This window comes from Manacus candei, unplaced genomic scaffold (genome assembly GCF_025592945.1).
Source record: "Manacus candei isolate 608988 ecotype Guabito, Panama unplaced genomic scaffold, ASM2559294v1 h1tg000014l, whole genome shotgun sequence".
In the NCBI taxonomy this organism is placed as follows: domain Eukaryota; kingdom Metazoa; phylum Chordata; class Aves; order Passeriformes; family Pipridae; genus Manacus; species Manacus candei.
Window position 1 is genome coordinate 15,645,180 of NW_026138062.1, and position 72,089 is coordinate 15,717,268.

The following is a 72,089-nucleotide window of genomic DNA, read 5'->3' on the forward strand; positions in this document are numbered from 1 at the left end:
AGGGGGAAATCAACAGAAAAACACAAATATATACATTGTTGTTACATAATTTTGTTTCCTTTATGAAAAGTCATTTCCTCATGAAGAGTCAACCTTTTCTTCCAACTCCTTCTCTTCTTTAGCCGCTGAAGAAAAGGCTCCTGAGTTAGGGGATTCAAAAGGGACAGCAGATGTAATTGTAATATTGCCTCTGACCTACTTCCAAAACTGTCCACGAGTTGTCTTAGATGTATAAGATAAACATAATATTTTGTAGGTGTGTGTATTTTTCTGTTGCAAAATTATTAGTTATACATATATATATATGGATATACGATACATATATGCATATGTATATACATACATACGTATATATACCCATATTAATATACACACATAATTGAATCCATAATTTATGCATACAATAATTGAATCCTTATTATAATAGAATCATAGAATATGATGAGTTGGAAGGGATCCACAAGGATCATCAAAGTTAGTTCTTAGCCCTGCACAGGACAGGCCCAAGGATCACATCGTGTGTCTGAGAGCATTGTCCAAATGCTTCTTGAACTCTGTCAGGCTTGGTGGCATAACCACTTCCCTTGGGAGCCTTTTCCAGTGCCAAACCAGCCTTTGGGGGGAAAACATTTTTCTGATATCCAATCTAAACCTCCCCTGACCACAATTTCAGGCCATTCCCTCAGGTCCTGTCACTGGTCACCACAGAGAAGAGATCAGTGCCTGCCCCTCCTCTTCCCCTCTTGAGAAAGTTGTAGACTGCCACAAAGTCTCCTCTCAGTCTCCTCTTTTTCAGGTTGAACAGACCAAGTGACCTCAGCTGCTCCTCACAGGACTTCCCCAATAGACTCCTCACCATCTTTGTTACCCTCCTTTGGACACTTTCTGATTGCTTTATTATTTCAACAGTGTCATTTGATTGACATTCTGTAGCATATTGTTATACAAATGGTCTGAGAACCTGAAGCTACCTCCGCAGTCAGCAGTATGCGAGTATTAGTCAGACAGTTCCGAGCTGGGGAATAAAATGTCTCCTGTCATCAGTCTGGTGACAGAAAGGGTGAAGGCTGGGACAGGAAGGCTGGGTTCCAGGAGGCAGGGAGTTTATTGTCACACATTTACACTATTCGATTCAAATGCCATTATTATACTAATCATGTCATTATTCATGCAATTTGAAATTCATAGTACTTAATTCTGATTTATTTTAAATTGGATTTTATGATGAACATCCTAAAAAGAGTGGGCTGTAAGTTACTAGTCCATTAGGTTTACAATGAGCGATGACATATAGTGGAAGATTTAGGAGTCATCTATCCATAATCATGAACACATTTTCTGAGGAGACTAATTCATATGCTTTGCTAGTTCCACAGTCATTGAGTTTTAGGTGCTTGTGCCACATATACTTGTGAATGCATAGGAGAAAGAAAATGTAGCATTTGATGGTTGGAAACACTTCAAATAGGAAAACGGAAAATGAGGATTCAGTCACATAGGAAAGCAGAATATGCTTGTTTTCCTACTGACAAAATGTAGAAGTCTTTCTTCTGTTCCTCCATGTCTGACTGTTGGTCAGACGTTCCCGACCTCCATTTCAAATCATCTTTAATGCTTGTTAGGCTACATATTAAACCAGTTCAATTTGCTAGAAATCTACCTGATGAAAGAAGCAAGAACTGTTTGGTTGTTAAAGAAAAAAAGGAGAATTTTATATTTCATTGTATTAAGAACATATTAATTCACCAACATTATGATCACATCTGCTTTCATAAAGTAATATTTGCTTTCATAGAATAAAAATTGTGTCTTTCTGATCAGGGTTAATAAGTTAGATGATTGGATAGAAATATGCTAAAAAGAGACTTTCTAGAAATGATAGCTTTTTCTGAGCAAACGTAGAAACTTAAATATCTGGTTTGATTGTGTCATAAATTATTAATTTTAAAATGTCAAAATGTAACATTTTTGTTCTAAATGAAAGTATATGGATTTAGCTATGGATCAGCACTTACTGGTGTTGAATTGATTACAGAAGGAGCTTCTTCCTATATTTATTATCTTGCTCATGGCATCAGCCTTTGCCTATGAATGTACTAGAAGTAATATCAAATTTTAAATTGAAACAACTGATTATGTATGTTTATCCATTTTGTAGAATTTTTATCATAATTTATATTTAACCTTTGTACTCTATTACTTTTTTTTACTTTTCTATACACTCAATATCAATGTGTATAGAGAACTGTATTTCTGGTAAAGCAGTAATAACACATAACATGAATGCTACTTTTCAGAAGTTTTCTCTTTAGAATTATCTGAATGAAAAGTGAAAGCACTAGAATGCAATGCACTGACTAGAGATTAAGCTATACGCAATACCATCAATCTACAATAATGGTAATTTTTGAGGGAAATCTCTTCTAACTGTAGTAATCTATTATGTAAATTTGTACACCCTAGGTGATATCTTTAAGTTTCTGTCAAAGTTGCTGAAGAGAAATAGGCAAATTTAGGGTATGATTTATCCACCATGTTAAATGTCTGTGTAAGAATAAAATAAATGATACCTCATAAGTGATTCTTTCTCTTCATTAACTATAAAATGAGCCTTGGGTATCTATTTGAGGTTTGTACATCTGTGCTATTTCCTAAGTTAAAAAAAATGTGTTGCATCCTAAATGTCAGTAAGATATTTTAAGAAATTAGCATAGCTTCAGAATAATGTCACTGTTAATATTCCATCTTCACCGTCTATTGATTCACTAATTAAAAAATTCATTTTCATTTCAATTTTTGTTGGTGCCTAGGTTAAAATTTGACTTGGAGCTTTATCATTCTCCGAATTCCAGGAGAAAGTTTGAGGAGAAAGGGGATTTGCTGTAACTCCAGTGTTGGCCAGAAATACAATTGTAAACATCTTAATGCAGGTGTCTGCTTTTGAACTTCACTTACCTAAGGATAAAAAATTATTACCCTTTAAATTGCTGGAATATATCCTTGGTCTCTAAGAGCTGGTCCAAGAGAAAGTGGGTCCCCTGTTTCTCCTTTGCCCTATCTTCAGCCCTGTAGAGGTGTCTTCATCATCCTAATAAAGCTCAGATGACAATAGGTACTTGGACGAAGGTAACTAATTTGAATCTTAAATATGTTTAAGTACAAACTGTCATGTCCTCACTGTTCCCAGTCGACATAGCCAATGGATTCACATAGTTTCTCAGCTGACTAGTTCAGATTGCACTGACTATAATGAACAGAACTTCGCAGACTGTGAGGGAGTCTAAAAACCTATCACTGTCTGTAAAGAGTCTGCACCTGACTTCCAACCAAAGGGCTGTAGTCAGATACATAAACACAGAATCTAACACTGGTTTCTAACACTTGTTTCCACAGCGCTGGGAGACATAACCTGGACAAATGAGATATCAAGTTTTCTGGGTCATTAGCAAGAAAGAAGTTGGGTAGTCTTTAACATTACTTAGGAATTTTTGTTCTCAATATTCTTCATATTCGAAATGGGTTTTTTTAATGGAAATTTCATAAACCCACGCTTTCAAAATTTCAGGAAAAGCATGAAAGTTAATTTCAAATGTAAGCTGAATGACTTAATGTGGTAATGTTGACCTTGGCCACCTCTCAGACACTCATATGCTCTCTCATTCCTCCTCAAAACAATAGCAGAAGAAAAGAAGATGAAAAAGCTACTGGATCAAAATAAAGGTATGGAGATTGCTTGCCATTTACCATCACAGGTAAACCATCCTTGACTTGGAGAAAATTAATTTAATTTATTACCAATTGAGATGGACAATGAGAAGCAAAGATGAAAACATACCCTCCTGCCAACCTCTCCCGCTCTTTTTTCCCCAGATTCAACTTCATTGCTTCACTCCCAACTCTTCTACCTTCCACCACCCCAGCAGCACTGGTTGCTGTGGAATGGGAGCTGCAATCGATCCACAGGAGCTTCTCTCTGCCATTTCTTTCTCCTAATACTTTTCCCATTCTCCAGCATGGGTGGCCCACAGGATACAGTGTATCTACTCTGGTGTGGTCCAACCAACAGGCTGCAGGGGTACCTCCTTCCCTCCTTTTTCTCTCACCTTGCTGTCTGCAGTTCTGTTTCATATATTCCTCACTCATCCTTCTGACAGCTGCCATGCAGTATCTTTAAGAAGTTTCTAAAATATATTTTAAAATGTGATTTCTTAAATACACTTTCTCCAAGGTGCCCCCACGTTGGCTGTGGGGTTCAGCCATGCCCTGTGCTGGGTTGGTCAGAGCCAGTGGAGCTGTCTGTGTCCAGCCTTAGTCATTCCTCACAGTGGCTCCTGTCACCCCTGCTGCCAGCACCGGGGCATCTGAACTCAATATATTAAAACCCAGTATATATTAAAAGCCAATAAAATTTCAGTCTTTTTCAGAAAACTGTGATTTTGGAAGCCTGCCTCATTGTAAAGCTCTTTTTTGGCATTATGGTAGTCAAAATATCTCTGTAAAGTAGGTGATGCCTGATAAGCTGAAAAACCTATTGTTATTGAGATCTGAGGGGAAATACTTTTGTATGTTAGTTGGATGAATTTCCCATTGCGATATTTTCAAATATATGCTATATGTTTTTGTCTGTTTAGATTTGTTTGAAAATTAATGAGTGCAAGTGGGATAGCTTGTGAAACACATATGAGGAGTCATGGATGTGAAAAGCAGAAAAGAAGTACTCAGGTCGAAAATTGTTAACAACAAATGTTCATGTGCCAGACTCCAAATTATTCTTTGCCTTAAGTAATTGAAACCTCTGTGTTTGAATGTCCTCATCTTCTAAGACCCTCAAGGTTTGTGAAGGGGTTTTTTTGTTCCTTTTTCATGGAAGGAAAGAGTGATGAATAATCATTTTGTAATGGAGCTGAAGTTTCAGGTAAGGCAGCTAACATATATCCATCAACAATTAAAATGTGTGACATTTATACAGAACTACAGAAAAACCTAAGAGATTTTCTATTTTAGCAGACAGGTGTCAAAGTTTTCGGCACACATAAATTTATCAGATATATGATATAAATATCACAGCTAGCTATAGGTGATGGGCAACTAAAACTTCCCCAGAAAGTGACTGGTTGTGATGTATAAGAGCAGCAATATATTGACCTTCTTAATGTGTGAACATCATGATAAAAAGTTTTCAGCAAATGAGAATGTAAGAGCAATGTATTGAAAATTCAGTACATGAGAAATGAGAATGACAAAAAGTTCTCAAATCAGGATGTGCAAATGCTAAAGTATATGCAGAACTCAGGGGAGAATTTGCATTGAGTGGAATTGATGTTGCTATTTTGACTGTGCCTGCCACATAGCAGGTGATTACTTCATGACAGAGAAGAATGATCCTTCTATCTCTCATCTCTCTAGGTAGTTACATAGCTGTCATCACTTCAGTACATGAATGTAGTTTCCTCTTCCCTCATTTATACGACACATCATTTATCTACTTTATGTACACCATTTAGAACTCCTTGCAAAAAATCTCTGTGACAACACTTAGTTGCAATTAGGTTTTGTCAAGTTAATTTCAAAAGTTATAAGTCGTCCAAGTTTCTCTTGCATTTTATCACAGTTGGTTCCCTTTAGGATACTAAGATGCTCTTACAGAAAAATATAAGCTCTATGTTTGTTCAGCTGAAGCTATGCATAGGAACTTTCATCATAGAAGAGAAAACTGATAAGTGCATAGTTAGATGTGTCATTGACAGATTTAATTGTTTCATTTTGCATCTCTGTCATAGGCACAAAAAGGATAACAGTAAAGATTTTAACAATCTTAACAACAAGAATTTTCAAAAGTCAGTCTCAAAATCCCAATATACAGATAGAACAGCTAAGAAAGAGGGAAAGATTATAGTAATCATAACTGCTTTTCATTACTGAACTAACTTACATCACTGGTAGATACCATGCTAGTCACTCTTGATAAAAAAGTAATGAAAATAAGTACAATGTAGTAGGATATACCATGAATTAAAGAATTCCCTGGGTTTAATATTACACAATATTTTGTGACCTTTTTTCAGATCTTATGTCAATTTAATCCCTGCTGTGAAAGCCCACTGATTTCAAGAAATTTTACAGCTTAACAAAAACCGGTGCACAGGAAGTTCTGCCTCAACATGAGGAAGAACTTTTTTATCGTGTGGGTGAACGCGCACTGGAATGGGTTGGGTTGTGGAGAGGTTGTGGAGTCTCCCTCACCGGAGATATTCAAGAACGGACTGGACACAATCCTGTTCAATGTACTCTACAATGACCCTGCTTGAGCAGGAAGGTTGGACAAGATGACCCACTGCGGAATCTTCCAACCCATTCTGTGATTCTGTGACTGAGAGAAAAATTATGACAGTAAACAAGGCACCACTCCTTACAGTTTTAAGTTTTTTAAAACTCAACACCTCCAATTTTATTGTTATTTAGTAGTAATGAAAGTAGGCTTTCATTTGAGTAGAGGCCCTGAGTTATCCTAAAATGGTGTGAGACTTTAGTTAATATATTTTCTGTATTGTTATTAAAATTTACGACCTGCTTGTGTCAGGAAAAATTATACAATCAAACAATTAATTTTTGCTTCACATTCAGGCTCTCTTTTATTATTTATCAATGCAGGTAACAAAATAAAGTTGATCCAAGTGTGAATGCATAATTTATCATCAAGAACTAGAAGCAGCATGTTTTGTATAAATGAAAATGTTTGTTCAGTGATTTTCTTTTTAAGCACTTCCTAGTCTAGCAATTAATACTCTCATTAGCTTTGTCAAAACCACAGAAACTATGACGGTTTCATCAAAGTTTCCTGCAAGATTTCCTTTCCTACGATTATTAAACATTAGTTTATGCATCCTCTTCAGGTCCTATTTGTTTAAACAGAAATCGTGTATTCCCAATGAAGACAAAATCAAAAGAATATATGTATATATTTGAATTCTGTTTATGTATCTGCCAATCAGAAAACATAGAAATGTTGAAAACCTAGAATTTGTGACTGGACTAAGGAGAAAAAAGACACCTTTTAAAATTTTTTTATTATGAACAGTAAGAACTCCTTTTTGATTAAACCACAGTAATTTACAAAACCTAGGTGTGCTGGACCCAGGAGGTGAGCAACCTGCAGTTTTCTGGTACGCTGCCTTTCAACTATTAAAGTGTATACAAATTTGCATCTGCCAAGTGTCAGGTCATTGATTTTCCTTCCTGCTAGGCAACAGCTGGTCTGATCACTCTTCAGAAATCTTCCTCTCCAGATGACATTAGAAGTGCAACAAGAGACTTCATTACTGATTAAATAAAGCCTTTGAATACTCCAAGAAAATGATAAAAGAATAAACTTTAGTAGAAATGTACAAATAAAGTGCAGAAGAGATTGGTGGGAGCAAATGTGGTTGTCACCTGGAGCTATATCATAAAAATACCAATTTTCTTATAAACCCTCTATTGAACAAAAACTTACTTTGTTTGCTAGTAAAATGGAGATTTTTCAAATATTGTGTTTACTCTTTTTTTTTTTGAATTCCTAAAAAATATTGCTGTCCCCAAGGATGCAAAAGGATGATTTTGTTTGTTAGAGGAAGTATTAAGAAAAAGAAAAGTGAATGTTGACAACATAAACTGCTCCAATGAGTAGATTTACTCTGGTAAAGACTCTGGTCAAAAGGTATATTTTTTTTCAAAAGATAAAGCTCATTTTTAATAGATTTTTTATTAAAAAAGTCAATATTAATCCTACTTAAATAGGTTAGATCATGCCTAGATTTGCTGATGTCCCTCAGAACAGTTTGGTTCATGCCTTATCTTGCAACTCCCTTAATAAATACAAAGACTATTTTCTTCAGATCATAAAGATTGTTAGTAGTTAAAATTACTTACAGATGAGAACCTTATTATTTCAGTTTCAGATTTAATCTTTAGTCAACCAAGATAGTTGTAGTTACCTAATATTTTAAAATCTGAACCAGCCTTCCTCTCTACTTTTTAGAGACATAAGAGTAAGATGAGTTCTTTGCAATTCTTTTCAGCCAAGACCAAAAACTATCATCACCCTCAGGAAAAAAAGATCTTTAGAGAAAATTCTGAAATATGCAAAATGTATTTTAAAATATAACAGATAAACTTAGGAAATATTAGAATATGTGTTAAGAACAGAATGGAACACATAGGCATACAAAAGAACATGTTGCATATATCATTTCAACAATACATGTGCTTCTGGTCACACTACTTGATAAAAGGCATGGTAAAATGAATACATAAAGACAGAGCAGCACAAGCATAAATCATAGAATGACAGAGTGGTTGAAGCACTGAATCATCCTGATCAATATCTTTTCAAAGAAAGTGTTCATTTGTATGGAACAGTTTCCATATCTCTAATTTATCAGAACTGTGCTTACCCTTGGTGGAAAAGGATCCGGTCAGAGAATACTTAAGCAAACAGGACATATAGAAGTCCATGGGTTCTCATGGGATACACCCAAGTACTGATGTAATTTCGAGACCACTTTCAGTAATGTTTGAATGATCATGGTGATTGGAAGAGGTGTCCAATGGAGGAGGAAAGCACTCCTATCTTCAATGGGGGCAAGAAAGAGGAACCTGGAATCTACAGGCTGGCTAGCCTCACTTTATCCTCAGAAAGGTGATGAAACATGTAACATGGAAACTGTTACCAGGCTCATGAAGGACAGAAAGGTGTTTGGGAGCATTCAGTATGGATTCATCAAGGGGAAGTCATGCTTGAAAAATGTGATAAACTTTTATGATGAAATGGCTGGCCTAGTAGAGGAGGGGAGAGCAGTGGATATTGTCTAATGACTTATTTGAATCTTTTGACACAGTCATTCATAAGATCCTCATGGAAAAGCTGATGAAATATGGGTTGGATGAGCAGCCACTAAGGTGGACTGAAGACTGTCTGAATGACTAGGCCCAGAGTGCGGCATAAAATCTAGTTCAAGGTCTGTAACTAGCAGGAATAAATTTTGGATCCAATCCTGTTCAAAATCTTCACTAATACAATGGTGCTTGCTTGTTGTTGAATGCTAAGAACATAAAGAATGTTGTTCTGTTTTGGTTTGGTCTTTTTCCCTATGAGAAAACTCAGAACTCATTAGTTACCAGGTCAGAATTCTTCTATTGCTTTTCTGAGTCTAGAATCTGACAATGAGATTCAGCTCCATCAGGTTTAAACATCTCCCAGTGTTAGATTCAGTTTGCTTCTTAAAGTCAACTGAGAGAAGTAAACATACCTTAGAGAGTAATTTCTTTGGTCTGTTTAAAGTGTTTACATGAGGAAATCATCTGTATGGTGAAAGTGTTCCTTTCTCTTTACTGATTACAAAGAGAGGCAAAGGTATACAGTTCAGATGCCTGTACTTGAAGTCCATTTCTCTGGTGGATGAACATAAATCAAAATAAGCACTTAAGTCATTCCTTCCATTCAATCTTTACTATGTGATAAATAGCCTAATAGAAAAAAAGTAATTCTCAAGAGCCAAAAATAAAATGCCCCAAAATTAAAATATATAAGTTTTTGATTAAATTTCATTATTTTTATCATGCAAAATGACAAATATCACTTATAGATTGGAAAACTAGACAGAAGAATAAACAAAGATTTATTTTGTACATGGATCTAATAGCAATAGAAATTAAAAAACTAATAAATTTGTTATGCCTGTTAAAATTGGGAGTTTCATTTTTTATAAGGTCAGTTTTGGAAGTTTAAAAAAAAAAAATACACAACTTTCAAGTTAAAATTGCAACCCCAAGACTTGTTATCCTCTTAGAGACTTTCAATTCCCACTAAAATGATGAGACATACATAAAAAGAAAAGCCAGTCTGTAAAAGATGAACATATTTGCATGATTGATGCACAATACAGATTAATAAGCAGCAAATCTTCCAAAACATGCTTGATCTAGGTTCAGACAAAAGCAGAAATTAGGGAAGGCAGATGATAAAATATACCTTTTAAAAAGAATGGTACACACATCATGGAAAATATTACTTGAAAATTAATTGTAATTACCTTATACATTAAAACTGCTTCAGAGATTAAAAGCTACTTGAGAAACAGCAAATGAAGGGGAACAATGAGCAGCAGTATGTAAAATCTGGATAAGCGGTGTACAACTATTAATAGTTGAAAGAGGAAATGAGGTGCCAGTTAATAGCTACAGATGATTCTAAGCTGGAAAATACAAAAAAAGACAAACACGGGGAACAGATAGGATAAGTTGTCAGCTAACAAATTTAGAGTGTGCTTCCCCAAAAAAATAAAAGGAATACAGTCTTTCAGACATTACCTGAAATATGTAATTTAATTTATTGTTTTAAGAAAGCAGTCAGGCTGTAAAACCCAAGAGGTATCACTGATTGAGAATGGTTCTATTACCTTCACATGGAAAGAAGTAAATAAACAAAAGTCCCAAAACAGGCTTGCTAGTGCAGAATTGCAAAAAACAGAAGAATTACAAAATCTAAGTTACCAGGTAGGAAAAGGATATAAAACCAATCTCAATATGTCTATTAAAACAAATCCAAATAAGACGCAATTGTGAGCAGTGAAGGATTCTTCTTAGCACAGAATAGACATTTTGTGTCTTGCCTCCTGAAACAGGCAGTCTGCCTTACCAGACCTAGTGAGATAAATGTGTTTAGTGATAATTTCACAACAAATCAATTACATATTTATCAAGATGAATCCTGTCTAGAGCACCAGATGTAGAAAAGATTCCTAATCCTTGGCCAGTCAGATATTGCAAGCAAAAAGCAAATGTTTCTCTTTATCCAAATCTGACTGAAAGAGAGTTAGGGAGTTGTGTCACAAAACTGCATAAAGACCACATTATAGGCAAGAATTCAGGCAGTGCTTGGCAAAGTTATTGAACCTGAGCCTCTGAACTTCAATAGATCTCCCATCAATACAGAAGCTAGAAATCTCAGTAAGATACTGAGATTTTAATATACCATTAATATGGTATGGACTTAAGCACAATCTCTGCATTGACCTCAGTCCCAAGTGTAGATACTTCTGTTCTATTCCTTCAAATTTCCTACAATATTTATGAATTATTTCTTAATAATTACTTCTGCATCTAAACCATGTGTGTATCTGTAACTTGAATGAAAAAATACTAGAAACAAAGTATCTCCAAAGAGAGATTCTAATGAAAAATGGACAAATCAAGAGGACACTCAACAAGTATTTGTTTTTACCTTTTTACATTCAGAAAAAATGTGCTTGTTTTCTCCCATATTTCATGAACAAAGATATCTTTTTAGCTAGTTCTGTCAGACCTCATCGCAGTCTACAACTTCATTGGGAGGGGAAGAGGAGGGGCAGACACTGATCTCTTCTCTGTGGTGACCAGTGACAGGACCTGAGGGAATGGCCTGAAGTTGTGTCAGGGAAAGTTTAGGTTGGATATTAGAAAAAAGCTGGGCACTGGAACAGTATCCTCGGGGAAGTGGTTATGGTATCAAGCCTGACAGAGTTCGAGAAGCGTTTACATGATACTCTCAGGCACATGATGTGACACTTTGGGATGGTCCTGTACAGGGCTAAGGGCTGGACTCAATGATCCTTGTGGATTCCTTCCAATTCAGCACATTCAGTGATTTTGCAAATGAAGCAGGTCATGCAAAAGCACCTCTGAGAGAAGATTTCCTTTAGTAGCTTATTACGTGAAGTTGGACTGCTAACTTAAACAGACAAACTATGCAAGGTAAGACCAGAATCTGACCCCTCTTGCCTTTCACTGACTAGTCAATGAGCTTTTAAAAAGGACCAGGAATTATAGACATCAAGTTTCATTCTTATAATACAGGACAAGACTATTTTCCAAATACTTCTGTAGAATTTGGATGCACAATTCCAGTTCTTGTTAGACCATCTCAGGAAGGGTTAGCTTTCATTCCCTATATCCCACTTACAAATTGTCATTTACCTTACAGTCAGTTTAAATCCAGTGAGTGGACAAAAATACTACTAAATGTTTGGAACCTTCCCTTAGCCTGTATCCTTTGTAAAGACATGCAAAGCCTAGGTGGAACAAATTTGCTGTTTTGGCTTAATGCTTTTTTTAATAAAAAGTATTTGAAATCTAATGTAATTTAAATGAATGGAAGTCTAAGATAAGTTAAATGAAAAGTTGTAGTCCTCTACATAACCTCCCCAAATAAAAAGCTATAATAAGTTTACTTTAGTGAAATCCTGAAATAAATACATTCAAAGAGATCTCATTAGATACAGACTATCTTTGCCTTTAGTCCAGTCAAGTATCTATAATTTTCCTTCAAGGTCAAACTGTAGGATGTTTGATCTGAAGCAAAAACACAGCATTTCTCTCCTCTAAATCTTGATTTCCTGAAGCTCCGAAGTGCTACGTGAACACAATGATCTACCAAACATGTTCTGGGTTCATTTATGCGTCCAATTTAATGTCAGATGCTATCTTCTCAATGTCTAGCTTTGGAAAGTTAACTAGAATTAGGCAGAGATTAGATGGTATCACATAGTATTAACATAAACAAAAATAATTTTTAAATTAAACTATAAATCTAGCTAACAGAGTTAGAAGAAGCTAACACTACAATAAGAGAAATTAGGGCTATTTTGTAAATATAACCTAAGAACACAATATGCAACATCAACTGAAGCTGTTATTAAATTTTCTATGCAGCTTCAGTGTCAATATTCTGCTAATGAAATGAGCAAATTCTTTACAACTTTACAGTTCCACCGAAAATATTTCTTCCCCAGTAGTGAGCTATTAAACAGCACTATTTGGAGATACTACCTGAAAACGCTGCAGAAAGACCCCTGGGAAAACCTACCAAGACACTCGCTTTTCACTCTGGTATTAGCCTTTAATAAAATGTAAATGTGTAACTTTTACATTTGGTTAGTGTGACCAACAGACCCTTGCACAGGTCCCGGAAGTTAGCAGTAGTGTCGGGAAACTCATCTGTTGTATATAAATACGTAGAAGTTCAATGTTCAGACATGACTTATACCCACATTTTCAGTATATTTCCTCAAGTATTATGGGCACAGAGACTAGTAAAAAGGATTTTCTAGTAGTTTGCTTCTTTTATACAAGAGAGCTTCTGAAACTTGAGGGAATATTATATTCCTTGATGAAACATTATCTAGCTCTATATAAAGAAAAGAGTACTCAGTTTAGTTGTCATGACTAGTTTTTGAATTGTATGTCACTCATTGCTGCTTTAAACCATTTTGGAAGAACTTTGTTGTATCAATATTTAATTTTTGAGTCACTGTTAGAAATTACTAGTGCAAACATTCTTCCTTCACAAAATTGTAAGTTAAAGCAATAGTGGTAGAATATTTACATTTAGTCTTAATACATTGTATTTTACTATATTATTAATGTTATACGTTATATATATTATTATAGACATTATCTGTATAGAAAAAAGAGTTCTATGATTTGCTTTATTAGGAATTCCTTCTTTTTCAATTTTTAAGCTTTGTTACACAAGCTTAATATCTTTTAACATTTTAGATGTTCACTATTGTTGCCGGTGTATTTTGGTTCTGAAAAAAATCTCCGGAGCAGTTAATTAGGGGTGAGATAAGAAAGGGTTTATTTGCCAAGGCAGTAGGTGATATAGACGCGCGCGCCAGCCGTGCCCGAGAGGTTACATTTTATAGCATTATCCATCCAATCCCAGATGTGTCCACCCTTTGGCCCTTCCTCTGGACCGCCCCGGGTCCTCCCCCTGAGAATTGGGTCTGGGGTCTTTTTGGGACCACCTACTTCATCATCTTCAGCTTCATCAGAGTACAAAGGGTATATTGTCACCTAGTTTTTGACCGTACTCTGTGGTTTAGGCCCTGATACGCTGTTCTCCAAACAGTCTAGGCCTTTACCTTGACAAAAGACTAAACACTGCTACTGGATTCAGGGGTAGGTTGATATAGAAGGCATAGAATGGGGTAAAAGGGTTAGGGAATGTATAAACAAGGGAAAGGAACAAGGGACAGAGGGGTTTCTGCTTTTAAAACCTACCTATAAAATTTACAAGTCTTATAACTATTAGAAAAATAAAAAAAACCATTAGGGGCTTAAGGCATCACTATCAAATTTTATGATTTTTACAACCCAAAATGCTTTCACTCTATCTTCAAATCATGCAGTAATTTACAAAAATTCATGCTGGAAAAGGACTCATATCCTCGCCCAGCATGGATTCTCTTTCTAAGATACATTTAATTAATCATATGCATTACTTTTTTATACCTTGAACTGAACATTTTCATCTTAACATGATTTGAAAATAGAGTGTTACAGATTTCAGAGCAACAGCTGCAGAATGTTTTTTCTTTTCATTCTTTGAATGGCATTTCCCAGGATTCACAATCTTTGAGGACTAAAATCTTGTTTAAATTTCATTTTATTTCTGAAAGGTTTTGCTCCTCTGCAGATTTAGAACTAATAACAGTAAATAATTAAAAGAACACATAACCTTTATTAACTAAAACAGATTAAAATACATTCGTAATTAATAAGCATTACGTCATTGTTGGATGGCAACAGGGATGACTGTTTTATAGTCCTATTAACACTGATGGAAATTGTCAAAGTATCTAAATGTCAAGACATTTTCCTTAGGTTTCAACCATTCTACCATTCTAATACATAACAAATTGGTCAAGTAACAGCACTTAAATAGCAGAAAGGTTATTGAAGCATCAGTATGATCCTATTGTAACCTCTAATTTACCTGGGTTAAATATTCTTTGTCTATATAGGTGTTAAAAAAACCTGCAAGGTCGCGTTCAACTATAAATAGCATGTCTGAGCAACTAGAGATACTGAAGGTAAGCACAGACTGTATAAATAGTTCTGGATTATTTGTACAGAAAATTTTAATCTCCACTAAAAAAAACCAAAACAAACCAAAACAAACTTCAGTCTACTATTAAACTGCAAATTATGTGTATTATAGAAACTGTGTTTAATTTAACCATTTAATCCATTCTAACATTATGCTGAAGAGCTATGAAGCCATTTGTTCTAGCAAACCAGAAATAATTCTTGTAAAAAAATTTAGCAACACTTTGTAATTAGTCATATGTCTTAATTTATTTTTTATTTGATTGGTAAAGTTTCTCAAATGTTCAAATAAATAGATAGTACAATGTATCAGCTGGATGGTTTCCTCCATCCATCACCCTCTGGCACAGAACATAATCCCCTCAGCTTTTTAAAGATCCTTAAAATTATCATTTATGTAGATTTATTAGTACAGGATATGATCACTCCAAAAGCCATCTCCTCCAGCCTGTTCATTTTTTTCAAGACAGCATAATTAAGACAGACCAGCAGTCATCAAACTTCAGTGAACTTTATGGGCTCTGAGAGAATATGGAACTACATACGCAAAGAGTTCAATTTCAGGACTTGTCCACTGACTCTTTTAGGTGTTCCCCTCTTATTCATATTCTCTCATAAACAGTACCTGGTGATTTTCTTTTAGTTAACTGGAACCCCCAGAATTGTCCTAAACCAGTGTCTCAATTCACACTCGTATCATGTGGTGGCTGTGCTCAGCCATGAGAGAATAACACATGCTTATAATGCAGACTGTTCAAAGTGGTTTCCACTTTGAGACACAGCATTCTCTCTGTCAAAACACCTAGCCAAGGTCGATCCTCCCTTTTGATTCCGAATAACTAAATGCAGGTGCAGAGTGACGCAGCTTATTCCCACAAACTTTAGGTAAATCAAATCTCCTGTTGAGATTGCAAGATTCTAACCCACCTCCAATTTAACATAATCAAGTGTATTTTAGGTAAAATGACACCACAAATAGATGCATTTAAAGGACACATAAATTTTGTGTTACTATGAATATACTTACACAGAGAATTTGATAAAGGTTTCCTAGGTATGAATACAAGTTCTTAAATTCTAAAAAATTTAAGTTGAAGTAGGAGATCTAAGAAGGTCTCCTGTTGTAGATACTAAACTACAACAGATAAGCTGTTGTAGTTTAGTATAGGTATTTTTTAAAGATTAATCATTTCCTAGTGAAGGTAACAGTGTATACAAGCAGTGAAACGGAGTCTGTATTTGGTATGTGACGTTACTACTTTCTTGAAGAGGTATTTCACCTTTGTATTTTAAGTAAATGCAATAATAAAAGAGGCACTGTTTACCTGGAGAGCATCCATACAATACTGAGTACTTATATTCTCATAGAAAGTAATTGTACCATTTATTTCACTATAAGAAAAAGACATAACATTTCAGCCTCATTAGGTTTTAGGATGTGGAAGTTGTTTTTTCTGTAATACATTAAATTTCTTACAAGAGAATGGGAGACAAAATTGGCATAATTATTTTAAAATGTTAAATAATAATTTGTTAATCTTTCTTGGCAATTTATTGAAATACAAAAAACCCTTGAGGGCAAAGTTAATTCTTTTCTCGTTGTAGCATACAGTTGATTTTTCATAACTGTATAAATTTGTGTCACGGGTTAAGATTGGCCCCCCCTGAGAGTCAGAGGGCTCAGAGGTGGTTGGGTGCCAGGGCAGTGTTCCCTGGAGAGCCAACCACCACTTGTCTTGTTCACTTCTGCTAAAAATCGTATATACACAGCTCCAGAAGCTGTTGGTAGTTTTCTGTTGGTGTCTGCTGCATGTAGGTGTAGAAGGCCAGGGGGTGGCTGGGCTCCTTCTTCCCCGTTCCAGGGGAGAGAGGGGAGCCCTGTGGCCCCCCAGCTCTGCCTAGGCCAGAATTAGAGACAGCATTGGAGTGAGTGTATGTTTGTGAGGGATGCAACTCACAAACTGGTAAGTGAGAGAGAGAGAGAGAGAGAGAGAGGCAGGCCTTGCGGTCAGGCCCTCTTCTTCTTTCCACCCCTTTGCAGCCAGGCTGCAGAATGGGGCTGTTTTTCCCTCTCACTGTTTAGTGGAAGTGGTGCAAGGCTCAGCATTGAAGCAGAGCCAAGTGGACGGGCTGATAACAAAGCAGCTCAGCGCTAGGGAAAAGAATCCCAGGTGAAATTGGAGACAGGCCAGAGGGAGAGAGGCTCAGGAGTTGCCCTACCGAGGTTTGACGGGGGGGCAGCTGAAAACTGACTTGGAGGAATGAAGATTCTAAACGCCTACTGTGATAAGCTACACTACAGCAGCAGTGAATCAAGGTGTGAGAGAGAGATCACACAGCAGAAATGACACAGGACCAAAGAGAAAGGACTCGGAGCTATCTTGGACTTCATGAAGAAGAAAGAACCTTATAGAAGCCTCTGGCCTGAAAGTTTTCTCTTCGGTGTTGGGATAAATTGTGGAAGGGTGGGGGAAGCCTGGAAATTGGATTTTGGATTTCTAATGTGGCTCAACCTGCCACAATTTGTTAGTGTATAACAGTTCTGGTCTATATAACAGATAGAGATATGTTAAACTGACTATATTAAATCTGTCTGTGTTTCGATTCATAGCTCTAGTTCATTCAGATTCATAAATGTGTCCTGTAGAACTTTATGAGGATCACATTGCAATTATTACTGCAAGCTACATGAAATTTTGCTAACTGAGCTTCTAAGAGATTTATATATCTGTTTCAATATGGATATGAAAAGAAAAAGTCAGTTACACTGTTTTTTAAATATTCCGTGAACAGAGACACTAGATATTTAATCTGACACAACCACTAGATTAGTCTTCCAGTGTTCCATATTGTTGAACCTTTCCCAGTGCCCTTTAGAGAATTGTGTGATTAATGAAATTAGTACTTCAAATACTAATCTTTTGAATTTCAGGGATTCATATCCAAGTCTCAATTCTGCATAGTCCTTTTACTGTTTCCATTTGATTATGATTGTGATTCTTTCAGAGTATATTATTTTGAGTTCATAATTCCAGAAGGCTTGTGTCTCTCAAAATCATATAATTCTTTTGATACATACATTATTTCACTGGTCATTTTAAGATTTATTTGTTTAGCTCTTTATAATTTTTATTTTGACTTAGCCATGGAATGCTTTTAGTTGACTGGAATTTCTTCTATATTTTTCATTCAGCAGCCTACCTGCATATACAATAGGAAACTTCATAACCTGAATGCTATGATTTGTACTTGGGAGTGAAAGATAGACTGAGGAGATTTCACAGATGGAATCCAAGCACACACTTGCTTGAGGACCAAATAATAATCTCAGTTCAGACAGGAAAGGTAATTATTTTTCACCTCAAGCAATGAGATTGGAATGTTAGAATTATGTAATATTATTAGAATTGTATAATACTTTAAGATGCTGTAGTGGGTTGACCCTGGCTGGACGCCAGGTACTCATTAAAGCCGCTCTCTCACTCTCCCCTGCAACTGGACAGAGGAGAGAAAAAAAAACACCGAAGGATTCATGAGTTGAGATAAGAGCTGGGAGAGGTCACTTGCTGATCACCATCACAGGCAAAACAGACTCAAAGTGGGGATAGTACTTAAATTTATTACTAACAGGATCAGACCAAAAGAGTGAGAAGTAAAATAATCTCAAAAATGCCTTCTGCCCACCCCTCCTTCCTTCCCTGTTCTCCCTCCTCCCCCCCAGCGGTGCAGAGGGACAGGGAATGGAGGTTACAGTCAGTTGTTTTTTCTGCCACTGCTCAGGGAGAGGAGTCCTTCCCCTGCTTCTGTGGAGCCCTTCCCAGAGGAGACAGTCCTTCACAGACCTCTCCGTCGTGAGTCCATCCCACATGCAACAGTTCTTCATGAAACTGCTGTCCCGTGGGTCACTTCTCCATGGGAATCATTCTTTCACCAATGAACTGTACTGGAGTGGGTCCCCCACAGGGGCCACAAGTCCTACCCAGGAAAAACCTGCTCCAGTGTGGACTTACTTCCCTTTCCACGGGCTGCAGGTCTCCAGCAGGACCCTGATCCATCTTGGGCCTCCCACAGGGTCACAACCTCCTTCATGCATCCACCTGCTCCAGCATGGGCTTCTCCATGGGCTGCACATGGGTCTCTGCACCCCGATGGTCCTCCATGGGCTGCAGGGGCACAGCTGCTCCACTATAGTCTGCACCACGGGCTGCAGGGGCCTCAGCTCCAGTGCCTGGAGCACCTCTTGCCCCTCCTTCTGCACTGACCTTGGTGTCTACTTTGTTATTCCCATGTTCTCACTCACTGTTATTCCCATGTTCTCACTTCCCTCACTGGAATTTTTCATCTGCGCAACAACCTTCTTTTCCTAAATATGTTATCACACAGGCGTTACTATTGCTCCTAATTGGCTTGGCCAGCGGCAGGAAGCCCATCCTGGAGCCAGCTGGCATTGGCACCACCAGATAGGGGAAGCTTCTAGCAGCTTCTCATAGAAGCCACTCCTGTAGCTCCCCTACTACCCAGCCACAGAAACCCACTGCAGATGCCTGATCCAATTAACTGTGAACTTGAAATCTACCAACTTTAGTATATTGTTTATCAAATTAAGGCCAGAATACTACTTATTTTTTAAGGGCTTCAAAGGGCAGAGTGCAGCCTACTGCTAATCCTTGCAAGTCTTAAGACTGTGACAGAGGACAAAGACTATGAATTAAAATATTACAAAAATGAAGAGCACATGACACTTTCAAGGGATAATCCATAAAGAAAGTGAGGGAATATTTGGATTTTGACAAAGTTAAGAAAAGATTTGGGGTATACCAGAGTATGAAAGTGAACATGTTAAGGGAGAATGGCAAAGCCGCTAAAGGAAAAGTCTAGAAACAGCCTATTTGTTCCTGCTATACCAAGTTGGCTTCTTTTATTTGTTCTTTTCCTTCAGTGATTCAGCTGAAAAGTCAGTGACAAAGAAGCTACTTTGAAATTTGTTTAACTGAGAGTGAACTGACCTAGATGAGCGCATGTGGGAGTCGAGCTCACCCATGACATTTGAAAAGTACAGCATTAAATAAATGTCAGTCATCCATATATCATCAAGGAGCTCCTCAAAGCCAAGTTTAGAGTAATTCTTATTACTCAAAACTCCTTTGAAGGGTTGCAGGACAATTTTATAGCTAGGAGCTCACAATCTGCCTCACAGTGTGAATTGCCTGATAAAGGTAGTTTGAGATGATTAGGAAAAAACCTACCTCGCAAAATATGGAAGAGGTGCTGGAATGAATATTTTCCTCCAGCTCTTGGAATGAATATTTTCCTCCAACTCTATGTTCCTTTACCTCAAACACATCTGAAAGAATCCTGACTCAATCTTTCTTCCAACACTGTCACTGAACACCAATCTATTAACTCTACGTGAATAAAAGTTACGGTAATTCTTACAAGGACGGCAGTCAGGTCATTTCAAATCTAGAAGAAACATGCCTCTGCAACAATGGGCAAGTCACAATATAAGCTATAAATTCAATGTTCACTTAAAAACAATATTTAGTCCTTTACAGTTTAATAGAAGCAACTGTAACTGCCTCATCTCCAGCTGTATTTTCAGACTTTTCACATTTTTCTATTCAATATGTTTTCTGATGCATCACAGCAAAGGAGAGAATTTGCTAAACTTCGGTTTATTGTACTATAAACCATTCTGAAATATGTTTTTGAAGTTTTCCAATTCAGTGGTGATAAATTTCTGAGGAAAAACCACAACATATAACCTCCTTCAGAGTCTATGTTCTCCAGCATTGATCAAATGTCTTAATTTCATAGAGGTTATTATAGGAGGTTTATTTAAATTAGAACCCTTTTTCTTCACTACTTTTAAACATACAAATAACTTATCTTGATGTGAAATCAATAAATGTTTCATTTCCATTTCTAATTACCTCTGGGCCTGCTTATAACAAATTCCCTTTAAAATAGACAACTTGGCAAACTCTTTATAAGAAGTCCTTCAATGTGTTGGCAAGGAAGGAATAAAAAAAATGTTCTGTGAAAAACCCAGTCATGCAGTGAATATTCTGTCTGAGTCCCTGGTCCTGTGTGACTGAAAGTGTTTATCAAGCTATCCAGAGTGAGTGTAATCATGTGCTAAGTGATAGCTGAATTGAATACATGAAGACTCCAAACTATAACTTTCATGTTCATCTGTTACAGTCTAATCAATGAGAAAAAATCCTAATTAAAAGACTTTGTCTCCATTACATCTTCAATAGATAAAACTAATAGATAATGAGAAATAAAAACAACTAAACAACAATTAAAACCACCTTCCCCCCACCTCTCTTACTCTCAGGTTTAACTTCACTCCTGACTCTTCTACTTCCTCCCCACAGCTGGCACAGAGGTATGGGGAATGGGGTTATGGCCAGTTCACCATATGCTGTCTCTACCATTCCTTCCTCACAGTCTTCCTCTGCTCCAGCATGGGGACTTACAGGATACACCCCTCCACAAAATGTATGGGTCCTACCCTAGGCTTCAGTTCCTCACAAACTACTCCATCATGTGTCCTTCCCATGGGGTACAGTCCTTCAGGTACAGACTGACCCAGAATGGATCTTCCACAAATTCAGCACCTGATTCAGCACATTCTTCTCCTGGAGATGCAGGTGAATCTCTGCCCTGGTGCATGGAGCACCTCTTTACCCTCCTCTCACCTTGATGTCTATAAGGCTCTTTCACACTTTTCTCACTCCACTTTCTCACAGTATATTTTTTATCCTTTCTTGAATGTTTTCCCAGAGGTAACACCAGCATCAGGGACAGGCTGGTGCCCTTTGATGGTCCACTGGAGCCAACCGGAATTGGTTGTGTCTAACCCAGCAGCCCCTCTGCTACCAAAACCTTGCCAGTCTTGCAATATATCTATGTATTATTGTCTCATGGAAAAAATGAAAAATGATCGTTTCAAATAGCAGTTTGGGTGAGAATATCACCTAAGTTAATCAGTATTTAGATACATTTATTTCATAATTAGGAAGATCTTTTCTTCTACACGAGAAAAAGGAGTCCTTAATAGAACAGACATTCATAAAGTCAGACATTTTTAGTCAAGCATGCAGCTCAGTAGAAATATAACCCTTAAAAGCATAATTCAGTTTCTTGATTTCATAGAATACAGGGAGAAAATGTAGATGAAGAAACTGACAGAATCACAAATAATTTAGGTTGGAAAAGACCCTCAAGATCATCAAGTCCAACTGTTAACCCAGCACCTCTAAGTGGACCACCAAACCATGCCCTTAAGTGCCACATCTACGTCTCTTTTAAATACCTCCAGCTATGGGGACTCAACCACTTCCCTGGGAAGCCTGTTCCAATGCTTGACCACCATTTCAGTAATGAAGTTTTTCCTAATATCCAATCTAAACCTCCCCTGGCACAAGTTCAGACCTTTTCCTCTTGTCCTATCACTTGTTACTTAGGAGAAGAGACTGACATCCACCTCAATACACTTGCTTTTCAGGTAGTTGAAGAGAGCAGTAAGGTCTTTGCTGAACCTTCTTTTCTCCAGATTAAACAGTTCCAGCTCCTTCATAAGACTTATTCTCTAGACCCTTCACTATCTTCATTGCCTTCTCTGAACATACTCCAGCACCTCAAGGTTTTTCTTGCGACTAGCGGCCCAGAACTAGACACAGTACTCCAGGTGCAACCTCACAAGTGGCGAGCACAGGGAGGATGATCACTGCCCTGGTCCTGCTGGCCACACTGTTTAACCCTGATACAAGCCAGGATGCCATTGGCCTTCTTGGCCACCTGGCTCATGTTCAGGTGGTTGTCAACTAGCACCCTCAGGTCCTTTTCCCAGCACTTTGCCTTGTTGAACTTCATACAATTGGCCTCAGCCCATTGATCCGGGCTGTCCAGATTCTTCTGCAGAACCTTCCTACCCTCCAGCCACTCCAGCCCAGCTTAGTGTCATCTGTAAAGTATATTACAGTTGAGAATGCACTAAATTCCCTCATTCAGATTACTGATAAATATATTAAACAGGACCAGCCCCAATACTGACCCCCATGGAACACAATTTGTGACCAATGTGAGAGACTGAAATGTTAATGGTTAATGCCATTTACAAAAGCAGCAGGTACTTTGCTTAGGCCAGATGTGCACCTTCCTCCCCGTCACAACTGAAGGGGAGGAGGAGAGCTTTTTGTGTGTGGTGGTGAAATCTCTGATCCACATGAGACTGAAGAGATGCACACCCACCACCAGAGACTACAAGCCAGGTTTTGAGCCAGATAAGGAAGAAGGCTGATAAGAAGCAGACCCTGAGGAGGCAGTGTAGTGCTTTTTATCACGTCAATGTCCTCCTTTACACAACTGACTGAGCTGTAAAACTGCCCCCCCCCCCCACACCCCAACCATGGGGGATGTATTGGGACATTCACACGTAGGTCTGAAGGTATTCATCCCTTCTGATGGGACATAACAGGTTCAACTGAGCTGATGTGAGAGGCAGTTGTCATGTCTTAGAAGGTGTCATAAACCATCAGACCCCTGAAGTGGCCCCAGACTCATTATTGGGGCCTTCCACCAGAGGGTTGCTCGCAGAATCATAGAATCATAGAACCAACTAGGTTGGAAAGGACCTCCAAGATCATCAAGTCCAACCCTTGATCCACTACCGCTGCGGTTGCTAGACCACAGCACTAAGTGCCACATCCAGTCTTGTCTTAAAAACCTCCAGGGACGAAGAATCCACCACTTCCCTGGACAGCCCATTCCAATGCCTGATTACCCTCTCTGTAAAGAAAATCTTTCTAATATCTAACCTAAACCTCCCCTGGCACAGCTTAAGACCATGCCCTCTTGTCTTATTGATAGTTGCCTGGGAAAAGAGACCAACCTCCACCTGACTACAACCTCCTTTCAGGTAGCTGTAGAGAGTGATGAGGTCTCCTCTGAGCCTCCTCTTCTCCAGGTTGAACAGCCCCAGCTCCCTCAACCTCTCCTCACAGGACTTGTTCTTGAGTCCCTTCACCAGCCTTGTTGCTCTTCTTTGGACCTGCTCCAGCACCTCAATATCCTTCCTGAACTGAGGTGCCCAGAACTGGACATAGTACTCCAGGTGTGGCCTCACCAGCTCTGAGTACAGGGGAAGAATCACTTCCTTGGACCTGTTGGTGACACTGTTTCTGATCCAGGCCAGGATGCCATTGGCCTTCGTGGCCACCTGGGCACACTGCTGGCTCATGTTCAGCCTCCTGTCGATCCAAACTCCCAGGTCCCTTTCTGCCTGGCTGCTCTCCAACCACTCTGTCCCCAGCCTGTAGCACTGCCTGGGGTTGTTGTGGCCAAAGTGCAGGACCCGGCACTTGGTCTTGTTGAACCTCATCCCGTTGGAATCAGTCCAACTCTCTAACCTATCCAGGTCCCTCTGCAGAGCCCTCCTGCCTTCCAGTTGATCGACACTCCCCCCCAGCTTAGTGTAATCCGCAAATTTGCTGATGGTGGACTCAATCCCCTCATAAAGGTATTAAACAGAACTGGGCCCAACACTGATCCCTGGGGGACACCACTAGTGACTGGTTGCCAACTGGATGCAGCCCCATTCACCACCACTCTCTGGGTCTGGCCCTCCAGCCAGTTCCTGACCCAGCACAGGGTGCCCCTGTCCAAGCCGTGGGCTGCCAGCTTTTTCAGGAGAATGCTGTGGGGGACAGTGTCAAAGGCTTTGCTGAAGTCCAGATAGACCACATTCACATCCTTCCCCTCATCCACCAGGCAGCTCACCTGATCATAAAAGGAGATCAGGTTGGTCAGACAGGATCCACCCTTCCTAAACCCATGCTGGCTGGGTCTGATCCCTTGTCCATCCTGTAGCTGCTGAGTGATTGCACTTAGGATGATCTGCTCCATAACCTTGCCAGGCACTGAGGTCAGGCTGACAGGTCTGTAGTTTCCCGGGTCCTCCTTCTGGCCCTTTTTGTGGATCAGTGTGACATTTGCCAACTTCCAATCATCTGGGACCTCCCCAGTGAGCCAGGACTGTTGGTAGATGATGGAGAGAGGCTTGGCAAGCTCTTCCGCCAGCTCCCTCATCACCCTTGGGTGGATCCCATCTGGTCCCATAGACTTGTGGGAATCCAAGCAGCTCAGTAGGTCCCTAACTGTTTCCTTCTGGATTACAGGGGGGCTGTTCAGATTCTTATCTCTTTCTACAAGCTCCAGAAGCCAGCTGTCCTGAGGACAACCTGTCTTACTGTTGAAGAAAGAAGGTGTTAAATACCTCAGCCTTTTCCTCATCTTTGATAACTATATTCCCGTCCATGTCCAGTAAAGAATGGAGCTTTTCCTTGCCCCTCCTTTTGCTATTGATGTATCTGTAGAAGGACTTTTTGTTATCCTTCACAGAGGTGGTGAGATTCAGTTCAAGTTGTGCCTTCGTCTCTCTAATTTTCTTTCTACATGACCTAACTATAATCCTAAACTCTTCCTGAGTAGTCAGCCCTTTCTTCCATAATCGGTAAGCTCTCTTCTTTACCCTAATTTCTTTCAAAATCTCCCTGTTCAGCCAGACTGATCATCCTCCCTACCGGCTCACCTTTTGGCACACTGGGACAGCCTGCTCCTGCGCTTTTAAAACTTGCTTCTTGAAATATGTCCATCCCTCCTGGACCCCTTTGTTTTCAAGGGTTGTTTCCCAGGGTACACTCTGGACTAGTCTCCTGAATAGGCCAAAATCTACCCTCTGGAATTCCAATGTAGAGGTTTTATTGATGGCCCTCCTTGCATCCCTGAGTATTGAAAAGTCTATTATTTAATGATCACTGTGTCCCAGACATCCACCGACCACCACATCTCCCACCAGCCCCTCTCTGTTTGTGAACAGGAGGTCTAGCGGGGCTTCACCTCTGGTAGACTCATTTACCAGCTGGAGCAGGAAATTATCCTCTATACACACTAGGAATCTCCTAGACTGCCTCTTCTCCGCTGTGTGGAGTTCCCAGCAGACATCTGGCAGGTTAAAGTCACCCACGAGAACAAGGTGATTTTGAGACATCCGCCAGCTGCTTGTAGAATAATTCATCACCCTCATCATGCTGCTTATGTGGTCTGTAACAGACTCCCACCAGGATATCAGCCTTGTTGCCCTTCCCCCTGGTTCTGATCCACAGGCACTCAACCTTATTATTACTGACTTCAAGTTCTACAGAGTCAAGAGACACTCTAACATATAGAGCTACCCCTCCATCTCTCCTACCTTGCCTATCCCTTCTGAAGAGCCTGTAGCCACCCATGGCAGCACTCCAGTCATGCGAGTCATCCCACCATGCTTCCCTGATAGCGTTTACATCACAGCTTTCCTGCTGCACGATGGCTTCCAGCTCCTCTTGCTTGCTACCCATACTGCGTGCATTGGTGTACATGCACTTCAGCTGGGCTGCTGATTTGACTCTTAACTTGGGCTGTCCACCCTTGGGCTCCTTTCTGAAGAGCCCAGTTTCAACCCCTTCCCCCTTCAAACCTAATTTAAAGCCGTCCTTTTCATGATCCACAGTGCTGCAGGAGATCTACAGTGTTGCAACAGGGAGTGTTAAACTCCCCCACCTAGAGGTATGTGGATGTTCCTACATAAACCTGAATGCATATTAACCCGCTGGACTTTGGTTTCATGGACTTCCCCGATGGATCAAGACTGTGAACATCACTTCAACCAATGGATGTTGGAATTGCAACAATCAAGTCTTGTCATGGATCCAAAGGTGGTGATATCTTTCCTCTTCCCTCTTATCCTTTCTTTCTCTTTCTTTCTTTTCTTTATAAATTTTATTTTTTATGCTTTTATTTTCTTTATATATTTTCTTAAGTGATATCTTCATACTTTTATATTGTTTTATTTCTATAGATAACAACCAAAATGGCTGTATACCTCCTTTCCATTGCAAAAAAATTGTTCTAAAATAAACCCTGTATATATACATATATACTTATATATACGTACATATATATATACACATACATATATGTATATATACATATACATGCCTACATACATATATATATATGTATATATATAAACCTTGGTCATTCAGTATCATTTCACTCTAATCCTCCCCAAGGAATCTACTAACAAGAACCTGAGTTACCCTCACTTTCAGGGGTAGGTTGTAACAACTGGCCACAATCTGGATTTAACTCCATTCACCACAACTCTCTGAGCCCAACCATACAGCCAGTTTTTTTACCCAGTGAAGAGTGCACCTGTCCAAGCTGTGGGCTGCCAGTTTGTCCAGGAGAATGTTGTGGAAAATGGCGTCAAAGGCTTTATTGAAGTCCAGGTAGACAACAACCACAGCCTTTCGGTCACCTTGTCATAGAGAGAGTTCAGCTTGGTCAAGAAGGACTTGCCTTTCATAAACCCACGCTAGCTGGGCCTGATCACTTGGTTGTACATGCCATTAGCTCACATAGACAATCAAACTACAGAAGTTAAGTCAGGTCAAGCACTTAGGGTTATGGATACCTCTAAGAAATAAGAGACTATATGTAGTCCCACTATAGATACCAGTTCTAAATTACACATCATATAAATTAAAATAATGTATTAACAAGTTGCCATTAGTATACTAGTGTTCCGTGAATTGAAACTCTTAGTTAGCAGACTAATTTGGATTTTACTGTTGCTTACAACTTTTTGTTGCAATAAATAAAAGGAGAAATCAATAAGAAATGTTCAGAAACTTATGAGACTAATATATATGAATTTTTTTTCATAAAGATTTTCAGCCTTTTTGAAAAGGATAATTAGGATCATTTTGGGATGAGCACTTACATTCCTAGTTACTTTTAGATATTTCCTATATATAACTTTTCAGGTATTAATTTTAGTTCTATTTAAATGTCAAATCCAATGCAAGTTTTTGAATGAAAAGGGAAAAAACTTCTGGAAAAAAAACCCTACCATCTTATTATTATACAAATATCTGTGTATCTCTATGGTTTTCTGTTTTCTGGGTTATGATTTTTTTATTTAACATTATAAATTAAACCTATCTGGAAAAAATTCAAGTATATGGGTATTTTAATAATATTGATTCAATGATCCTCTCTCATCTGAACACTCAATGATTTCTGAGTATCCTTCGGAATAGAATTTTAGAGTTTTAGGTCCTATGGTATCAATATGTAAAAACCTAGAAAAATAAACCTAGACAGTTGAAAAGGATATACCTTGGATTTAAATACCTTCTTTTCATATTCATCTCTGGTGAAGTAAAAACATTCTTAATGAATATAACTCAGAATGTGCTAAAGTATTTGGATCCTTAGCTGTAGGATATCAAACTGCTCAGTGATCAGGAGAGTCAGTGAAATGTTAAATGTCTCAGAAGTGCTTTCTCATTTACTTTGCTTCATCTCTTGTGAACACTGTGTATCTGACCTGAAAGCTGTCATCAAATGCAAAAATAAATTACTAGTGTAATAAATTACTGATTTTTTTAATCAGTATCAGACAAACTAAAGGACAAATTAATACACTTATACTACATTTGTGCAGTTGACATTCAACTCAACTGCCTTTTGTTTACAGACTTGCCCCATTTTATAGACAACTGAGGAACACTGAGAACTTTCATTGGCATCAAGTCTCATGTTTCAAACTGATACTGATATAGGAAATCATCCCATTACTTCTTTCAGATGTTATGACTTGACTCCATTTAAACAAATTTCATTAAGAATTTGAGAAGAGATTGACAGTCTTGGTTATCAACTTGCACTCGTGTTTTTGTTTGGACATGGGGATGAAAACTACAGTTAGTGTATTTTCTTGATAAGTGTCCAGCAAACTGGAATTTTTCTCTGAAACAGGAAAGGAAAAATTATGAGAAATTAATTTCTATGTGTGTCCAAACACTGAGTGAGCACAATCTTGTGTGGTGATGAATTTTTTCTTGTTTTCCACTGCATAAAATACACTTCTTCTGCAGCAAGGGTCTAAATGTGCAAAGCAAAAAGTCATTTGGTTGTGTTTAACAGTCAAATAACCCAGTCCTTTGCCATTTTTCTTTTCCACTGATTGCCCAGCTCCCTTTGGAGTGGCACAAGGACTTTTATTAAGGGCTGCTGAATCATCAAGAGTGTTCACATTTGTAGATGAGGTGTGAGTAGTAGCAAGACAAATTGCCTGGCGCGCACTCCTGGGGTGTATCAGGCACAGCATTGTCAGTGGGCCGAGGGAGGGGATTGTCCTGCTCTGCTCTGCACTGGGGCGGCCTCACCTTGAATATTGTGTGCAGTTTTGGGCATCACAATGTAAGAAAGATATTATGCTCTTAGAGAGTGTCCAAAGGAGGGCAATGAAGATGGTGAAGGACCTTGAGGGGAAGCTGAGGGGCAGTTGAGGTCACTTGGTCTGTTCAGCCTGGAGAAGAGGAGAGTGAGGGGAGACATCACTGCAGCCTACAACTTCCTTGTGAGGGGAAGAGGAGGGGCAGATACTGATCCTGTGACCAGTGACAGGACATGAGGGAATGGCCTGAAGTTGTGTCAGGAGGCATTTAGGTTGGATATTAGAGAACGGTTCTTCACCCAGAGGGTGATTGGGCACTGGAACAGGCTCCCCAGGGAAGCTGGCACAAGACCAAACCTGCCTGAGTTCAAGAAGCATTTGGACAATACTCTCAGGTGCATGGTGTGACTCCTAGGGATGGTCAGGGCTAAGGGATAGACTTGATGATCTTTTTGGGTCCCTTCCAACTCCGCATGTTCTGTGACTCTCTGTTACTCAGTTGGACCTGTGTTACACTGTGCAGGCTAATTTTTGCTCATTTGCTTATAGCTTTACATTTATTTAATGTTATGCAATAGCATAGCCTGAAATATTCTAAGAAAATTCTCTGTGCTCACACTTTTTCAATTCTGTGCATAAAAATGGGTCCTATCTTCACTCTGTAATTGTAATTAAAAAAAAAGAAAGGTGGACAAATGGGGAGACTAGTACATTAGATTTCTATGTTCTCTACAAAAGCTTAATACCAATGTCTGCTTGATTATATGGTATAGTGGGCTTTGGTTTTTGTTCATTTTTTTTTTTTTAAATAAAGAATTATTATGAGAAATTTCAATTGAGACCTGTAATTGTTAAATTCAAATGGCTTTGAAACATCTTGATATTTTGATATCTTTACATACACCAGAAAGAAGGGGATATAATTTACCCGAAAGATCTGGGTCAGAAAATAATACAGAAATTAAGTAGATACTACACATCTGAACTTAGTTTTAAAAAAAGTCGTGATCCGGAATCTAAATACCTCATATGATGGGAGAAGGCTTTAAGCTTCTGTGTATGAACATTTCTAAACCTATCACTGCATAAGCAAATCTTTTCTCAGACAAACCTAATTATAATGTAGAAACTAAATGACATTTTATTTCCATTTACCAGTCCATTGTAGTTGGCATTTTGAAAATAATCTTAGAACTAGATGACAATACAAAAGCTCCACAGCAGAATTCACATGTATCTCCTAATTTTTAAGTTCAGAGAAGAAATCTGCTGTAAGAGCTAAAAAAAGGTTGCAGCAGTCATTCAAGAAGTGGGGGATCTGTAGTCAATCTTCCATCTTCCACTAGTCAAGGACTACTTATGTGAGGCTACATTTAGTTTCTCATCCTCCCACTGAGAAGAAGAATACAAGGTTCCTGATGTGAGAAAGGGAATGTTAAATCAAAAAACATGATCTCCTAAGGCGCTTAGCAGTGAAGGGGTACGCCTGGCTTTCACCATTAACCATAAAAACCCTTGTATTTAAATAACACATAAACAGTTTATGTTTAAGCTACTTTGTTTGAAAAAATAAGTGATGGTAGATTAAAAAAAAAAAGTTCCTCAGAACAAATGGTAGCTATCCCAGCCAAGATTTGTTTACCATTGTTTACCAGTATCGTGCACACCACTACTTTCATTCATAAACAGTGCAGCAAAATCAGACAGGCTGGTCAAAAATCACATGGATAATAGCTGTCTTTGGAAGAGGAACTGAGGTATCTTTTGTTTTGAGGACTATTAGGCTATTAAGATCTTTAGGAGTAGTACCTTAGTAGCACCCCAATGAATAACCAGGAACTCATTCATTGATTTCCATAATTATTTCATAGTTGATTTATATGTTCAATTTTAGCCTACCTGAGTTAATCCCAAGGAAGCAGTGAGGATGAAGGGCAAATAAAAAAAACAAGAAAGAAAGTAGCGTTGGGACCTATTTGCCCACTGATGTCTCTTATTTTTCTTCAAGAACAATAGTAAAGTTTACTCGCACAGATCTGCAAAGAAACTAAGTCCAGCAAGTCTCAAAAGATTTTATCTAAGAAAGGGACATTACATATAAGGACTAAAGGAGTCAAATTAGCCACCAAAGTGCCTGATTGAGTGGATTCTAGAAGAATTGAAAGGAATTTCTGGTAGAAAGGCTAAAATGCACACTGAGACAGACTGAGCATTATGAATGAAAAAAATGTTATTAAGGGAGAAGAAGATTTATATACAAGGGAAAAATGCACAAGAACTTTTAAAAATACTTAAAGTATTTACAAGTGAATAAATAATACTTTAGACTGTTTTAACTATACTAGTGAGAGAGCTCCTTTTTCTGTGCAATATTTCAATTCTGGGAGTGTGAAACCTCAATGAATGGAAAAGATATCAATGTAAAATAACTTCTTTCTTTGTCCTCCCCAGTGCAGGAAATTATGCCGTCAATATTATTGCCTGGCTCTCTATTGCTATCAGCGCTACCTGTCTGCAACCTTAATCGTAGAATAATCGTGGAATCATAGAATGGCACTGGTTGGAAGGGACCCTAAAGAGTATCTATTTCCAATCCCCCTGCTGTCGACAGGGACATATTTCACTAGACCAGGTTTCTCGGAGTCCCATCCAGTCTAGCATTGAACAGGTCCAAGGACAGGGTAGACGAGTACTTCAGAACTTTATCCATCCACTGTGCACTTGGCCCATGGGAAATTAGGTGCAACATGTATGACTTGAGTTCTTTTACCAGGTTAAGTTTGCATTGTTCTCTTTTCACTATTTAAACTTACTATTTATACTGCCACTGTACATTTTTAGTTGCTTGGTTAGTTTGCTTTGTGAACATGTGATTGTGAAAACATCGGTTTAACGACTATGCAGTTTAAACAGCACAAAGAGATTATATAATTTTGAACCTACCTGACTGAAAACACTGGAAGCTAGCATACAAAGGAGACAAAACAAACTCATATTATGCAGACTTCCAGAAGCTACACGATTTCTGAAAAGAAATAAATGCATCTAATGGCCTATTAGGCAAGGGTGTTCAAGGAAAAACATCCAAATCATTCAACGAACAGTGACTACATAGCACAATGAAGAAAATGAAATACAGAGAAGGGAATGTGTTTTGACGGGTTAAATGCATTTTACTCTTTCTTCAAAAAAAACATGTTTTCTTCTTATTTATGGTTTTGCCTAGGGAAATTATGTCCTTGTTACATTTTTTTTTTTAAATGCCCTGAAAACTATTATGACACCTGCAGTAGAACAAATTGACTGGTTTATGCCCACACAGATAGAACCACGGTGCTGTAAATCTAAGAGCTGCCAAACTGTCCACGCACACTAGGCTGGAATTGCCTGTGATTTTCTATTATTTGTCTTTAAATATTTTATGCTTGTGACACAAATCCAATATTGCTTGCTTGGCTGTATGCTGTTTTCAGATTCCAAGGTCATTTGCTGTGACCAGGTTCATGAACCTCATAAAAAAACATTTGCTACCTCTGTTGCTGGTTATATGCTATGGTATTAAAAAAAGACCTCTTTCTCAAACATAATCCAAAGATTCTCACATGAGCATGGAAAATGTCAACAAATGAAAGAAATGGAAACAGTGAGACAATCCTGAATTCTTACTTTTATTGGTAAAGCTTTTAGCTTTTTCGTCTGCCATGTGATTGCAAAAAAATTAAAGGTCAGCAAGTGACTGTTTAGCCTTCTATGTAGGACCCAAAAAGATCATCTGTTTCACATGCTAATTTTCATTTATGTCACTCCAGGCTATGTTTTTATAAATACCTAACAGCCAATCCCCTCCTATTCCAAATATTAAATAAATAGTTCAGTCTTAGAAGATGCCAGCCATCAGAAAAGAGTTTTACCCTAATGATTGAACTTGAGTATGAATCTTGGCCTAATTTTCCATCTTCAAAACAGATTTTGCAATAGATTCAGAGACTCACAGAACGGTTGATATTGCAAAGGACCTCTGGAGGTGGTCTAGTCCCACTGCCAGCTCAAGCACATAAAGCCTGGTACCCAGAATTATCTCCAAATGGCCTTCAAGTGTCTCCAAGGTTGGAGACCTCAAATCATCTCTGGTTGCCAGGGTTCAGACATTATTACACTGAAAAAAACAAAAGTTTCCTGATGTTCAGAAGGAAATTTTTGTGTTTCAGTTTGTGCCCATTGCTTATTTAAAGTAGTGGGAACTACTCTAAAGAGGTTGATTTCATCTTCCCTTCATATATTTGTACACATTGATAAGACCTACCCATGAGCCTTCTCTTCTCCAGGCTGAACTGTCCCAGAGCTGTCCCAGAGTGGAGCCTTTTTTCATAGGAGAGATGCTCCACTCCCTTAATTGTCTTTGTGGCCCTTTGTTCAGCTCTTTGGAGTATGTCCATGCCTCTCTTGTACTGAAGAGCCCTGAACTGGACACAGCAGTCCAGTGTGGCTTCACCAGGGCAAGAGCAGAGGGGAAGAATCATCTCCCTCAACCTGATGGCAGTACTTTACCTAATCATAGAATCATAGAATCATAGAATCGATTGGGTTGGAAAAGACCTCCGAGACCATCGAGTCCAACCCTTGGTCCAAATTCAGTCCATTTACTAGATCATGGCACTCAGTGCCACGTCCAATCTGTGTTTAAAAATCTCCAGGGATGGTGAATCCACCACCTCTCTGGTCAGCCCATTCCAATGCCTGATTACTCTCTCTGTAAAGAATTTTCTCCTGATATCCAACTTAAATTTCCCCTGGCGGAGCTTAAGCCTGTGCCCCCTTGTCCTATTGCTGAGTGCCTGAGAGAAGAGACCAACCCCCACCTGGTTAGAACTTCCCTTCAGGTAGTTACAGACGGTGATGAGGTCACCTCTGAGCCTCCTCTTCTCCAGGCTAAACAACCCCAGCTCCCTCAGCCTCTCCCCATAGGACTTATGCTCCAGTCCCTTTACCAGCCTTGTTGCTCTTCTCTGGACCTGCTCCAGCACCTCAATGTCCTTTCTGAACTGAGAGGCCCAGAACTGAACACGATACTCAAGGTGTGGCCTCACCAACGCAGCCCAGGATACCATTAGCCTTCCTTATATCAAGGTCTGGTCTTGTTCAGCCTGCTGTCCTCCATTCCAAAGACCTTTTTTTACTTTCTAGCTAGTTGGTGCCCAACATATACGTATGTACTGGGCTGATCCTTCCAAGGTGCAGGACTTTCCACTTCCCTATGTTAAACTTCATAAGATTCATGCCAGCCAATTTCTTCAGCCTGCTGAAGTCCCTCTGGACAACCACAAGACCCTCTTGTGTATCAGGCACTCATCCTTTTTCTTCAAGCAGGATTACATGGGGGACAGAGGGATTACAGGGGGTTAGACATGGTTTTAACAACCATCTCAAAAGTCCTTTCTTAATTTTGCTTGGAGCCAGGTTTATATTTCAAGGTTGCACATCAACAGGTCTCAGGACAAGGGTTCAAATTTCTTCAGATCACGAGATGTTTGTCAGCCTTGTTTTCCAAGGTTTGTGATTTAAATTTACTGAGCTTCCTTTTGCTGCGAGATGTTTTTTGTCCCCTTCACCCAGCTATTCAGCTAGTTTTCAGTTCATTTCACTGTCTGTTCATCCAGCCAGTATTTCATCAGCTTCTCCATGAGGATCTTAGGGAAAACCATGTCAAAAGTCTTACTGAAGTCAAGGTGGACCATAGCCAATACTGCCCCCTCATCTAGCAAAGTGGTCATTTAATGCTAGAAAGTTATCAGGTTGAATGATGTATGGAGTTCTTAAGGAAATACCTTTGCATCTGCAGGCAGCAGGAGTAACATCCGGGGGAAGACGTCAGGGATTGTCCTTTCCAAGACAATTTCAGCCGACTCTGCCATGGACTCACCACAGTGGATTTGGTGGTGCATTTGTGAGAAGATATTTAAGAAAGGTCAGAAAATAACCGGATAGAGAGGAAGAGGAAACAAAACCAATTTGACACAACAAAGGGAACACCAAAATCAGAGGAGCAGGAGGTGGCTGCATGACAGGGTAAACATACCTTCCAAAGGCACTGCAGCTCATGAGTGAGTTCACATTGGAGCACCAAAAAGGGAGTGAGTCTTATAGAGCACGTGTTGGAGCATAGGAAAAGAATGGGAAGAAAGGAGCAGCCAAGAAGGCTGCCTTCTTCGATTCTGAGTTCACTTCAAAAGTCATTAGTCTTTATAGAGAGAAGAAATAATTTTCATACACATCATTGCAAAATACAAATGCTTCTAATATACTGGTCCTTAAAGAAATAATTTATCTTTCATGTCTTCAAGTGTATATTCATATTATTTGTAAAAACATAGGAAAAAAAAGACAAATTCTATGCTGGGGAAGATACATCATATAGACTATCATGTAGAAAATAAAATGTTTATTTGTTATTTTTTGTATTTAATTTATGACTAGATTGTAGGTAGAATGGGAGATATAATCAACATATAAATAAAAAAACCATAGAAAATTAAGTCAGTGTAAAAATGGATGATAGATGCATAGATTTTCAAAAAAACCACAGACTACTCAAAAATGACCAGTAGGACAAGATTTTAACTTGTCTAACTCCACCATTGCAGGTGTCTTTCAAGTTTTTGTTTAAAGATTAGGTAAGATTTTTTAATTCTTTCAGATAGATTGGCTACTAAATGCTACCATAATCTTTCACTGTCATTTCAATTAGTAGTCTCTCAGCAATTCCCTTCAAAAGGTAAGGATAACCTAAAGTTGTTAACAGGGTTTTTTTATGTTCTTCTTACAAAGTATTGTTAACTAAATACAGATGATTTTCTTTATACATCTCTAAGATTATTTTTAATTTCTTGGCTAATAAACATACATAGTTGAGCTATATTTTCAAATCTCATACTGAAAAAATAGTCAAAGGAATTCTGAAATAGTTTATTACTTCAGACAAGAAAACGGTTTAATTTGTGAAATTGTACATATGGGCAAAGTTGTAAGGAAATTACTACATTGTTTTGTTTTGAAATGTTCCATTAAAATAAAAAGGTTGTATTTTAAAGAAAACATATTTCTTTACTTGTAACTTTTTACAGACAACTTTACCATATGTAGATAGTTTAAATAGTTTTGCATTTAAATCTTTTTAGTTATAATATCACTATTTGGTAAGTTTACTTAAACACCTAAAAATTTCTTCCTGCTTTTCAATTTAAATCAAAATCGATTTCTATGCCACAGTCTTGTCTGTTTTATCTTATGTCAGCAAATTTACAATGTTTACGACCGTATAGTCTATAATCACAATTTCTCAGAATATAACAGCAGACATGAGCCTGCATAAGGATAGAGCAAATAATAAGAACAAAATTCACTTTTTTTCTGCTGGAAGACCATGGGGAAAAATATTTAGTCATATATCAGATGACAGCATTTTTTACTGTGATTTAAGTGATATATAATCTTCCTATTGAAAAAGCTTTAAAATTATCAAAAGTCCATTGTCTTCCACACAGTTTGAAAAAGACAACCCACCAGAAAAAAACATTTCTAGAAAAAGGACAGATGAACAAATTAATGTATTTTGCTTTCTTTTTTGCTATTGTTGTTAATTTTAGCTGGGTCATGAAGAAATAAGTTTAGTCAGAAAAACTGCAACTTTTGTCATTTCTCTGCATCATCAAAGACACTTCATTTCAAAGAGCAAAATTATTGCATTTTAAGAACACAAACTAGATGTTAAATGATCAAAACTAACAGAATTTCTTCTCTTCAAAGTTTTTGAGGGCATTTCTGTTCATTTGGGGATTTGCCTTTCATTTTGTAGCAACCTACTCAGAATGTATTTCCAAAGCTGGATGATGACTGGAAACATGATGACAAAGTAACAGAGTAGAATCTATTTTTGAAATCACACTAACCAACCATTGCTCCTTATATACTTCTTTGGAAGCATGTACTGTTTCTTACATTTTAATTGTATCTGGTGGATTTGAATATTATTTCCTAACAGACTTTGTGTTTTATATGTCATAATTAAAACCTGCAATCTTAATGGCACCACTAATTTTAATTTTTATTGAGAAGTTTCAGATACTGGAATGATGAGCACACAATACATTGTTTCTTTCTAAAAGAAGTAGAGACAAGATTTGTTTTATTTTTATTTCATAAAAATGCAGTATTACAGTTTCATGGATTTCTGTGTTGGTCAATAAATATGTGTTTGGTTTTAAGTATCAAAAATATCCTAGGTTTCTGAGCACACAAAAGTTAGTTTGAACTGACCTTGTTTTCTTTTTCTTCTCAGTCTTATCATTTATATCGATCACACACTGTCATTTCTTTTTCCTTCCAGTCTTTTTATCCCAGTTCATAAAATTTACCCTGGTACTTATCACTACTCATCTGTTGCTTGTTACAACTGTATATACTTTTTATTTCCTCCATAACACTACTTTTCCACCCTTCTTTTATATAGATTGTAGTAATGCGTATTGACATCCCCGTTATAAGAATTTTCTCACCAGGCTTCAGTTGTACTCACAGGATCACAACCACTGTCATTTAGCAACCCTTTCTTTTCATTTTTCTTTTGTTTGTTTCTCATTGCTCTAGCATTGTGTAGAGGAACTCTAATACAGATGTCTTTTTATTCTTCAAGTTTCATTCTTTTGACAAATACATCTTCCAATTTATTACTGTGATACTAAAGGTGCCAAAAGCCTAGCAGAACTCAAAAGACTAGATTTTTATAACAGATAATATTTTACAGATAATATAAGCTACAGTTATGTAATGTAGAAAAAAAGCCCTCCCCACAAACCTTCTTGCTTCAGGGTGTAATCAGGTCCTAGCTGCTTCTTTCTTTAAATAAAATTTCCTTAACATAGAAGTACCTATTAGAGCATGTAAAATTCACTTTTACTCCTAACACAAGTTGTGGAATATAAGCTGTGAGAATACCTTGGCCCTTCTGAGGCTGAGATTTATTTGGATGCCTAAGTAGGCACCTATTTTTAAGGATTTTCACCCATAAGCTGAGAAGTTCTGTTCTGAATGTATGTGATCTGGAAATAAGAGAAATTTCACACTAGAATTTTCCTTCTCAAAAATATTTTTGATAGCATTGTGCAAGATTTAGTATGTAACAGTAAAAGGTGAGCTCTTGAATAATTGACCATTTGGGTAGGAATCCCGTTAGGGGAGGAAGACCTGCAAGGGAGAGGAGTGTGAGCATAAGGATTGTGGTTAGTGATGGAATTTTGGTTCATGTGGATATAACAGTGGATAGTTTTAGGGTATTGGTTGTGTTAAGGATGAAGAAGATGGCGGAAGTTGTTACAGTATATAGATAAAACGTAATTAAAGTCAGATTGGGGTTATAGTTGAGAATAATGGTTATTCATCCTAGGTGTGCAATAGATGAGAAAGCTAAAATTTTGCGAGTTTGGGTTTGGTTAAGTCCTATTCAGCCACCTAGGGCTGCGGAAGCAATAGCTATTGAAGATAGGAGAATCCTAAATTCTGCATTAATAAGAGTTGCTCCTGAGGAAAATCAAAATTGATCCTGCTCAGTGATAAGGATAAAGCTCTTGTTTCTTTATATTCACCATTGGTTTATATTTTTTTTTCTCAGGTACAATATGAGAATTACTTCCTTCAAATGTGACTCTACCAAATATTAGTACATATATGTCCTGATTATGTCTGTAATTTTTTTTCACATAAATAAACTATTTTCATACTTAGAGCTTCTGTTCACTATAGGTATTCTGCTTATGACTGTGGATGTCATTTATGTCAAAAGAAGTTTTTAGTTGATAGGTGGTTTGTTTCATAGTCAAGGTGTAGTAGCCATTCAAACAAACAAAGATTTTTCTCTCTACAAATTATTTAATTTACATTCTTTATCAGAGCCCTTTCATTTACAGAAAGAAATGCCACAGAGATAACAGTAAAACACTTTTAGTATAAACCTAGGCTTACTTTTTGAGTATTTGGACATTTCTACATTGATCCTAACTGTCTCACATACCTCCGAACCAGATTTTCAATTTAACATGTATTTGAACCAGTAAATTATTCCTTTTTTTAATGCTACATACAGACAAGAGGATCCATTTTGTCCTTCCATTATAAGGTAGCTACTAAACTGTCTTGCACATCTTTCTACTGAATAGAGAGTGTGTGACCATTCATCATCCTGTATTAGATGGAAGTCTTCAAATATGGGATCATTCACTCGTCCCTAAAAACAAATAAAAGAACAAATCTTAAGCAGAGTCTATGTATACATAGAAAACTAGTGAACAACTGTGATTAAAAGCCTGACAGAATATTGAAACTCATATCGAATACAATTCAATACAAGTCAAATATGAATACAATTTGTGGAAAATCAAGATAAGTCAGGGAAAAAACTTTACTGACCATAGGGAAATGTTACGGTAGCTAAGCTGCTAATTTTGTTAGTTATAGATAGTTACCAAAGGTGAAAGGTGATATAGAACAGGTGAAATGTATAAGGTAAGATAAAGCTTCAATATATGTGTCTAGACTACGAATATATAGATATCCATATAGATATATTTGTCTATGTTCTCACTTTGATTAATCCAGCTAATTAATTACCAAATGCAAGCTGATGCATATAGAAGAAAATTACCAAGGTTAATGCCTCCCTGGGGCCCAGGTTAAGGACAACACTAGGAAACTTCCTAGCCTGGTACGGCCCTCAGACTCTTACCTGCTATTTCTCTTCCATGTGGTTGGTGATAAAGTCCCAACGCATAGTCCAAGGGCAATCAAAAGAGACTTTTGTGCCTTGGGACGGTTGGTAAGGGAATCTGGAAAACAAGTAATTTTTTTCCTGTATCTTTCTGGTTGCAGGCAGTAAAACTGGAAGAAAGAGATGAACTCAGTCTGGCTGTGTGGCTGGTGTCATCACCACAGTTTTGGGTTTTTCAGTAATGGGATGGCTTTTGTGGCACCAGCCCTGATGGCATCAGGTGGGATTCACCCCTCTCAAAGAGGAAAGAGGGTCTTTGCTCACTAGTTGGTGGGGTTCATTGACAGAGCTTTAAACTAGACTTGAAGTGGGAGGGGGTGATATCTGCCTTGCCCATGCCAAATGCAAATTGAGGCATTGACTGAAATGACTTTGCTTTCTCTTGTTACACTTATATCTCTTATAATACTTACACACTGAACTTTTTGATTGTTTGTTATTTCTTTTTTAAGGAATCTGTTATACAGAGTTGGAAATATCTAATAATTTGAAATGTTTTTTTACCCACTATACACAGTGAAATCCATATTCTGTGTGTTTCCCTTGTTGGAGATTAGAGAAATAAGGTGATCTTTCATCTTGTGTGTATGTACTTTCACCAAGTCCTGTAGATTGCAAAAGGCTGACACTCCCCATGCTCCAGTTAGCAATACTAGAATCGGTTTCATTGTTTTTTTTCTGCTGTTATTTTGCAGGTAACAATAATAGGGAAGATGGTCCCAATTTCATGATATCACAGCTAATATTGACAAGAAAAGGAAAAGGAATTTGAGTTCTTTTTTGAAATAAGATATAAAAATAAAATAAGATAAAAATAAAATAAAATACAAATCCCAAGAAAGCAACAACAAACTTTTGACTGTTTTGAGTATCACTTTTTATCCCTCTGTAGGAATCTAAAATCTGTCAGAAATTAAATAATAACCTCTTTCTCTAAGAGAAAACAATTTTTTCCTGCTTTTATTCTGACCATTCAACATTTTCACCTGGGATAATTTGTCCTTCTTTGTTAATTTTGTGACTATCCTTGAGATAATAACCCTTAATCTAATCTTCATGTTGCTCTGCTGAGTTCAACTCATACAGAGAAGAGCTCAGGCATTAAAATAACACATTTTCATAATACATTTAAATCTTTCCAGAACCAAGATCTCTGCATCATTTTTTACAAATAGTTTTAATCAAGTCTGCAAAAAAGTGTACAAGAATTTAACTTCTACCATGAAAGCAAATAATAAGATGAAAATTCTTTTTTCTCTTTTGCTATCTGTAAAAACCTTTTTGCATATCCATCAGGGATAATCACCATTCATTAATTTCAATTGTGTTGTAATCTAGTTGATTTCAAGTGCATTGGTGTACTTTCCACATTTCAGACACTGAAATAAGGAAATATCACAGTATCAGAACCATAGAACAATCCATCTGGGAAGACCTTGGGAGTTCTCTAATCCAAGCTCCTTGGAGATCAATAGACAGGTTCATGCAGTTGGGTTTTGAAAACTTCTTAGGATAGAAACTTTGTGTCCTCTCCCAGGAGTCTGTTTCACTGCTTGTCTGTCTTCATTGTTTTGCATTAAGGGCATAGGAATTTAGAAGAAAATAAATGTTCTTGCATTCCAGATGAGTCTCAGAGGTCAGAGGGGCTGGGTGTGGCTGGGGTTATTTTTCATGGTAAAGAGAGTGTGACCAGTGGCTGGTACAGAGGAAAAGTACTCTTCTGCGTCTCACTGAAACAATGAAGCAATATGTTGCTTCATTCAGACATCATTCCATTGTTAGGCTTTGCTCAAGCCAGCCTCATAAATTCTTCACCATCTTAAAACAACACTACTATTCTGATCATTTACCCCAATTGTAAAAAAAAGTTTTTCCTTGTATCTAATCCACAGATGGATTTGTTTCTCTTGCTGCTAACCATTATGAAAAACCCGACTCCATCTTTTTTGATATCCTAATCTTAGGTACATTTTGTACAGGTGTCATTCCATCTCCCCAAAGCAGTTTTTTTTCTCCAGGATGAACAAACCCAATCCCTCAGCCTCTTATCACAGAACAAGCGTTGCCTATTGCATTGGCAAGTTTCTTGAACTAGTCACACCTCTTGAGGCCAAGTATCTGATAGAGTCATGTAAGGACAGATATTCAAATTCCTCTATCCCTATCTATTCATCACATGTTCGGTGTTCTTATAAGTGCCCTGTTTATGCACGTCACGTGACTTAATATCACTAATTTTTTTCTTAATTTCATGTTTTAGTATCTCCTTTTTTCCCCCAACTTTTCTTTCTGCTGAGAGTGCTAAGTTTTCATCTCCTTTCTGTCAGGAATTATTATCTTGTCAGTAGTCATCCAAGCCCTTCACAGAGTCATGAAATTTGTAATGGTTGACTGTGCTTTGAGTTTTAACTTCCAGCAACATCTGTAGTTCAAAGTAAAGCACCGATGTATTGCCCAAATAACATTCAGCTGATTAAAGTCATCAAAATACTTTAGTAGCATGCTCTATCATTTTAAGCCATCCAGAGTTCTTAAAGGCTTTTTTAATTTTTCATGCACACTTTGGGAAGCCATTGGTTAAGGAAGTAAATAAGCTGCTTCGGTATTTTAATAAAACAGTGGAAGGTAATATAGAAAACACTGGTTTAGTATTGTTTTACATTTTGTAAAGCAACTAAACATCATATTTAATTTTGTAAATGCTTATGTATTCTACATAGCCACTAGTTAAAATCATAAATATGATACCTTTTTCCTTTAGAAAGCAATATCCCAAGTACATCACATTTTGTATGCTGTCATGTTACCTAATCCATGAAAGTAAATAACTGCTCACATTTGTCCATGTTATTAACTCAGTGAAGCAACTTGGAATCTCGTTCAGCTTTCTTTACCCCTGAAGCAGTACTTACAAATTAAAGTGTTCTTCAGCATGAGAAGAGATGACAGAGCTAAAGAATACAACCCTCCTTTCAGTATTTCCTAAACATGCTTTTTCTCCTAAAGGAGGGAGGGCAGTCATAATGTTTCATGTACTCATTTAAGTGTTTTCACATTGAAACTGCAAAGAGAATTTCTGGGAGAGTAGGTTAGAGCAATGTTAGCTGCAGTGAGCACCAGATAGTGCAATTCAGATTGCTGAGAGAAGGGATCAGGGTAAAAAGCAAGATCACAAACCTGCACATCAAGGGAAAAGATTTTCCCCAATTCAGAGACTTCTTTGCAGGTGTTGGCTGCCCAAAAAGGGAAGGCGAGTTCGAAGCATTGTGTGATAAAAAGGCAGATGCAAGAAATGACCTCACCAAGGAGGGTCCAGGATGCTGAATGGCAAGTCAGGGTCAGGATCAAAGCCAGGGAGACTAGTCAAGGTCAAACACAGTCTAGTGGTCACTCAGCTCGGTTGTAGTTTTGCATGATCAACTCAAGACTGGATTGCACCATTTTGGATGGACATCATCTGTTTTGAGTTTGAAGAGAAGAAAACCCCTCTCTTAGGTTTATGGTATATAAACATAACTTTTATAATACCCTTGCAGGTAGAAATTACAAAACACATAAAACTATTCAGTGGCATGAAGGTGAGATTTTATCTCAAAGTTAACAGGGACATAGATAGGAGAGCAATTTCTGGTGATTATTTTCTGATTATTTAGTGATCACATTGTGTTGAAAGCAGGAGTTTCAATCTGACTCAGGGAACAAGCCCTTTATATGCTGGTCCCAGCAGCCATGTCACTTTGTGTGAAGGCTAGAGATTTTTGTCCTCCCCAGTCACTGGTGACCATTTGTTCAGTCTTTGTCCTCAAACCTGGATTTTGCTCATAGCAGTGGATGTGTCAAACTGCTTGTTTACTGTCAGGCTGCTGAAGGATGCTGAAATAATTGAAATGAACTTTGCTTTTTGGATCAACTGCTAAGGAGGCCAGATGACATAAAAGTGACACTATGAGGGCAGAAAAACCTTCTCTGAATACATATTAGAAGCAAGTATTGTTTATATATATTTTCAAAAATGTAATTTTATTGTAGATTTTGTGAGACATTTTTGTATATGACAATAATGAAAGAATAGTAACATTAACTCAAAAACAGGCAGGTTTTGTTTGTTTGTTTTAACAGTTCTACTAGCATTATTTTGCCCAAATATTATGACAACATTCTGTAGTATTTATCATGCACCAAATGTTTTCCTAGGAGAAAACAGCCAAATAAACAAAATTGCATTTTACATTTTTAGATGGGTCTGCTAATGTCTACTTCTAGCTTACAGATGAATCAAGATTTGATATAAACTGTTTAGTATTTCTTAAAATGCAGAAAAATAAAGCTGGGTTTGTTTGGTTTGGGTTTTTTTCAGGGAAAAGTAAAAGCTGACATGAAGAAATGAGGAGAATGAGATCATTATACAAAATAGCAGGTATTCCTGCTGTATTATTTTTCCATTAAAAGGACAGACATTTCCCTTATAAAATCAACCAAACAAAAAGTAAGATACATAGTCAATATTACAGTCAAAATTAAGGAAGTTTCTAAAATACATTTTGTTCTCCATAAATGGTTGCAAGAGTACCTAATGAAGTTTTAATTCAGAGTATATAACTATTTGATTATAAATCTGTCAGATATCATCTTTCACAATTGCACTTAAAAATAAACAAAACAAAGCAAACAATAAAGCAAGTAAAACAAACTTTCAGAGTCTTTATCTGTTTTTGCACTGTTTCTTTTTAGTTTAAAGCCTTTTTAAAGTTGTTATCTATTGTGTTTGGCTTAGCTGAGTGATGTGTTTATTCAATATTGCTTCTCTAAAGTACTTAGAGAAGAATCCAATTGCTCCTGTGCAATTAACCATTCCCAACACAGTATGAAAGACTACCAAAAATTCTTTCATCTCCAGGTAAAATCCCCAAGTTAGAATAATTTTTAAGTTTTTATTATTCTTACAATTTTATAGTCCATACTAATAGAACTATACAAAAGCCACCATTTGGAAAATAGAAGGATTTTACTAGTTTTCATACTCAGGTAATCCAGTGTAAATTTGATGTGCATTCAATACCACAAACAGCTATTTAGAAGACTTAGTGTGGAATTCAATTCAGATGACTATAAAACTATAAAGTTGGATGTTGCAATAATTCTTATTTGAAGGCCATTCCACAGCAAGGAGTTAGTAAAACATGTAACAGTTAACCTGAAGAGAGCCTGAATTTTGACTGAGTAGAATTGCGAGAGTATCATGTCTACATCAGACATATTGATCAAACTCTTACAATCTAAACTTACATGAGATGACATCTCATCTCATGAGGTTATTGCCCCATATTCAAAGTTCTATGACTATGTGATCAGATACATTTGAAGATTATTACACAGCATGGAGTACACAACCTCATGTTCTACACTACTGAGTAGACTGAAAACTCTACGGCTGGGGAAAACAAACAAACAAATAAACCAACAAACCTCAACAAACACCCCTTTCTCTCTTAAATTATGAATTCCACAATTCTATTATTTACTTTACAGTATTTCAAATCACAGATGGCAGTACTAAATAGTTGGTGCTTGCATATCTTCTGTAGATAATTAAATAACAATAACTTCTTTTTGGATTCACACTTAAAGTATTCTCCTTTTATAAAGGAATGCTTGCAATTTTAAGTGGGTTGTAATCAAACCAGATCTACCTGCAGAAATAGTTCACAAATTCTCGGGAGATGGATTGAAGAAAGCAACAACTGTGCAAAAATCTATATAAGATTGTAGGAAATTACAGTGAAGTCACCAAGGTAATTTAAAATATATTCTAGGTAAGAAAGGGATAACTGAATAATCTGTAAATTACAACTGCAGACTAAAATAAATAGTAAATTATACTGGATTGTTGCAACAGAATATATGCAGAGTATATGCTTACATATTAATCACTGAAGTAAATGTCATGATGTAATTGTCTAAAAGATAGACAAATCATTCCTCTTTCAAAAGTCAAAATGAGAATTTAGGGGTTTGAATTTCATTAACACTACTTTTAGCTAATGGTAAATTCTCTGTCATTATCATTCATTATCACCAAAAATATTAAACAAGTTGCCCTTAACAATCTTCTTGTAAATTACCTGAGAGTATAAAGTGCCAAAGATAATTACATAAAGATTTTGTAGTCCTTGCTGGCTTTTATTCACAAGAGTCAAAGTGATTCAGAGATTTTTGAAGACTGAAGCTGAAAATGAAGTGGGCATCTTCTTTCCTCTCCGTTATGTTTGTCATTCATTCACATCTTATGTTCCTTGGCCTCCTTCCCAAAAGGAAGATGATCTTATCTATTCATGACATAGGTAATTTTATTTGGGGATCAGGACTTGTTCTGCTTTCATCAAGTATCTTGCTTATTGTGGTAAGTTGATATGAACTAGTGTACAAGCATGCATCCTGCTTCTTGCTCACTCCCTTCTGCTGAATGGGGAGGAAATAGAAGAAAGGTGAGAAGACTCATGGATCAAAACAATGATTATTTAATAGGAAAAGCAAAAGCTGTGTGCATAGGCAAAGCAAAGAGAGGAGTTCATTCACTACTACCCACAGACAGCTAGATGTCCAGCTGCTTCCTGAGAATCAGGACCTCAGTATACATAACTGTTGCTTGGTGAGACAAACACCATGACCACAAACTTCTTCCACTTCTTCCTTCTTTCCTTGGTCTTTTAATTGTTCAGCATGATCTTATATGATGTGGAATACCTGTTGGCCAGTTTGAGTCAGCTTTCATGGCTGTGTCCGCTCCCAACAACTTTTTAACTGCCAGCTCATGTGGGAGGTGGGAAAGTGAAACATTTGGTGCTGTGCAAGCACTGTCCAGCAGTAAGCAAAACTTGGTGTGTTATCAAAACTGTTTTAGCCACAAATCGAAAGCAGAGCACTGCCCAGGCTGCTATGAAGAAAGTTAACTTCATCCTAGACAGATTCTGCACATTTACATGGCAGGATTATGTGGGTTTCACTGGATCTTGATCATGCTTATTCAGTGTACCCTGTATCCCACTAGAGCATTTATAGCAAAATTTGCCTCCTCAAGGTTTCATATTAATTATTTAAGCTCAGCACTGTTAAAGTATACCATCTGTTGTGTCACAATGCTACATAATGGTTTTACACACCAGTCTGACACCCTTTTTAAGTATAGTTACTTTCGTTTTAAGGGAAGCAAAAATTCAATTTATCTTGCACGGTCTGCTTCTACTTTGGAAAGACAACAGGCTTCTGCTTTGGCTATAGAGTCTACTAAAACTTTATGATAAATATAACAGAAGAAACTTCTACAAAGAACATTCTGACTGTTATTAACCCAGATGATAAGCCAAACTCAGTTTAGTTTCTTAAATATTTAAAATCCCATGGTCAGCTTTGTACAAGATCATTTCAAGGGAGAAAGTCTGGTCTCATAAATACTTTCCATAATGCTTTAGTAATTAATTTATTTTATTTTTAACAGAAGTGTATGTGGAGGTATTAAAAAAATCAAGCTTTTTGAAGACTGAGTGTTCATGTTAGCAAACAGCTCAGACTATAACATTAAAAAGAACGGTTTGTGGGCTTACAAGCCCCAAAATACAATACCTATCCTTGACCAACATGAAGAGCATCACTGAAAAAAAAAATATTCAAGGTAATTTCTCCAACTACTACTTAGAAAGAATAGGAAGAAAAGTTATTTCAACTTCCTATTGTTCTTAATAGCCCCCAGTCCAAGGTTAAAATCAGAAATATATTAATTAAATGGAAAAGATGACCTCTTATAGTTGCCTCCTATTAAGCTTTTGCCGAACACATCAAGTGACAATGTAATACCACACTGTATATCATACTTTGCTCACCACAGTTTTCCAGATGAATTAATAACAGACAATGAGTCACAATTAATGAATAGCTCACTTTGAGTGTATTCTATACACTGCTCAAACATATAAGCTTATGCAAAGAATAAAAAATAATTTCATAATAAGATTTGGAGTCTTCTAGCTAGGTAGAATCTTTGCTAATATATTAAAGAAATTTCATACTGCTATTTTCAGATAAGGTCTTTACCTGTATCTAAGTGGTAAAGACAGTAATCTCATGGCTAATAAATGTCATGTTTTGCATTGCATATATTTAAAGTCAAATTAATGTAACCAAATGTTTTGCTCCGGAAAAATGAAATTAATCACATTATATGATAAAACCCTAAACTAACTGTGTTTCAAAAAATGGAATAATTTTAAAAACTAATACTATGATATTCTGTCAGGGTAAAGATGTGTATTCCTAAATATATATCAATGCCATACAACAAAATCAGAATTAAAGATAATTCATAATGGAGAAACAGATAAATTCGATGTTCAGTAAAGCTCTTCAAGGGTGACCAAATTATTCAGTACTTACATCTCTCTAATTTCATGGATTATTTACATTCAGCTTTTAGAATTGCTTTGATTATGTGGAAATACTGGTTTTCTCTACAGAAATCAAACTCTATTTCTATATTGCTCATAAATTCTCATTGATTACTGCTGACTGATTACTATTATTCATGCCTCAAACAAGAATGTTATGTCTACCCTGGGAGAAAAAAGTTTCAGATTTGTGTTCAAGAGGATAAAAGTTTCAGATGCGTGTTCAAGAGATCCTCTGGGTCGAGCTACAGAATTTGGACTAAGGCAGACTTTTATCACAAGAGTTGAGAATTTGCAATGTAAATAGCAAATAGTATTGGTCTTTGCAGCCTGTCTGCACACATATTTAATTTGCAGGAGAAATTAACAACAGAATTCAATTGTATAATTCTCAGTACCTTACAGACCATACTATTGCAAAAATCTGATAAATACAAATTTTGTTCTTTGCACCTAAAGACTTGAAAAGAATATTTAAAAATCTCAGACATGTCTGCATTTGAAATTGACACTGAAAATACAATATGCATTCATGCTTCCATGTGCACTTTAATACATGCAAAATTAAAACTGAAAGGAATTGGAGAAGATATTTTCAGTTTAATGGCTCATTCTGTGGACAAGCCTTAGTTTTCTAGAATAGCAGTATTACAAACAAATAAATCATCAGGGACAATTTGTAATCTAATTATGCTCCAAAGAGCATTAGCACTAACTTGTCTCAGGCCAAGAATCTGTTTACTAGGTAGTCTCCATAAGATGAAAGTCATAGTGTTTTTGTGATGTATCAGTTTTGATGAGGCTAGTGATTTCTGACTTGAATATATCAATCCTAATTTAATCACACATATTTTCATGAAATTTATAACTTTTAATCAAAACTACTTTACAGCAGAAAGATGGAAAAATGCATGCGTATAAAATGCTATATAGTTGAAAGTAATACATTTAGATTGTTTAAACTGAATAGTTGATAAGGTAAAATTTAACAATATCAGGCTTGTAAACAGTATAAATACATTTTCTTTTATGCAAAATTAAACTTTGAGGAACTAATATAAATATAAAAAAATGAGCACATCTAATCTGAAAGTATTTTGCAGATATGGATATTACTTTTCACCTCTAAAAAAAGCAGTGAACAGCTGATAGCTAAAGGTAGAGTATTACTGCATCACTTCAGATGGTTCCTCTCCCTTGAGTTATTTTGTTGGGTTGGGTTGGGTTTTTGTGTTTGGTTGCTTGGTTGGTTTTTTCCTGTATTCATAAAATCAGAAATTAATATGCAATGTCTTATGAAAAATGAAAGATCACAAATTACTGTAGCCATGGTCACAACATTACAACTGAGCATCAGATTAGTGAATTATGAAGAAATATGCACACACTCTATCTTTTAATTCACACTTTCATAAATTAGGAAATCAATGCAACTGTTTAGATTTAGATATTTTACTATAAACCTTGAATCTAAAGTGGAAAGAATTCACCTCCTCATTATCTATAATCATTATTTGTGGATGACAAACTTATATCAGTTTTGCTAAGTTATAGACAGAACGATCACCTGACAGAGACTGATACTTGACATTCAGGCTTCTATAAATTTTCTCATTATCTTGAATTCAGGTAGTGTAACGGGCACATCAGGTTTGTCAGTGTTTGCATATTTTCATTACATATATGACAGTGCAATAGATCATAACGTAATGCTTCTCAGAAGCCTTTCACTCATATTTAGCTTATGTCTGCGTTGTCTCACAAAACACAGTTCTGAGAACCAAAATGAAGTATATTTATTTTAAAAATCTCTATATCATGATGTTTAAAGAAACACTGAAACTGGACATCCATCCTTTGAATGGATACATTTCTTATCAAGTCACGGATGTTACTTTTTCTCAGTTGCACCCAAAAGTTCAGGTTTATGTGTTGATACTCAAAAGTCCTCAAAATATGGAAAAAAAAATTAAAAAGAAGAAAAAAAAAGAAAACAAAAGAGAACAGTATAGAAGGAAAAAAATAAGATTAAATTAATCTGGGCCAAAGTAAAAAGAGTCTTTTCCTAGATACCTTGTCCAATTGAAATAGTAGCTAGAATTAATAGTTTATTTATTAAGCCAGAATATTGTTTCAGCTTCTTCTATTTTTATATCACTATCAGAGTTTACTTCTTCTTAGCATATTATTTCATTATTTCATTATAAGCAAAGCCAGAAATTGTCCAGAATATTATTAAAACTTGAATGACCATTTCTGCAATATTCTCTCTCTCATAAAACAATAATGGTTTTAGATAGTACATTCATGTAATTGTTTGGGGTATTACATGTCATTTTCTAAGTTTTATTTCAGTGACTTATTTTATCAGTCTGTCATTTGATACAGAAGACCTGCACTGACATTTCAAGCAGAAGAGATTGAGTATAATATTCTTGGAGTTCAGAATTTTATTTTCCGTCCAGGAGTTTCCAACACTGACATTTTTCTCCTAGACTTCAATTGCTTTTTGAAGAGACAATATAAAACATTTTTTCCAAACATACCACTGAATGCTAAAGTGCTGAAGCCATATAGATCTCCTTGTACTGTAACTATCTTGCCAAGACAATAGACAAAATAATATTAGTCTTGAACTGAAAAAGACATATAAACTCAGCATTAAATAATAAACCTGTTACTGCTTTACATCTATTCTATGCAGTTTATACTGATGGTAAAGATCCATGTGGGTATTTGGTGCTGCCTTAATTAAATCTCTCATGTCTTTTCTAAATTTGATAATTGTGTAGTGCAGATGAAACATTACAAAACTCAATATAAACAGTTGTAGAGGAACTCCAATAATTTCCCTGAATTCAATATGGCACATAGAGTATTTCCCATGGCTCAGAGACACTACATTCTCTTTACACAAACTCTCAGGGGAATGGAAAAGTAAAGATATGTAAATGTGTAAGACTTCATCCCATTAGAGATGAAGTGTTCACCGCGTAAAGGAATTGCTAAAGATTCAAAAGAAAATATTTTATTTTCTGTAGATATAATTCAGCTATTTGATGGCACAACTGAGCCAGGAAGTGTAGTATGGTGCCTAGAAGTCTAGGTATTGCCTGTTCTGTGTCATAACTGCTTTTTTGACTATGTGTCTAGAGATATATTCAATGTAAAATTCATTGTTACTGTAAGCCTATAAAAGTGGTCAGTAAATATTGCTCAATTCCAGTGTTAGGTAGGAGGGTATATCTGAAGGTATATTGGGATGCTTGTCCTACCATAGCAGTATTTCCAGCCCACTTTGAAGGTGTTTTCCAAGTAGAAAATAACCTGTCTTTTTTGCTTTCATGGCACATCTAGGCTATTGTAGACCAGAGACTAGAAATAAAACACAGCAAGGGACCTAGAGAGTTTGAAGTATGTCTGGTGGTGTGTTCACATCCCCTTCTGTGTTTGTAACTATCCTTAGAGAGTGAGTGTCTCTTCTCAGTCATTACTGGTGTGGTCCAAACAGGAATGGAGTCTGAAAACACATTGTAAACCAAGCTTTATTGAGGTAGTAAGAAAAATGAGCAATAATATTTCCATACAGTCATAGAATCATAGAATGGTTGGAAGGAGATCTTGAAGATCATCTACTTCCTTCTGTCCCTGCCATGGGCAAGGGCACCTTCAACTAGATCAGGTTGCTCAGAGCCCCACCCAACCTGGCCTTGAACAATTCCAGGCTTGGGGCATCCACAACTTTCCTGGGCAACCTGTTGCAGTGCCTCACCTTCCTCACTTTTTTCCTAACACCTAATCTAAATGTACTCTCAATTTGAACCCCCTTGTCCTGTCACTACATGCTCTTGTAAATAGTCTTACCACATCTTTCCACATCTTGGCCCTCCTGGAGATTTTTGTGCCTCTGCTCCTGAAATTATTTTCTATCCTTTCCTAGTCTAAATGAGTTGACTTAGTAAGTTTCTACTGTTTAAACTTCTGAAGATAACCTGGTTTATTTTGTTTGCACCAGGTTGAATCAGCTACCTGCCTGCCTGTCCAGATTGCAACAAAGAAAGTCAAGAAAATGCAGCTGGAATACCAAGAAATGTTAAATTACCTGAATAATTTGAGAAGAATAAATTTAAATGAAAGCAAACAAAGAAGCCTTAAAAATTATGAGTAATGTCAAATTATCTAAAAGGGCTAAAGGGCAGTTATGGATTGAAATAAGTACAGAGCTACCTAGTGGACCAGTTCTGAATTCTGAAGTGGATGTTGTAATTTCAAAATGTGTTTACAAATTTTCTGCAGAAAACAAACCAGTTTTGCCATTTTAAGCCCCTCTTCTTCCTCTCATGAGGAAGTTGCATACTGCAATAAAGGATCTCTGTCTCCTCTTCTCCAGGCTGAACAGACCAAGTGACTTCAGCCATTCCTCGTATAGCTTCCCCTCAAGGTCCTTCACCATCTTTGTTGCCCTCCTTTGGACACTCTCTAAGAGCTTCATATATTTGCTGTATTGCGGTGCCCAAAACTGCACACAATATTGAAGGTGAAGCTGCACCAGTGCAGAGCACAACGGGACAATTCTCTCCATCAACCAGCTGGTGATGCTTTGCCTGATGCTCCCCAGGACATGGTTGGCCCTCCTGGCTACCAGGGCACTGCTGACTCATATTCAACTTGCCATCGACCAGGACCACCAGGTCCCTTTCCGTGGCACTGCTTTCCAGCATCTCATTCCCCAGTACTTACAAACATCCAGGTTTGCCCCATCCCAGCTACAGAATCCAGCACTTTTCCTTCTTGAACGTCATCTTCATAATGTTAAAAATTTGTAGCATATTCAGAATTATTTCTATTTTATATTATCTTTCTTATGATAAGACTCCTTTATTGTGCTTATCAAGAGTATTGACACATATATACATAAATATTATGAGTTGCTTATTATACAGACTTATAGAGTGTTCAAGGATGGCACGGACCTCTAGAAACCCTCTGGTCCAATCCCCATCTCAAGTAGCATCAACTGGAGCCGCCTTCTCAGGGTTGTCTCCAGCTGGGATTTCTGTATCTCCAAGGATGAAGACTCCAGAGCCTCTCTAGGCAACCTGTTCCAGTGTTCAAGTAAAATTTTCATAAAGTTTTTTCCTTATGTTCAGGTGCTATTTCAGTTTGTGCCTGTTATTTCTTGTACTTTCACTGAATACCACTGCTTCAATTGTAAGCAAAAATGTTTTCTAAATATTAATATGGCATGACACTAGTGCAAATGAATGTTTGTTGAATAAAAGATGTTGGGGAAAATATTTCTACTATATGGAGTACAAACTCTAGCACAGGATTGTTTTTTCAGTCAGCCTTTTCTTTTCCATATTTGAGAATACTCTCCTGACCTTTCTGAGGTAGTGTCATATCATCAGACAGGGAGAAAGTACTCTCCTCCTCAAGAGTTGTCCTGTCAACCATTCAGAGAGTTCACTAACTACGTGGTCTTCCATGGTCCACAGACAGGTCTCCAGACCAGGAAGACAGTCCTTGATAGCGCAACATGACAGAATTATTTTTGCCTCACACATTTATCCACTTTATGTGGATAAAGTAATTTTTGAATTGTACTGATGAGAACCTTGAATAAATGTTATGAGGCAACAAAATTCATGCAATATAACATGCAATATTTTTAGTCCAAACCCACAAAAAAGCTAAAAAATCTATATTATGAAGGCACAAGCATATCACATGAAATCAGGAAGTACTTTGCCGACTTGCAAATTTTTACTGACAATAAAAATTGACACAGTTCAATCCCCAGTCCTAGTCAAGAAATCTCATGCTCTTCCTTTTAAATACACATCCAAACTCCTACAGCATTTTAAGTCACTGTGACTAGGCTGTTATAAATAGGTTTGGGAATCCTTGAGGTTTAATATTTCCTTAGTCTAAAACCCCTAAGTAGCATATATCATATCAGATTTAGTGACTGAATTCAGTTCTGGTGTTTATTTTCTGTGGGGTTATTAATTTATTTATTTATTTAGAAGTATAGAGGTACCTTCTGGGTTTAAGGATCCCTTAAACATGATTATAAAGCAAGAATCTTATACAGTTTTTCAATCAAATGTCAAACACTCTTTCCTGAAACAATAGGGATAAGAATTCTTCAGGATAAGAGTTCTTTCTGATTCTTGGTCACGTGCTTTTTCCAAAATTTATGGTTTAACCTTAGAAGTCAGATCACTTGCCTAGGGATTGGGTGGATGATATGAATAATAATACATATTAGAACAATTATGTATACTGTTGAATATATAAATTCCAGATATTAATGCAAGAATTATTCTTTACTCTTATGTAACTCCTCACCAAATCATTACTGGAGTGTGTTTTCTCTTAAATTTACAGAATACTTCTAAGTATATATATTTTGTACCAAGACAATATTTTACTGTGCAAACAAATAGACCTTAAATTTTTCTTTCTGCTAAATCTATTTTTAATTTATCTTTCACTTTGACTATACACAGCCTGAGATGCATAAGTAAAGCAGAATCAGAATTATACTTTGCCTTCTAAATTGTAAACCTATGTCACCACCACAAGATTCATTTAAATTTTCCTTAGGCATCTATAACATAGATGTCAATACCTGAGGCAGCTGCTTAGACTCTCTTTATAAATAATGGAGGAAAAATAGTACTTTTTGGAAATGCTTATCTGATCAATTTTAGACATGTACCATAGGATTTAATAAATCTATATTTAGAATTGCCTGTTTCTCTCTATTGAGAGGTTAAATGACTGGTTTTAATATATATGTGTTCCTTTAAGACATTTAAAATTGATGTTCTATCTTTTCTGTTTTCTGGTGACATTTGCTGATTCTATTTCTCTGCCATTAAGAAAAAAAAGAACATATTGTATCAAAATGTTTTTTATTTTTTTGCAGCCCTTGTACACTCATAACTAGTTAGATATAATAATGAAAATAATGACTATAATTTCCTGAAAGGTATAATTGTCCATAAATTTCATAAGTTCTTAATGGTACGTTGTATATACCTGCTTGGGACATGATTATTTGACTTCTCCATCCATCAATATATCCTTGTGCCACCTTTGACTTGAAAGTTTGAATTGTGTAGTGGTTTGACCTTGTCTGACTGCCAGGCACCCACCAAGCTTCTCTACCACTCCCCAACTCAGAGGAGAGAAAAATAAGATGAAAAAGATCTTGTGGGTCAAGGTAAAGGCAGTTTAATAAAACAAAAGCAAAGGCCACACATAGAAGCAAAGGAAAATTAAATACCTATTTTCTACTTCTCATTAGCAGGCAATGTCCAGCCACTTCCCAGGAAAGTAGGGTTTCAGTAGCTCAGCAGTTGCTCCAGAAGGTGAATAACATAATAACAAATGTCACCCCCTACCTCTACTTTCTTTTAGCTTTTATCGCTGAGCATAAATTATATGGTAAGGAAAATCCCTTTGGTCGCTTTGGGTCAGTTGTCCTGGCTGTATCACCTCCTAAGATTTTGCTTACCCCAGGCCTTCTGAGTGAGACAGGAGTGTTGGGGCGACAGTCTTGATGCTGGTGTATCAATACACAGCACAGCATGTGTTGTTCTGGGGAAAATTAACTCTATCTCAGCTAGACCCAATACATATTGGAAGAAGAAGAGTACAAACATGTATTTATTTTCCAAGAATTTGGATAGCAACTCCCACTTTCTTTAAGGATCTGACTGGACATCAAAGGCCCAAAAATGCTCTGAGGGATAGGTAAAGATTAGGGTTTCTAAACTGATATTCAGATTCCTGCCTGATAGACAATTAAGTCCAGGAGGACTTAATTTACCTTCATGAGCAACTGAAAACCAGCAGAGACCTGGTACCTATTATTTTCTGTGTCCATGTGTTCCCTGAACATACACATCTTTAAGTTATATTTTACCTTTTGTCTTTATTTCTTTTGTAATTATCACTTACAACAGCACCCATGAAAACAAGTACAGGATGAAGCATATTTGGTTAAAATATACCACGGAAAACTATCTATACACTTATTAAAACATATAGTGAGACAGACTAATGATCAGCCAGGCCAATAGGTCTCTTATCAGTTAGAAAGTGCCATAGAAACAAACCGGTTTGTTGCAGTAGCAAGTCTCACTTTCCATTATTACACTCTTAGAGGCTTTTGCCTGGTTGCTCTCTATTATTTTCTGCCGGAGAAGTAAGCCAAGAAGCAGTAACAGCACATTGCTCTACATCAACAGAAATTTAATGTCCACAGCACTTAATACCCCACAGTTTTAGACTTATCCCAAACTCATAAGCTTATCTGTTTGGTGGAGGGGGGGGTTAAATCAAGTGAATGGAGTCGCTATCCCTGGAGGTGTTCAAGAAACGACTGGATGTTGCACTTAATATTATGGTTCAGTTGACAAGGTGGTGATTGGTCAGAGGTTGAACTTGATGATCTTAGAGATCTTTTCCAACCTTAATGATTCTGTGGGAAATTATCAGTGGGTTTAATGAAATTATTATTTTTCTTCTAAAATCTGCGTATTGATTAATATCATAATAGATGAAATCAGTAATTTTTCATTATTTTTCTGAAGCAATCTAGTATCACTTATATCTTGCTCATATTCCTGGTCTCCTTGTTTGTTATTTTTCATTACCTTGTATAGTTCATATTTTAAAATGTTGTCTCAACATGGTGTTTCAAGTGTTATTGTCTAATATTCTAAATTTTATAGCTGAAGCAACAGAGGGATAGTCTTCTGCCAAAGCTTCTTTGGCAGCTTTATATCAATTATTTTTGTGAAAATATTTTAAATTCATCAGAATTCTAGCATTACTTGCATTTCAATTTTATACTGGTATGCCTTGAAAAATATAAATTTAATTCTCATACGTGTAGTCACAATAACCCAATGTCTTTGAGATTTTGTGTATTTATGTTTACACTAAGATTTTTTTGTGTCTACATACTTCATCCACCCATTTCTTTTCCTGTCAGGAAAAATCAGAACAACTTTTCAAATTCTCTCCTTCCTTGTGTATCTATTTTATAAGTATGTTTGTGTTCCATCACATACCAAACCTTGAAACTAGGAAAAAGTTTCACTTTTATAGTATGATATTGCTTCTTAATCTGACAGACTGTATTGAATCAATGGAAAAATATCTCTATTAATGTGTTTCTTTATATAATAAAAATAGTTTACATAAAAGAAACTTTTAAATTATAGACAATTTTCATATTAATCATTTTCAAGTAAATAAATAAATTTTATACATTAAATTGCTAATGTGATAGCCACTTCTATCAACTTTCACTAACATAGGCATAGGTGTCTTCTGATGAAAGAACAGCAATTTTATGCATGCAGTAGAAATTATTTTTTCCCTCTCTTAGAGCAAATTTGTTATATTTATAGACAAAATATTTCTTCCTATCAATAAAGAAGGCATTGTGAGTGACAGTTGATCTTGTTCATCAGCTTGTGGTTTGTATGACCTGTATTTCATAAACAGACAACAGATATCTGATTCTTGTTGTCTTAAAATGATTCCAATTATCTTCTGAAAAAGCAGAAAATATATGAGAAGTAAAGAATTGTATCATCATTAATCAAGTCTATAACAAATCCTTGCCTTAAAAATGTGAATTATAGCATTAGAGTAAGAGTCTGGATGATTTTTCCACTCTTGATTGAAAACTATAAAGCATTGAGCTATGGATTATTAGAAATTTATTTTCTGTTACATGGAGTATACCAAATTAGAGATCCTTGCACAATAATTCTTTATTGGATATGAGTATTATATGCTGATATTATTGTTTTGGGTTTTTTTTCTTTTTGTTTTCTCCAGCAACATTCTGTCAGCAACTTGAAAATTAAGTATCCTGTCACTGATCTTTAAGAAAATAAATTGCATTATTAGGAGGAGATATCTGTAATATAATAATATTGATAAAAAGAAATAACATTTAAAATACTCTTTAAAGTACACTTACAGCCCTGAAAACATAGGCTCGTGAAGGATCATTGCATTTTTAGGCTTTCCTCTTAAAGGCTATGTAGTACTCAAAGTGTGGCAATGTCAAAACTTTATAGAGGTAAAATTATTTCAGCATCTTTTGTAGTTCTAGTCTCCATGTTCTAAAAACGATTTAGGTTAGCGAGAGAAAGAATAGAGAAGAGCAACATAAGACTTGAAGATGTTGTCTTGTGAGGAAGTGCTATAAAGGATGGTACTCTTCAATTTAGAGAGGAAAAAAAATGAAGAGAATTATGACAGAGGTTTACCAAGTCATTGAGCACCTTGATTAGCTGTTCTCAAACAGAATCAGAAGCATTCCACTAAAGTGTCAAGCATCTGATTTGAATAAATATGACAGAGTACTTCACACAGTGGGGAATAAACTGTAGCTTGCTCCTGCAGAACACCATAAAAGCAGGCAGTATCACAAATTAAAAAAAAAATGGTTCAGGCAATCCAAAGGACAACAAGCTCATGAAGAGATCATAAAATAATTAGTCAGAGTCCTAATACAGAAATTGTACTGTAAGCATGAGGTAAATTCACTGCAGAAAGTGATCAAGCTGAACAGTCTATCTTACTACTACTGCCATAAACTCCAGTCTGGGCTAAAGGGAGCATTACTTTGGCCCAGCAGGGTTTTTCTTCTGTTCTTCCAACCTCTCTTGGACCCCTGGGAGTTTCCAATTCTTGATAGAAAATACCTATAATTATTTTTAACAATTTAAAAAATAGCACAATAGAGAAAATGGGCAAAGTTACAGACAATTCTAAAGGTGTCTATTGCCTTTTATTTATCATCCAGATCAATTTAATACTTTTAGTAATTAAAGGGGTTTGTATGCTTGTTTCTTTTTTGTTTTAAAGTATACTGCCTCTTCTCAATATGGGTCATGGTATCACCATAGGCAACAAAAGTTTCAGAATAATAATGTCTTCCTGCTGTTAAATAAAGGATGAGACACTCTGAAACAGAATTTAAACACAAACTTTTGAGAGCTCCTGATCATCTGGTAATTAGTCCCAAATACCTACACTTAAAAAAAATTTAGAAGATCATGTTTTACAGAGGTCTATATTATAATTTGAAGGTGATTAGAGAAGTCTTCCCTAAAAATAAGAAAATAGTGTTTATCTTTTTTTTTCTATTTGTAAAATTATAAACAGGGATAAATATTTAAATTTACAAAACACAAATTTAAACTGCATTCATCTGAAGTCAAATTTCTAAGAAATTTCTTCAGTCTGTGTGGGGGCTTGACCCCAAAAATCCAGTCTCCAAGCTCCCCCACAATTTACCTCAACACCGAAGAGAAGTTTTTAGACAGGCACACCTCAGCATGGAGGAAGGGAATTATATTACAATTTATTACTTACACAATAAATACTTTAGAAACTAAAAAGAAAAAAAATACACAGTATTAATATAATCTCTACTACCCCTGGGCCCTCCCACATCAGTTCAGGAGAAGTTTTCAGGGCGATAGCTAAAACTATTTCTCTCGCTGGGGTATCAGGGAAGAGGTCTTCTTGCACCCCCACCAACCTTCAGTTGCTGCTGAGGTCTCCTCCTGGGCTACAAGGGAACACTTGCTTTACCAGATCTTTGTCATGAAAGTCCAGAGAGTCAGCCTGTGAGTTCTTTCCCCCTGGTTCATGACAGTTCCTTCCCAGAGAGTAAGATGTTCACTCCCTCTCCAGGTTGGAGGTTTCTGGGTCTTGCTCAGTCTTTCTACCTCAAATAGTTTTCACCAGAAGTCTTTACCCAGAAAAGCCTACCTTTGGCTTCTCTCTGTTTTGGCTGCTGCAGCTTCAGCTCAACTTGCCACTTGGCGAGGGGGCCATCCCCCACATTCCTCCTTTGGTTTTCAGCTGCTCCCACTCAAACCTCGCGTGGAGCCTCCTCCGAGCCCCTTGGCCTGTCTCCCATTTCTTCAGCCTCACTCAAGGTAGCTGCCCTCTCTCCCACCATTATGGGGGGGAAGAGGGAGCAGAGAGGCTTCTTCGGTCTCACTCCTCTGCCTGGAGTTCTTCCAGCTCCGCACATCACAGCTGCTTCTCCGGGCTCCAGACCACTCCTGGCCCGTCTCCTGTCTCGGCTCCAATGCCGAGCCTTAAGTCCACGCCACCACCTCTCCTGGGCAGTGGGGGGAAAGAGCCCCCTAGCCTTGGCCACAGGTACCTGGTCCAGTTTATATACTGCCCAAGCTCCCCGCAGCCTGGCCAGGGGGGAAGAGGGTCTTGCCCCCCCCCACCAAGGGGTCAGCCGGCCTCTCTCCTCTCATCTCATGGTCCCACACTCACACACACTGCCAACAACTTCAGGCTTTTGTAATACCTAATTTCACAGGGGTGAAAAACCAGCTCCGATTGGTTCCTCACTGGAAATTCAACTGGGACCAACCACTTCCAGCCCCCCTGGACAGTCTGGAAAACTCATATCCATAGATTGAAACATGTAGGTAACTGAGTTTGTGCCTACTTTAAATCTTATTTTTTCACTTTTTTTCAGTAGCAACAATTTCAAACTAGATAATCTCTTGACTATATCAAATTAAGTAATAAGAGCTTATTTAGGAATCTCTATTTTGGTAAATTGAATTAAATTCATTGGGATAAAAAATTACCTTTAATCCTAACTAGTCGATCTTGAGTTCATTTCTTATTGTATCTATATTCCAAGCACATATTTATGAACATTTATGATCTTAAATCTCTTCAAAACTTGATTTTTTTTTAGAGGAAATACATTTGTACAAACTATATACCTGCTAGGATTCAGATTAAAAAAAAAAGATAATTCAGAAAAGAAATATAAAAATCTGCAATATCAGGGCAGTACTCCAGTGGAAGGCATATAATAAGCATACCTTTCAGGAAGAACTCTTTTTCAATTTTTAGGCAGAAAGGGTACTGAAATTGAGATACATGTCTTCGGACATTTCCAGAGTATCAAAAATTTTTGAAGGAAAGTTCACTGTGTTGTATTTTTTATTTGGTTATAAAAAAGAAATAGTTTTCCAAAACTTCTCTTCTTTTGCCATTATCTTTCATTTTAAAGACTTTAGGATATTTGAATACCATGTTGAAAAAAATCTCCCTTTTTTTAACTTTAGAAGAAAACAAAGTATCATGATGAAACCAAACAGAGGCCTTTAACACCTATGTGTAAACATGCTCATCAGGATTAAATTACTATTAGCTATAATATAAGAAGGCTGATAGGTAAGACAAAAAAAAAAAAAAGAGAAGCAGTATCAGGAGCAGGAGAGAATTGCTTTTTTGAGAGTTACAATACCATACATATCAGGGAAAGAACACAAGACCATTTTGGTTCCAGCTTCTTTCCTCAAAGCTCTCAAACATCTGTGATCACACATAGAAAAAACAAGGATTTTAACTATTAAAGTTATGTGATAATTGTCTACATTATAAAATATAGTTGCAGACAACGTAGAATGTGTTAAAGACTAATGGTTTTGTACATGTCACAATGATGATTAATATTGTGTATGAACAGAGAATTTGTAAAAATATATTGTTAATAAATATAGCAAAATGTCAGTTTAAGATTTGAAACTGGCCTGATTTGTCAGTCTTTTAAATGCTCTCATCAGTGTAGTTATGTTATCTCTCTCTCTATCTCTGTATTTAGTTTCAATAAAGGATCAAGACTGTATGAAAATTATTTATTCATATGCATATATATGAATCACTTATTAATACCTGTGTCTACATCAACATTTCTGTTCAGAATGTGATCTTTTAATTGAATTTACGCATCATCTCCATTTACTTCACTTTCCTTCATTTTTCAGGAAGATTTTCATCTCCACAGATTTTTTGAGAGCAAACTAAAGTGCCAGCTCCTACTAAGATGCATATTATATATTGGAAGCCCTAGTGAGCCTATAAAGGTGCTTATGGACAGCTTTGAATCACAGATGAGCTGAGGACATTCAGTTCAGGGAACCAAATGATGCTCATAAGAAGTACAAACCTGAACCATGAAGTCAGCACAAAACACATCAATGCATTGACACTCTCCTATGCCAATCAAATATCTTACTTAAATAATATGTAATATATACGTAAATTACAAGCTAATAATATAGAAGCTTCAATGCCAAAAGTAGATAATATATCATTAACCTTAATCTTCTTTTCCTGAATGAAGATCATTTATTTGTTCTTTGCACATTTTGAAATGTTCATCCAGCATGTTGTCATTCTGGTAGTCTACCTCTGAACTGAAAGTCAATCATGCAAGTTAACCAGTGTGTATTTTGTGTTTAAGATGAATAGAAAAAGACTTGTGAGCATTTCATACACAGAAAGAGAAAAATTATCCTCTGTGTTCACTAAAGCTGCAATATGAAAATAGGTTCTGCTGTCTAGCACAAACCAAAATAAATAAAGAATATGTGTATTTTTCTATGAAGCTAGTATGAACCACTGCATCACCTAGGAAAGGGAGAGAGTAAATGGGATATATTTGTGAGGAAAAGTAACCAGGAGACTTTGTTTCTTTGAGCTTATTCTAGGCTGTCCTACAATATAATGCAACAGAATAAAGACAAGTACATGCTGTGCAAATTCTCTACATAAGTGTTAAGTCAGTGTGATTTAAACAGATACATTTTTTGTTAGAAAGCACAGACTTGAATTTTCCACCGAATATTAAGGGTCAAGAATTTACCAATGCATAAAAATACTGCCACAGTGATATGAATCAAACTCTATGGTATAGTTCCCTCAAACTAAAATGTCATAGCAGGGAATATATAATAAGTCCTAGAAACTGATTAGTAAAGAGAAATCAGCAGAGAATTTGGTCTTATATCTTACCATCTGAGAGAGCAGATATTGTGGTCTGATATACAAACAGCAAATTGAGTTGTTTTGATTTAAAATAATTCTTTTTATATTACCATGTACAATAGGACAGAATAAAGAGACTATATATTCACTGAACATCTGCTATTTTTGTGTCATTCAGGTGACTCACATACCTACGTTTTCCCTGGGGATGCCAAGTTGTTAAAGCCAGCTTCTACTACAAGATTGGTGCCAGTAGAAAATGTGCATAAATTTGACTTCAGTGAAAAGTGTCATTTCAATATATTTCTTTTGCTCAAACCCTAACATAAGGTTACATTCTATCTCTCTCTTTTTTTTTTTTTTTTTTAATTAACCCATTACCACTGCTATTCTAGGCAAAATAAATTTCTTTAGTTACTGTCTATGTTTAGAAAAGCCCCATTCTTGGGCAGATGAGCCTATCCCATAAGGTAAAGGTATCTGGATTCTTTGAGTTACACGTAAATGGTTCAGCCCTGTAATGAGTTACATGTAGCATATTTGAATACATGCCTCTTCAGCATCCACAGTGCAACCTGGTACATTCAGCCAGTTATGTTGATCAATATGGCCAAGGCTGAGATGTTGTTTCAGGGAGTCCTTGTATCTTTTCTTCAGGGCTCCTCTCATGCTGCAGCCGGTGGCAAGTTCACCATAAAGCAAGAGATAGATATAGATATATATAATACATATGAGTCTCTCCCTCTTTCTCCTTCTCTCTTCTTGATCCCTCTGCTTCTCTTTCCCTGCCCCTTTCTTGATGCTTAGAGTGGTTTGGAGCTGGAGGGATTGGATCTTGATTTAAGTGTTGTGGAATTGGTTGGATTTTGCCTTAAATGCTGTGGATTAATAGAATATGCTGAGTCACTATTGTGGTAGAATATGCTGTGTCACTATTTTGTCTAGCTTGTGTGGTATTCTTTTGAATTTTGGCCAAGTCCCCCTGCTTACTCACTTAAATTAATAAAGAAATTCCTTGGGAACAAGCCTGTGACTTATTCTCTTGACACTGTCTCGAGGCACCAAAAAACCCTATATCTATATATTAAAGTAAAACTCATAGCCACTCCCATGAGCTTGCAGCTCCGGGGCTGGAGTTTTACACTACTTCACACCAGTAAATTAGGAAACTAGTCTCTCTCACTCTCTAGTTTTACTCCAGATGTAATGCCTAAAGAGTGAAAGTTTCTAAAATTGAGCATCTGCAATAGAGGATATAAATGCTCTAATATCCTACAATAGAGAATACTAATCCCTTCTAAGAGCACATTTATATTTCTATCCTCAGAATAATTTTCTCTACTGTAAATATAAGTAATTGAAGCAAGCTTTCTTGAAATTCTGACTCAGCTTTCCAATCACCAGAAAGGGGCAAAATAATGGTGACTGGCATTAATTTGTGATCATCCGTGTGTAACTCGGAACTCAGTAATTTATGACTATTGTTGATCCACCTGTTGGTGGATGATAAGTAATCATTCCTCATAAAATGTCAAAAAATTTAGGCAAAAAATCCAAATTTAGAAACCTCACATTGCAGACATGCAATTCTTTATTCCATCTTGTATTAATGACTTCAGATAATTTAAATGTCTTCAATTCAAACTCATTTTCGGAAATATGTTTATAATTTGCAAATCTTAACATATATAAGACATTAATCCATTTACATTAACTTCAATGGCAAAATTAATTCTCTTTTTAGATCATGGCAAGCACTAATTGTTGGTGGGGTGTTTTTCCTGTAAAGACTCTGCTTTATCATGAAGCAAACACTAGCTAGACAATTTATTGCTACCAAAGCAAGTATTTCATGATGACCCTTATCTTCTCACTTTTCTGCATGTTCAGGCTCATCATAGCAAAAGAAAAGTCGAAAAATGATTTCTTCAATTTATTATTGCCTTTGTCTGGAGGCAATTTTCTGACTGAAATGACACAAAATCCACTGGGAAACAAGAGCTATGGACCCTATAAATATGCAGCCATCACTTCTGTGATCAAGCTTTTGACTGTGTTGCTATGACTGTCATAAGAAGCAGAAATGCTGTGGGAGAAAAATAAAAAGATTTTTTGTTTGAAATTCCTTGGTGCATTCCCTAGCACCCACAAAATTGCTGCTTATTGTAGACACTACAGAGTCTGAAAAATTATTACACACACTGTTGGCAGCTGCTGTCAGCTGAGATGGGAGCTGTTATTCACTTCAGCATGTCAATATTTTAAAAAATCATCATAGCTGCCAATTCTTCAGTGTATTATGTTAATGTGAATGATTTGGGCAATTGCTTTTCTTTCACTGCCTATTGGAATCTTCTGGTATACTCCAGCCCACTCCTCTTTCGATTTACTCTTTATCAAACAAAAACTAGAAGAAATCTATTGGAGGAATTACATAAAAATTGTTTTCCTAGACAAAATATAGCCAGTATTATCTTCTGCTGCCTGTAGGCTCATCATTTCTACACCTCTGTGTATCTGGTTACAATTTTTGTAAGTCAGGGGTCTCAGATTCTGCCTGGAATACGCTGCAGCTGGCACATTGCTCCCTCCTAACCCAGTGCGACTGAGTTTTGCAGGTAGACACTGTTACCATTCTGATTGGAGTCAACAGGAATATGATATAGTAAAAAAGTCTGTCAGGCAGTCAAAAATGTCTGAGAACACTTATTTGGCCTTTTGCACTTCGCTTTCTGATCCAGCTGGGCAGGACTACAGCTGACTACAGAAGTATCTCTCATCTTCTCTGTTGGGTGGCAGTAGATTAAACAGTGAACTGCAATCAGGCTGGAAACAGACACATGCTTAGTACCAAGAGAGTAACTATGTACCAAGTGGTTGGTAACGATGGCTGTGGCTCACTGCATGTCAGGAAGAGCTAAATAGGAATTGGATCATTCTTAGGGAAGAAGCATTTTTTAATGCTGTTATTGTCTACATGACCTAAGAAGAAGTGAGTATGGCTGGGAGGCCCAATTCAGAGTGAAGTTTAGGGAAATACTATATATTCAAGTTTCTACCGGCTTGTAAGAAGGAAAAGTTGACAAAGAGGTCCTGAAGACAACAAGCAATATTGTAAGTTCTGCAGAATGTATGAGTCCATGAGCAAAAAATTCAAACATGTAGGTCTGAGAACTCCCTAAACCCTCAGAAACTCACCTCTACATAAATAATAATTATGTTTTTAGTTTCTACAGGTGTTGAACTTCACAGACTCAAAAAGAGCAGCTGGGGCCTGATTTGCTAGCTGGCCTGAAAGAGCACTAGTTCCCTATTTGTTTTCACTTGAACTGTTCCCCACAGAAAATTTGGGTATTTTTTTCCTCTCCATCCACGTACTGTTTTTGAAACAGGAGTCTACTTCTATTCCCAGAAGTGGAATTTATAATTATAGAAAGGGCATTATAATTTCAGATTTGAGCAACTCAGTCTGCATATTTGTGCATTCAAGAGATCTATCCAAACAAGAAGCATAAATTATTTATTATGGTTTTACCTGGTACCAAGGGTCAAACACTCGTCTTTGATTAACTGATAGCTTCTTTTTATCTCTTAGATCAACTGAAAAAGGTGGAAAGTGGGAACAAAAAAAATCTATGATTTTTATTCTTTGCAAGCCTTCCTTGTGTATACTGAGTAGCAGTTGAACAAAGACACAAGTTATACTGAGAATAATAACATAGCCAGCAAAAGCCACTCACCAAATAAGAAGCTGATAAAACAGAAGTGATAAGCCAAAGGGAACAAAGCGTTATCTGACTTGCATATTCAAATGTAAATATGCAAATTTTAAAAGTCTGGTTCCATCTACAGTGAAATACCCTCTAGCTTGTGATCCTGAGATTATGATAAAATTAGACTATCTCATTTCTTCTGTTTTTAATTGTACATTCTTTTTGTTAAGTATAAAGATTGCGCTAATTTATTTTCTTTTGTTTTTTATATACCCATATTATATTAAATGGAATTTTCCTTTTGTGTCTTCTGTCCAACGTATTTTTCCACTTTCATTTGCTTTTTTCTTTTTTTTGCACATATTCTCCCCACACAATCTTTTTTTTTCTTTTTTTTCTATTTTTTTTTCTGGCTTAGTGAAAACAAGCTAAGAACAGTCAGGAAACTGCAGTTTCAGTAGCATTGCCCAGCAGAGCTGACAGTGACTTCACACCTTTCTGGAGAGTTTTCCTTACCTGCCATTAACATAATGTAGCATAAATACTTCAAATACTTTGGGTGGCTGAAAGGCATATTTTCAGTTCAGTAAAGGAGCAAAAAGTCAAAGGAGATACTGTCATAGATTTGTTGGAGAAATCCAACTTAGCTCTTTCTCCTCATCTGATTTATTAAAGAACAAAAGCAACAAAAGAGAAAAAATTGTTTAGAAATGCCACTTTTGTGATACAAAGTAGTTATTGGTTGCCTAATTAGTTACTGGAGCCATTTATAAATTTTTCTGACTCTCCATGCTGTACATTCTGTCCTGAGATACAGCCAGCCTGTCAAAGTCCTACATGAATCTGCTGCACTGGGACTGTGTCTGCAGTATATCACGAGAGGTGTAACAGGAAATATAGGTCAGCTGGTATGAGAGACTGGAAAAAAGTTATTACTGGCTTGAAAAAACTTGGGGGGGGGGGGAAGAAAGGGGGCAGATCAGGTTCTACCAAGGTGGAATGGTGCACACGTCCCCCTCTCATACCCCACCTCCTTGAGAGCCACTGGTGCAGCTGTCAGTCACTGGCACACTGGCAGCACCACCCCACACCACACCCCCTTGAGCCCCTAATCCAGATCCTGGATGGCTGGCAGGCTGGAAACCCCACATGAGGGGGGGAATGGCCATAAGAGTCCAGAGCAAATAAAATCAACACCATGAGACCCCCCTCCTGTCGCAACCCTAATATTCTTGGGTTTGTGGTAGCTGGTTCTACATTGGATCCAAGGCAGTAGCTGTAATTCTCTCACCAGTAGGTCAGTGATTTTTATAACTGATGAATTTTTTGCTTACCTTTGGGTGAGAACTGAGGATGTTTACAGGTGCAAAACCTGGAATCAAGTCCTTTGGAGTAGGTAAAGGGAACCTAAATTTGAAGAAGTTTTCATCCATATTGACTTTGGGAGAAAAATTTATAATGAAATAATTCTCCAAGTTATGCCCAGTCTATCTCCTGGAAACAGCTAGATGTGGTGGTCCGAAACAGCTACAGGGAGAAAATTAACAGCTAAGTGTATGGTCAGGAAGAAGTCAGCAATTTATTTACTACATAAAGCTCCATTTTTTTATCTTTATTCCCTTTTTTGCCTCTTGCTTTTACATCTCAATGAGTAGTAAAATATCAAGTCTGCACTCATTCACTTGTAAATTAATGAAAATGTGTTAAGACCTTTCATCTCCATTCTAACTCAAGAGAGAACAAGCATGTTCTGTATATCACCATGCAAAAGAGAAGAAAGATTGCTAGGTGTAGGTATGGCAAAAGATCAATGCATTCAATGTCTAATTTAATGTTCATAGGAAATGAGTTTATTCTTTATAATAGGAAGGTCTACTGTTTCAGTTTTGTTAATGCTTAAAAGTCACAAAAGAGCTATAATCTCAAATGAGAAAGAGAGATCAAAAAATGACAAAAATCCTGAAATATATTTAATTGGGATATCAGACAATACAATTTATTCCCTGTGAAGAAAAAGATATTCATGAGTATTGTAGAAACGTTTGCATGAAAAGAGAGCCATGTATTTCTCTATGTCGTTGTGACTAACTACTCCACAATTTTTTTTCCTTTTTACACATTTTTGCAACTGGATATAGTGGAAATCTAACAATAAAAAGTTTATCATAATTTACTTTTTACCATTTCAGCACAAATATAGCATAAAAAAAAATCTTCTCCCAAGTGTAAGGACCGAAAGAGCGCAGTTGCCTGTCTCAAACACTGTTAAGGCCATAGAAGGATTTTGCCAAGAGATAAGCATTGAATGGAGCTATAAGATGGTGCTAACTCCAGACCTGGTGCAGGTTAGCTCATCCTGGTTTATGCATCTGAATAAAAATCCCACTGTGGCAAACTGTGTAAAGAAGCAACTGCTAATGCCTGTATCACCGGTCAAACAAAGATCACCCCAAGTTATGGGACAGATGACATCTGCAACCAGCAACAACCACCAAAGCCCCCCTGAATATGCCTCTGCAGATAGAGGCATGAGAACCTGGGCACCAGAGCAGGAACTTGACATAGGATAAAGGTGGTATTATTGTCCAGGTGTTATCTCAAACTTGGGGGAAGGTTGACAAAACTGGGGGAGAAGAATGTATCACTGATAATGGACACAAAGAATGCAGAATTTACAGACCACAAGGAAAGCAAACTCAGCAACTGTGCTGAAATTAGCTCTGACTGGGTAGAAGGTAATTCTGGCACCCAACCCATGGCCCACTGACACAAGAAACCCACTGACTCAAGAGAAAGAATAAGGATGCAGACTAATTAGCGTTAGAGGTGAGGGAATCATTTAACCAACACCATGAGAGAACTTGTAGCCAATGAGCACTAATTCCTTTGTTTGCTAAAATATATAAATAGTGAAAAGTTTTGAATGGTCTTGGGACCCCCAGCACTGAGAAAATCAGAGTAAAGGAGGACCAATGGGACACCACCGGATCCACTGGAGGTAAATATCTTCTACTTGATCTCTGTCTCTCTCCCCCCTCCTCCACCTTTGTTATTTCTTTTTCTCTCTCTACATCACATTCATTGTAAAATAAATTCTGTACAATTGACTTTGGCATATGGGCTCATTTGCACCTTAATTTGGGCAGAGGCATCTCTCCATATTCAGATTTTAACACTAAATATTTAAGTTTTGGTAGCTTTTCGCATCTTAGATAAACAAATTAAACTACCCAACTAGCAACTAATCAAACTGAGCTAGCTCTCCTCTCTGAGAACTGAGAAAAGAGACCTTACTGGCATGTAGTTCATACTATCCTCAAAAGATATCAATAATTTATATAGAAAATTATTTAACCTGTAGATGTCTCCAGTGTCTAAACAGTAGATTGCCTAAATCTTTGAGATGAATCATATGTCCCTAATCCTTGCACTCAGGATAATCCAAAATAAAATAAAATGAGAAACATGTTGTCTAACTCATCTGATCAGATGCCAACATATATTTTACAATCAAATAAATGAAACTCTTTTTCTCTTCTCTGATTAGGAAGGCAGCTTAGTTTTACTAGTTTAGGTATAAGGCATCCACATTTGGTCTCACTGTCAATATCACATGAACATTATTATTTGCAGAAATTAAGAAGTTAATGAAATATCTTGTTGGAAGAAAATTAGGGGTTTGGGGGTTTATTTACATGGAATCTCAACTTTATTCAATGAATTTCCCTTGTGATCCTTCTGGAGGCAATGCAGTATGTAATCCTGTACCTACTATCAGGATGCAATCTATCAGAAGCAAAAGAGTGATTCATCGATAAAAAGGATTAAAAAAAAAAAAAAACTTTTTCCCACTCTAATCGTAGAAAATTGGAAAGGACATTATTTTAGCTTTCTAAGTTACTGTTTATTTTCACTTTTTTCCCCTCACCATCCCTGTCAGCCAAGTAGACTTTGCTCTCTCTAATTCCTTCACAGGTAAAACATATTTCAAATTTCCTTACTCAGTATATGGAAGAAACAGACAATACATAAGTCAGGCATATCCTCAACTGAAATTCTACAGAATCAGTTTTCACAGAAATAAAGGACAAAAATGTTCTGTGGCTGATTTTATTTAGATTCACAAAAGTACTGCCTTTGATTATAATAATAATTATTGTATTCCCTATTCCTGTTCCTCTGTTCCCCTTTGCTAGGGGTTATGTGGGAACATTGTTTTCCTTTGCAAATTTTTTTTTGCATGTGTCAGAAAGGTCATTTCAAACATGGCTAATCAATTTATCTAAGATCCTTTGAGTCAGAAGGTAGATAATGTAGTAGATGCATCCCAATAAATCTTTATTATCCCAGTTATGGGTTCTTCCTTCTCTTGTGTATCAATTGCTTTGTTGCAGTAATTTTTTTCCCTAACATTTCATCAAACATGCCTTGCTTATACACATTTTTTAAATATCTTTTTAGTAGAATGAAAATTAGAAACCTATCTGCAACTAAATTAGCAAATACTTAATTGTCTACCTCCCCTCCTACTATTATTCTGTATAGTTTTTTTTTCTTACTTGTTACACACATTTAACCTTTTTATTCATCATACCTATATCTATTCCTTCTGATTTTTTCTATTAGGACTTCTTGAAAATATTTTTAATCACATAAAATCTCATATTTCTCTCTTTTCCTGTAATTTACAGGTATATTAGACAATCTATTTGCTTTCTGAAATCTGTATCTACTAAAGCATTTTTTCCCATATAGTCATTAGTGGAGATAGATACTGTTTAAAGTTTTGGGATAGAATTTTTTATTAGTGGAGGATAGTTTTCTTAGCTTTCAAACTTTGTAGTTCCTTTGGTCTTAGTATCTCATTGTAGATGTCTTTGCAGTAGAAACTATTTCTTAAGGGTATTCAAGTCTTCTAGTAGGCTGGAATTCTGATAGGCATTGCAGGCTAGGTAAAAGTAAGTAAAGAAAACCAAATTCTTCTTCAGCAACTTTTATATTTCCAGCCTAAATATTTCAACATCATGCAATTTATCTCCCTAAATAAAATAAAATTACTA